Source organism: Rhinoderma darwinii, chromosome 1, assembly GCF_050947455.1.
Source record: "Rhinoderma darwinii isolate aRhiDar2 chromosome 1, aRhiDar2.hap1, whole genome shotgun sequence".
NCBI lineage: Eukaryota > Metazoa > Chordata > Amphibia > Anura > Rhinodermatidae > Rhinoderma > Rhinoderma darwinii.
This window is the reverse complement of record NC_134687.1, coordinates 590,946,634-591,017,214: the sequence shown is the minus strand read 5'-3', so window position 1 is coordinate 591,017,214 and position 70,581 is coordinate 590,946,634. Positions and strand designations below refer to the sequence as shown.

Genomic DNA, 70,581 nt, shown 5'->3' with positions numbered 1-70,581 from the left:
ACAGTCTACGCTACAGTCTACAGTCTACGCTGGATTTGCTACGCCTCACCTGACGTCTTCCCTCCACCTGGTCCAGGACGTGCCTGCCTCGCTACGGTCTACGTTGTATCCTCGCTGAACTATTGAACTCTGTAATTACCTGTTTGGCCAGCTGCCATCCCGCTACGCGGTACGGCCCAGTGGGTCCACACCCCGCTTCGCGACAGGCACAACAACTACAGGGGCTCATTTTGACACAGAAGTAAGGTACTGTTGCATTACTGCAGATCCCGATTTTGTGATGTCACTGTGTGCATTATTCCTTTGATGTGACATCACTGTTTGCATTATGCATGTGCAATGACCTTAGTTAGGGGCAGACAGACCTTCGGTACAACCTGTGCAGTTGCACAGGGCCCAGTAGGTAGGGGGTCCCACTGCCACCTTAAAAACACCTCTTTACTGTCTATTGGATTGCATGTATGGACTGAGCTATTTACAACGCCTCAGAATTATTGATGAATTGTTATAGAGAAAACGACAGCGGGGTGTTCTTCGATTAGCTAATGGAGAGTGAGATATTTAATTTTAAAGTTATCATCTTCATTATCGGCTACCGCCGGTGTTTAAACGCACGTACGCGCACGATTCAGCGGGACAGTCCCGGATTCCGGGCGGTCTCCCGCTGTCCTCAGGACACGTATACAGTTGAATCCAATGCTGAAGCAGGAAACCATCAGTTCCCAGCTTCAGCATTCACTGTTTGAAGTGGCCGCGAGCGGCTTGGCACAGACGAACGCGATGTAGTAACGTCATCGCGCCTGTCTGCGCCAAGCCACTCATAGCACTGAGCGGAGGTGCAGAGGGATTTCCTTCACTCGTCATGGGAATAGGGCTAGGTAAGTTTTTTTTTATTTTTTTAAAAGCAGTAAATATGATGTTTGACAAAGACCCTGTGAGGTTTGAAACGTTGCAGGTGATGTTTTAGTGAATAAAAGATAACTTTTCTATTGGAGTGCTGCGGTTTCCTCTTATTTTTTTTTAGGCGCTATACTGTATGGTGGCACCTGCTATGGGGGCATTAAACTTTATGGGACATATAAGGGGACATTATACTGTGTGGGGGCAGCTATGGGGTTTTTATAATGTGTGTGGGGTTCTATGGGGGCAGTATACTGTGGGGAGGCACTATGGGAGCATGATACTGTGTGGGCTGAACTGGGTGTGTATTTGTGGGGATTGGGCAGGGTTAGAGGCGTGTCTGAACAGGGAAATAATTGCCGAGTGCCGCATTTGTAGTCCCTCTTGGCAATACTTGAAAGTTGGGAGGTATGATATTACTTTTGTGATGCACAGAAATAATGCACAAAGACCTAGATCATCAAGCTTACTATGGGGCCCACTGGCTACTTATTACGCCGCTGTGCTTATCGTATGCGTGCCGTGAAAATATGGACATACCGCTTGTTTATATAGTGCACAAAATATAAACTCTACACACAATACATACAATATATGGCACTCACATACATGCACTGATAATAATGGTCAGACTCAGCATTTGTTGTAATAGAACAGTCGGACTGATTGTAATTTCTTCTATTGGCCACTAGAGGACAATGTGGTACCACACAGGCGCATTGCTCTTTACATCTGAGCCTTTGGCTGTCCAAACACGACCTATATTATAGCTTAGATAATATAGGTCAGAATTTTTGGAAGTGTCGGCGGTTTTTAAATAATGCTACTCAAAATTAAATATTGATTTGCAATTCCAAGAACACAAAGTGTCCATTCAGAAAGCTCACGAGGCAAAACATTACAACGGTGGGGCCTGCCGTCTAAGGTTTATGTGTTTGTTGCTTCGTGATCAAGTTAATACATCAGACCAATGCAAAGGTCTTGTCGTGTGACCTATACGGTCTACTCACACCCTGCTGACTACCCTGAAATAAGGATCCAATCCCATCAGCTGCCGTCTACGCTCACCTCTACAAGTAGGGCGGCTGCGCTTGGGGTCACAAGATGCTCACCTTTCCGTCGGCTGAGGTCGCTGACCTTTATTTATTTGAAGGGAATTCCATTTTACAAAACAAACTTCTGCAACTTTCTAATAGGCTTTACTTTTAATTCCTCTCCACCATCTTTAAGATCTCTGCTTGCGGTCACTGAATGGCAGAGGCTGAAAATGCATCCCGATCTCTATGTTTAGTATAGGCTTGCCTAGACTGGATACAATTGTAACAAACCCTTTAGCTGTGAGAAGTACTAAAATGTTCCCATTCACTAACAGCAAGTGGATAACTTGGAAAAAGGTGATGAATTGAAACGCAAAGAACGTTAAGAAGTTAGACCTTTTTCAAAATTATTCAATGATGAAAGGGTATTTTCTTTTGCAATCAATTATATAATGCATCCCAAATAAAAAATAACCCACCTTAGCTTTACTTATAAATATCTAACATGTGTATAGATACAGTTCCATGGTTACAGACTACAAACAAACCCTGTTTGCAGTCAGATCCTGCAGTCATGTATTACACTATTTCATCTGGTTCCTCTTATTAACCTAGGGACTGTAAAGAGGAAGCAGATGGAATGACTGCTTGACCAGACTACACACAGGATTTTTGTAGTCTGTAACCATGGAAATGTTCTGAAAGATTGAAATGTAAAAACACGAATCTGTCCATTGTACTGTGTTTACAGTAGACTCTAGCTATAACCAGGGGAATATAGTCACTGCATGATCCTATTTAACAGTAAATAAAGTCTGTTCTTATCTCGCCAAAACGCTAGCTTTGAACGAAGCACGCAGTACTACTCCTGACCACTATCGTGGTATTATACATTGTAAGATTATTCATACATACTATACTCTGGGCAGGAGCAGTATAGATACTACCTCATTGTTGGTTTAATTTCATATCCACATAGATATTTACCATGGTCTAATCCACAGTTATATTTGTCCATAATGAATTAAGAAAACAATAACTCTGGATCCTTTATTAAAACTTTATAAATAAGTTAGAATTAAAATAATTTTCCTTGTGTGCCAGACTACGCCAGCGACCACAATCTCACAATGACATATAAATGCACAAAACATACAGACAAGGAGACATGACATCCGGGTGGGAGGGCAGATAACAGCAGACATGGCCCCACATAGGGAGCACCCAAAAATATACATGGACTTGAATGCAAAAAAATGTAGACGACAAAAGTTCTGCTAGTGGGACTTGACCCTGGCCTAATGGGACCCATATAAAATGATATCAGTTGATCGGTTCTGACAAACGTTGAGTTTCAAACTTGAGTTTTGAATAGATCTCAAAGAGCAAAACATTAATCTTCACGAAGGCGAACCTTCACCTTTGAGCACCATTTTACATATAGAATTTATCTACATAAAACGTTGAGTTGCTTTGGAAAAGAAAACGTACAACCTGTATTATATTCTATTCACAATTCTGTAGACTTCAGAGCTGAAAACTCCCAGCATTCCCTACTTGTCCAGTGTCTGCATAGAGCTAGCTTTGGTATTTGCATAGTGGGAAGTGTCATCTTTACACCAGTTACTTTACGATAATCTAATGTAGAATTATAGGCGTTTAGCTCTGCTTCTCAGCTTGCTGACGGTTTCCAAAAACATTAAATATTATTTCACTATGTTTGAAATATTTAACGACTTTAACTAATATGAGACTATAGGAGGTGATGACCGGCCTGCACCGTCCCGTCGCCCTTGTGGTCTATGGTAGTACAAGATTATCAGCCACTGACGTCTCCTGTAATGAGGTTTACATGTAAAAGTGATGGATTACACAACACAAACAATTATAATATACAAACAGAGACCAAGGGCAGTGATGCCCGGCTAGTCCACTATTGGCGCCACTTTGTATGGAGCTTTAATATATCCCATTATTATTTTTGTCATGATTTAAGCTCCAAAGCATCGCTGGCAATGTTCAAGGGGTTAACCCCTTCATGGGAAGGTTACCATTGCTCATCTCCGTGCTACAAATAAGAAAAGCTGCCTTTCCTAAAAAATCTGATCGCAAAACAAGTATTTTTGCTAAATGAGTACTAAAATCTATATTTAAAATGTCTGAAGACACGAGACCTAGAGAATTACTCTGCAGATTGGGGATGGGACGGACAACAGTGACAGTGATAGGAAGCTGTAGGGTAAATCGGTGCAGGAAGGGTTAACACTACACATTTACAAAAAGGGCCCCTTTATATTGCGTTATCTGAAAGGGGTGCTGTGCACTGGGGAAGTAGGTGAAGATTTATATATTTGTGGGATGAAGGGCTAAGGATGGGATGTTGAAAAATCAAGGTGCAAGCATGATAAAGTATTGGGGTGCAGGCTCGCACTGACCATACATAAAGGGACTATAGACTAAACATAGAATACTGGGGTGCAGGTAACTTCTGTGTATAGGCAGTTTAAGGAGGGGGTGCTGGAAAAATATTGGAGTGCTGGCTAATCTATTCATATATAACAAAGGTGGTGAGGGCTAGTGAGTAAAAAGGGGGTACAGTCAGTGTTCCCTATAAATAATGGTAGTGCTGAGTGATGGGAGAATATTGTGATACAAGTCAGTGTTAACTAAACATATATAACAAACAGTGTGAGCCCCAGTAAATATGGGGGTGCAGATCAGTATTAAGTGGACATAGAGGCAAATAACATAAGAGATGGGAGTGCTGGTGGGGGAGTTTGTGTAAATATAGGGGTGGGAAGTTCAGTTCTAGCAAGTGAGGGCAAATTTTTAGGGTGCAAGTCAGTATTCTATGTACTTGTACATGGGGAGGTTTGATACGTACAGTAGGAATTTGGTGTAAGGCATTGGTGACTCTTTGGTGAGATGGGGGGGGGTTAATGTGTGGGGACAGTTAAGGAAAAGATCAAGGTTACGAAGTTGGGGTGTAGGGGGATCTGTAAAATCTGTGTAGAGTATATTTTGGAGGGCCGGTAAAGGGTACAGGTCTGCGCGGTCTTCAGGTTGGGGTACAGTCACTTATACCCAGTATTGCTTGCTGCAGATGACTGGGAGTTGGTGGCTCTGCCTGTTCTCCCTGCGGAGCCGGTTCTTCCTCATATAACAGGGGTCATAGTAATCCCATTCCATTCCAGAGGCCCAGGACTGGGAGCAGGAGTCACTATCTGAGGATAAGATGTGCAGAGAGATACCTGCAGGAGAGACATGAGGAAAACATGAGGACTGAGGCCAAACAGCTCCGAGCAGTGAAATGCACCACCATCTGCTCCGGGAGTCATTTTCCAATCTGAAGAGAGAATTAGGTGTAGCAGGATCCACCGTGTTACCATGTGTCTATGCCCTCAGGGACCATCTCCCCAGGTAAAAGATGAGTGGGTAGATAGAGGGGCACAATAAATGGGGCCTACTCCACAATCATATGAGATTGGACTACCTCCCCTACAATAACTTTATACTGTCCTAATAGGGTTTCCTGTTATCTCTGGTTGGGTACTGGGTCCAAGTACAGATTTCACACTGACCTGCACTGACCCCAAAGTCACTGTCCAGGCCTGGCCCCGGGAAGCTGCCGTTTCCTGAATATTGAGTTTGCATGTCATCCGGGGGGATGCTGCTGGCATGGTCAAAGAGTATAGACCCCAAAGGAGTGAAGGGTGCACCAAGAGTTTTCCTCTGTGTACTGGTCTTATGGCAACACTTTACCTTCGGAGTCATCATCTGAAGTGGAGAGAAGGTAACATGCATAAAAGATGAAACGACAATACTTAATAGAATACCCTAATATGCCCATAAAACAGTTCTATTGTGCTCTATACATAGATCACTACACCTCCCAACATGACCATAATACAATTCTATTATACTGTATACATGAGCTGACCATAATACAATTCTATTATACAATATACATAGAAACCTACATCAACCAACATGACCCGACCACTGGACATGACATAATACAATTCTATTATACTCTATACCTAGAACACTACAGCCTCCAACATGACCCGACCACTGTACAGGACTATAAGGGTATGTGCACACGAGAACTGTCTTTTACGTCTGAAAAGACAGATTGACTGTTTTCAGGAGAAAACAGCTGCATTGTTTCAGACGTAAAAGCTCCTCCTCGCAGTTTGCGAGGCGTCTTTGACGCCCGTAATCTTGAGCTGTTCTTCATTGACTTCAATGAAGAACGGCTCAAATTACGTTTCAAAGAAGTGTCCTGTACTTCTTTGCCGAGGCAGTCAATTGATGCGTCGTCGTTTGACTGCTGTCAAACGACGACGCGTAAATGACAGGTCGTCGGCACAGTACCAATTCAGATGTTTGCCGACGTATTTTCAGACGTAAAACGAGACATAATACGCCTCGTTTACGTCTGAAAATAGGTCGTGTGAACCCAGCCTTAGGCTGGGTTCACACGACCTATTTTCAGGCGTAATGGAGGCGTATTACGCCTCAAAATTACGCCTGAAAACACGGCTCCAATACGTCGGCAAACATCTGGCCATTACTTTCAATGCGTTTGCCGACGTACTGTGCCGACGACCTGTCATTTTACGCGTCGCTGTCAAAAGACGGCGCGTAAAATAACAGCTTCGTCAAAGAGGTGTAGGACACTTCTTGGGACGTAGTTGGAGACGTTTTTCATTGAATCCAATGAGGAACAGCTCCAAATTACGTCCGTAATGGACGCCCCGCAAAACGCGAGTACGAGCAATTACGTCTGAAATTCAGGAGCGGCTTTCTCCTGAAAACAGCTCCGTAATTTCAGACGTAAATGCAGTTATCGTGTGCACATACCCTAATACAAATCTATTATTATGCTCTTTATATAGATCACTACAGCCCCCAACATGACCCGACCACTGGACAGGACCATAATACAATTCTATTATACTCTATACATAGAACACTACAGCCCCCAACATGACCCGACCACTGGACATGACATAATACAATTCTATTATACTCTATACATAGAAACCTACATCAACCAACATGACCCGACCACTGGACATGACCATAATACAATTCTATTATAATCAATACGTAGAACACTACAACTCCCAACCATAATACAATTGCATTTTATGCTCTTTATATAGAGCACTACTGCCCCCTACATGTCCCAAACAATAGGCCATTCAGCGTTACATTACTACCCATAGAAATTTACAGTTGTAAAATTAACATTACCGCTCATTGCTTACATCACAGATAACCCCACAAACGAAAGCCACTACTGCGTTTGGCTCCCAGGAACCCAATTAACAGCTAATTTTGCCAGGGGAAGCCTTGTCTGGCCTGCTGCAGGGGAAATTACAGAGATATTACATGGTGGCCATTCAGCTGTAATAGGTCAATGGCTCATATAGGGCGGCTTGATAGGGACACGCAGTCCGACAACCCCATATTAAACACTGATTGTTAAGCAGTGTATGCCTAGTACATAGTCTGTCACTGATGAATCATGTCTTCAGCTCAAAGCTCTATTAACCCTTTTAGTTCAATCAGCAATTCATGGCAGCCTGCAGGGTAAAGCATGGTGAATTTGATTTCCCAGCAGATGACTAATCAAACACTCCTGGAGCTAAAGGGGGTGATGTCAGTTTATAAGGCGATTGCTATTCATTCAATTTCTCATTAACTACTCAAATGTAGCTCCAAAAAGATGGAGTTTTGCTTTAAAACTTTGCGATCATTAGTATCAAAAGAAACCTCTCACTCACCCCATGGACAATTTGTGGAGCCGCTGGTGTGTTTGGTGGAGCCGCATTCTGCTCAGTCTCTTGCTCGCTGTATGATATTATGCCACCTCCACCGTCTTCCACTTCGTTCCAGGTGATCCCTCTATCCTGAAACATAGCGGGAGATCTAGAGGGGCAACAGGGCATAGACGTGGCACGAGGTGGGCACGGACAGTAGGGTCTCACTGGGGTCTCATTCTGTTTTTGACACCATTCCCTGGTGGTCTGCAGTCTATCTCGAGATGCATGGGCACTTTCACCAAGGGCCAACGTGGCCTCCAAACCCTGACTGATGGCTCCACAGTAGCTGTCATACATGGACTTATCCAGACAGCAGGGCTCTGGTCTATTATTATGTCCTGCATGGTTGTTCCTATAGGGGGGGTTGTTGACCCTTGATACTTCCCCTCTCCTCTTACCCCTTTTCTTCAAGTACAGCACAGGAAGGCGGTGGAAAAGCAAAAAGCAATTGAGGAGGAAGAGCAAAACCACACATGGGAGAAGGATAAAAACCAGGAGCGTAAGCGATGGCTGTAAAACCAACTTGTCCTCTACAGATGGAGCAGCATGGGCTGGAGTGTTCCCCCCAACTAAGGGGGGAAGAGAGGGGGTCACAGACACCATGGCATTAACAGATTCTAGAGTATTTGGAATAGGATAAAGGGGGAGGGGAGAATGGAGGGAGAGAGTCAGGCTCAATAGCAGGAGTAAGGAGTAGGGAACGGGTTTGGTTACTTTAAGGGTGCAGTCACACACGGCAGATTTTGTTGCAGAATTTTCTGCGACTAAAAATCAGTTCCATTTATCTGAATGGGGATGTTTCTGCAGCAGGTGTATGGATTTCTGCAAGTTTCATTCAGATAAATGGAACTGATTTTCAGTCGCAGAAAATTTCTGCAACAAAATCTGCCGCATGTGACTGCACCCTAGTAAGCTGTGTCTTCCCGGCTGTGGTGGAACTACAACATCCAGCATACCGTGACTGCCTACAACATGCTGGGAGTCACAGCTTGCAGACCATTCATCTAGTCTACCACTAAAATCCACTTTTTAACCATCCTCACATAACACCCCCAAACTGACCAAAGCACAAAGTTCATATACAAATATAGGAATTCTATATAATGACATCAGGAAAGTCCTGGCTTGTAGCTAAGGGGTTAATGAGACACGTCACTCAGGGGTAATTGCGCTCATGTCCGGCCCACGGGTAACACCTGGACAGCATGGAGCGGAGAGGAGGAGGGGTCACAAGGCAAACCCAGGGTTTAATGGAGAGCTAGGCTGGGTTCCCACAGTGCAGATTTGGCCTGCATTTTGTAAGCCAAAACCAGATATGGATTCAGGAGAGGAAACCTATTAGGCCTCTCTTTATATATATTTTTTCTGTTTAGGTTCCATTCCTCGTTTTGGCTTAAAATATACATGCAAAATCTGCAACAAATCTGCACTGTGGGAACCCAACGTTCGTGCTTGTCCACACGTAGTGGAATTGCTGCGTATTTCCGCCCGGAATTGCAGACGGCAAATACGCAGCAGAATACCGTAGCAGCAAAGTGGATGAGATTTAACAAATCTCATTCACACACTGTGTTCAAATTCTATCCCGAAATTTACCTGCGGTGCGTATTTTTCGTACCACAGCATGTCAATTCCTGCTGGGGAAAGTGGACTGAATTGCACCATCTCCCAGCATTGAGAAAAACGCAGCAAAATATACACCATTTTCTGCAGTAAATAACGCAGCAAATGGTGCATTGGTGCATTTTTTTCCGCAGCAGAAATTTCAACGGAATAGCTGCAGAAATGTTCCCACACACAGTATACGCTGCAGATTTTCTGCAGCAGAATCTCTAGAAAAACGCTGGTAAATGAGTCACAGACATTTTTCCTCCTCATATTGCTGCGGACACGCTGTGTTTTTTCCAGAGCGGTTTTACCGGCGGATTTAGTGTTAAACATTGGTTATAGCAAAGTATATGTGCACCTATGGACTTCGAGCGGTTTTTACTACATCTCCGCTGCGTCTCTGCTGTAAAAACCGCAACTACATAAACACGTAGCATCTCCGCACAGAACACGCAGTATTTGACATGCTGCGGAATTTGAAAACGCACCGCAAAACACTTTCCACATGAGATTTGTGAGTTTTTTCCCCGCAACGTGGGCATGAGTTTTTCTGAATCTCATTCATTTTGCTGCTACTTTAAACGCTGCGTAATTTCCACACAGAACAACATTGCGGAAATTCCACAGAGTTTACGCAACGTGGGAACCCAGCCTTAGGCCCCATGCACACGGCTGTGCCCATAATCACGGCCCGCGGGCACGGCCGTGCATTTTCGGGCCGTTCTCCCATACAAAGTATGTGAGCACGGCCTGTAAAAAGCAAAAGATACGACATGCCCTATCTTTTGCGGTACACTTCTACGGCCCGGACACCTATGCGCAGCAATACGGAAAGTGTCCATAGCCAATAGAAGCGAATGGGTCAGAGAATTTTTATGGTCGTGTGCATGGGGCCTTACAGATAGATGCAAATTTCGATGATGATATTGGCGACAAGACAATGCAAAGGGTTGTTCGCTGGATGCAGAAGAAAAGTGACCCTAAACAGGGTGGAGCTAATTGGTCTTAATTTAAAAAATAAATAAATAAATATATATATATATATATAATAGTAAAAATCCTCCTATCTGGTTTCCAATAGCCGAGTCTCCAATAATCCTCCAATGGGCAGATCCAGTGATTGAAAGCAGCGTGAAGGCGGCAGATTATACCTGCATTTTATTTCCGGTTGTCTCTGTGGAGCTTCTCTACCCTTTCACGTGAGATTCGTTTTTCTATGACCGTCCTATAATCCATAGTGTCTGATAATTTGGAAACTATTTGGCTAGTTTTGTTAATTTTTGCACCATCATATCTGCAGTCCTATGTAATGCTACAGAAAACCCACAGTGATAGCTCTGAGCATTGTGTTACCTGTAGTCCCATGTATTGCCACAAGTTTTGCCAAATTACAAATTGAACGCTGCTATATCTGTGTAGTTGACTAGTTAAAATTTCATGGGAGCACATCACACCACGAGGTCAAATGGCATATTTTTACCACAACGAGTGAACTCAGCTCTAGGGCCTGTTGGCAAGGAGCGGTTTATTGCAGCGTTTACCGCATAATCGCAGCTAAATTCCAGTTTTCTACACACTTTTTTCATCACATACAAAAGTGTCAGAAAAATTGGTTGAAGCTTCAGAATTGCGCTTAGAAAAGTGGCGGAAAACAATAACAGGTCTGACCTGGGGTTGTTTTGAGCCTACACCAGATTCATCAATTGATGAATCTGGTGCACACCTTACGGGGGAGAAATACTGGGCACCACTTGGACGAAGCACCAGTATTCATAATTCTCCCCTAATGTCTATTAGACAGTTGCCGAATATATTTTATTACAGTTTCAGTGAAATAAAACCAGAAAACCCCTTTAAGAGACTTCCCAGTTAGCGGGCGGGGGCATTTTTAAGAGCTTTATTACGGGAGGTTCAGGATATTGGGTGACAATGTCTTCATATACCTGGAGTTTGTAAGATAGATCGGAGTTAGGGTATGTTCACACGGCAGCGTCCGTAACGGCCAAAATTACGGGGCTGTTTCCAGGAGAAAACAGCCCCGTCATTTCAGCCGTAACGGCATGTGCAGGCGCTTGAACGCCGCGTCCATTACGGACGTAACTGGAGCTGGTTTTCCATGGAGTCCATGTAAAACGGCTCCATTTACGTCTGAAGAAGTGACATGACACTTCTTTGGCGCGGGCGTCTATTTACGCGCCGTCTTTTGACAGCGACGCGTAAATATACGCCTCGTGTGAACAGACAAATGTCAGCCCATTGCTTTCAATGGGCAGATGTTTGTCAACGCTTTCAAACAGTAATTTCGGACGTAATTCGGGGGTTAAAACGTCCGAATTACGTCCGTAAATAGGCCCTGTGAACATACCCTTACATTGTGTGACGTTTGTGTTGCTCATTTGGTTCTTTCCTGGAAATTGCTCCTGAAATAGCAGAGTTAAATGTGTGCAGGGAACTGTATCCCAATTATAACTGGCGTCCTTGACACCTCAGCAGATGATTTACAGAAGTCAGCAGGTGTGTTTAACCCTCTCTTGGCCTCATACAGATGAGCTGTGGATTATTGTACGATTTGTGCCACCATGACAATAAATGTCTAAGGATGGGGTTACAAGGCTCACGCTTGTAACCCATTTGGGGGTCATTGGTGAATAGATTTGTACTCATTGGAGGACATATATCAAAATTGGTGCATAGGGAAAGTGGAGTAGTGCTCATGGCAACCAATCAGATTTCATTTTTAGAGGGCTTTTTGAAAAATGAAAGCAACAACCTGATTGGTTGCTATGGTCAACTACTCCACTTTTCCTTTGCACCAGTTTTGATATATCGCCTTTATAAGGTCTTATTTATCAAACGAACACTGGCCTTTTTGCCAATAGCAACCAGAGTTCAGCTTTCATTTCTTAAACTGCTCTGGAAATGTGAAAGCTGCACTGTGATTGGTTGCTGTGGGTAACCAGGTCAGTGTTAGGCTGGGTTCACACGACCATGTTACGTCCGTAAAGTACGGAACGTATTTCGGCCGGAAGACCCGGACCGAACACAGTGCAGAGAGCCGGGCTCCTAGCATCATAGTGATGTACCATGCTAGGAGTCCCTGCCTCGCTGCAGGACAAGTGTCCCGTACTGTAATCATGATTACAGTACGGGACAGTAGTTCCACGCAGAGGCAGGGACTCCTAGCGTCGTACATCACTATGATGCTAGGAGCCCGGCCCCCTGCAGTGTGTTCGGTCCGGGTCTTCCGGCCGAAATACGTTCCGTACATTACGGACGTAACATGGTCGTGTAAACCCAGCCTTACACAATTTTGATAAGGCCTCTTGTGTCATTGTGATCTCATGATTGTAAAACCCCTCGATAATCCACAAATTCCTAGTGAAGAGGTCCTTAAATTATCATCCTCTTCAAACAAATTCATAAAAAATAGTTTTAGCTGTTTTATTATCTATTTCTGTGAAGGCTTGGTGACCAGCAATATGGCTGCCCAAAGGGTATATTCACACGCAGCAGATTTGTTGCAGACATTTCTGTGACTGAAAATCAATGGTGTTGTTTATGAAACAGTCACAGAAATGTCTTCAACAAAACTGCTGCATGTGAACGTGGGGTTGTAACTCGGCTTTCTCATTATGTACATGCCCAACATTCAGCAGTGTAGCCTATGCATTTGTTACAGAAGAAATGCCTCATTGAGGCATAAAGTGCAAGGTGCCTCATAGATATTAGTAAGGTCAGAGGTGTACCTACTGTACCATAGACTGAGCAGCCGCTATGGTGCCTGTGGTGAACGGATTCTCCGGCTTTCCAACACTGAGGCCCCATGGACGCGAACGTAGAATTCATCCGTAATTACGGACCCATTCACTTTTTTTTCCTGCGACACCTTCCCGTATATTTACGGGAAGGTGTCTGTGCCGTAGAAAGGCTGCGCAAAAGATAGGACATGTCCTATTTTTTGCTTTTTACAGACCGTGTTCCCATATTTTACATGGGAGCGGCCCGCAAATGCAGGCGGCTGTCAGCAGCTGTCCGTGCCCGTAATCACGGACTGTGATTACAGGTATGGTTGTGTGCATGGGGCCTTTGTCAGTGGGGGAGATTTATTATGACTGTGCCAGTCTTAATAAAAAAAACAAGCACTGTCTGAACGGCCCCATTGACTAACATCTGAACATGACTGAAAGTCACGCGCGTTGCACGGACGTATTATACGTTCGTCTGAATAAGCCCTTAGTTTGCACAGCCAGATATTACATATAAGTCTACATAGGCCCCATGCACACGACCATGCTTTTGCGGCCGCAATTCCCCCGAAAATCCACAGGAGAATTGCGGCGCCATTCATTTCTATGAGCCCATGCACACGACCGTAGTTCACACGGTCCGTGCATGGCACAGGAGCCTGGACCACAGAAAGAACGGACATGTCTTATTACGGCCGTGTTCTGCGGTCCAGGCTCATAGAAAATAATGGACGCGGCAGGGCTTAATAGAAGCCTGTCAAAAAGACGATATACTGCAATACATTAGTATTGCAGTATATTGTGCAAGCGATCTAACGATCGCTGGTTGAAGTCCCCTTGGGGGACTAATATAAAAAAAAAAGTTACAATTAGTAAAATAAAGTTGTTTTTTTTTATGTAAAAAAAATTTTAAAAAATAAAAAAGTTCAAAAAAACTCCTTTACCCATTTCCCCACTAGAGCACAGTAAAATAAATAAATAAACATAATTGGTATCGCCACATCCGTAAAAGTCTGAACTATTATAATATATCATTATTTAACCCGCACGGTGTACCCAGTGGGGAAAAAAAAATAAAAACATTGTAAACGCTAGATTCTCTATTTTTTGGTCACCACATCTCCCACAAATAATGTAATAAAAAAAGTGATTAAAATGTTGTATGTACCCCGAAATAGGATCATTAAAAACTACAGCTTATCCCGCAAATAATAAGCCCTCATACCACTTAATCGACAGAAAAATGTAAAAGTTATGGCTCTCAGAATTTGGCGACACAAAATAAATGACATTTTTTACACTTTAAAATATAGAAAAAACAATATATATTTGGTATCGCCGTAATCGTATTGACCCACAGAATAAAGTTAACATGTTGTTTTCATTTCAGTGAATTCCATAAAAATGAAGCGCAAAAAACAATGGAGGAATCGCTGTTTTTTTCATTTTCTACCCCACAAATAATTTTTTACCGTTTCCTAGTACATTATATGGCACAATAAATAGCGCTACGAAAAACTACAACTCGTCCCGCAAAAATCAAGCCCTCATAGGACTAGATAGACGGAAAAATTTAAAAAAAGTTATGGCTTTTGGAAAGTGGGGAGGAGAAAATTAAAATTAAAATCTGAAAAGTTGTTTACGACGGGAAGGGGTTAAGGTGCCAGAAAGTACCTGCGTGTGAAGGCCTTATTCACACAAGCATATTTTTCACGTGTGCTTTCTGTTTTAACAACATGAAGCACACTGACCCATACAAGTCAATGGGGCTTTTCCCACATCCAGTGTGTCCATTGCGAAAAAAAAATCACAGAATGCCCTATTCTGGTCCGTTTTAGCAAACCACATTCAATATTATTTCGAAACTTTATTTGACATGCCTAATCCAGACCATGGCTACTACATTCCTGGCCAAAAGCTTTGAGACGGACACAAATTTTAGTTTTCACAAAGTTTGCTGCTTCAGTGTATTTAGATCTTTTTGTCAGATGTTTCTACGGTTACTGAAGTACAATTATAGTCATTTTATACGTTTTTCAACTTTTGACAAATACATCAAGTTTATGCAAAGACTCAATATTTACAGTGTTGACACTTCTTTTTCAATTCGCCCTGGCATGCTGGATATCAGCTCCTGGGCCAAATCCTGACTCATGGCAACCCCTTAGGCTGTGTTCACACAGAGTTTTTTTGCAGGAGGAAAATTCCTCCTGCAAAAACTGCTCCAGTAGGTTTTTGCGCAGTGGTTTGACAAAAACTTGTCAAAACACTCGTCTAGGTTTTTTTTTCCCTCTTTCTGACTGATTGAAATGGGGTTTTGGAGGCGGAAACAGCCTCAAGATGGGTCATGATGCTTCTTTTTACCGCGACGCGGTTTTTTTACTCACTGTAAAAAAACTCGTCCAACTCCCATTGAAATCAATGGGAGGCATTTTCGGGCGGTTTTTGGCGCGGTTTCCGCGTCGAAAAACTCGTCAAAAAACTCTGTGTGAACAGGGCCTAATTGCCTAATCAGTGCTTAGAGTTTATCACAATTTCTGTATTTTTGTTTGTCCTCCTGCTTTTTGAGTATTGACCACAGGTTCTCAATTGGATTGAGATCTGGGGAGTTTCCAGGCCATGGACCCATAACTTCAATGTTTTGCTCACCAAGTTATTTCATTATCACTTTTGCCTTGTGACATGGTGCTCCATTATTCTAGAGAAAACAGTGTTCATCACCAAATTGCTCCTGGATGGTTGGGAGAAGTTGCTCTTGGAGGATATTTAGATTCCATTCTTTATTCGTGGAAGTGTTCTTAGTGAGCCCACTCCCCTGGATGAAAAGCAACCCCACACATGGATGGTCTCAGGATGCTTTACTGTTGGCATGATACAGGACTCATGGTAGCGCTCTTTTCATCTCCAGACAATCATTCTTACAGATGTCCCAAACAGTCTGAAGGGGGCATCATCAGAGAAAATACTTTACCCCAGTCCTCTGCAGTCTAATCCCTGTACTTCCTGCAGAACATCAGTCTTTCCTTGATGTATCAAAGCCAGCCTCCAAAAACCTACTTCTCACTGTGCGTACAGTTGCACCGACATCTGCCTACTGCCATTCCTAAGCAGGCTCTGCACTGGTGTTGAACTGATCCCGTAGCGGAATCCTCTTTAGGAGACGGTCCTGGCACTTGTTGGACTTTCTTGGGCGCCCTGAAACCTTCACAGATATTGAACCTCTCTCCTTGAAGTTCTTGATGATCAGATATATGGTTGATTTAGGGACAATCTTACAAGCAGCAACGTCCTTGCCTGTAAAGCCCTTTCGATGCAAATCAATGACAGAACGTTTCCTTGGCGGTAACCCTGGTTAACAGAAGAAGACAATGATTTCAAGCACCATCCCCTTTTAAAGCATCCAGTCTTCTCTTATAATTCAATCAGCATGTCAGTGATATCAGATGCCTTGTCCTCGTTCACACTTTCTCACTTTACATGCCGAGTTGGTTTCATTACAGGGATAGAATGATTCTCAACGTCATGCAGGTGAACCTCCAGTGTGGAAAAAAAATAAAATAAATCAGCAGGTGACTGCTGCACATACAGATGGGAGGAGCTTAAATAAGGGGAGGAGCATGGATGAGACCCCTTAAATGGAACCGGTCACCAGCATTTCACCTATTAAACCAGTAATACCTGGTGGTAGTGGGTGAAAAATAATTTCTATATAACCTATAATTGTCTTCTTAGTCAGCACTGTAGCTTTAGTATTCAGTTTTTTAGTGTTCCTGCGCTGCATGCGAATGAGCATAAAAGAGTCATATCTTCATTCCTCAAGTCTTTCCGAGTTTGCCCCACCTCCTTACTTTTGATTGACAGCTCCTCGCCTTCCCCCAGCACACTAAATCCTGCGCTTGTGCATTGATGTCCTCTTCTGGTGCGCGCGCCCTAAGGGACACCGGATTATTACGATAAAAAGTGCGAAATGTTTGCAGACCGTTATTTACAGTCGGGGGAGGAGTTTAGGAGAGGGGATAACGGCAATGAAATTTTGATAGCAGCAGCCAGTGAGGGATAAGTAAAGTTCAATAGGTGAAATGCTGGTGACAGGTTCCCTTTAAACTCCTAATTCTTTTTGGCTGATTAGCACACAGAGGAATCATGTGACTTGCTTCATGGCATTTCTAGGATGGGGACTGTTTAGCACTAGCTTGATAACTGGTGAGAGTACTCTTTCATATAAAACTCTTTCAGAATATATGTATTGTTAAATACTTTTGTGTCAAAAAAGACAAAAGTATAATAGGTATGATACCTTTATTGGCTAACCATAAAAGTTCTATATGCAAGCTTTCAGAGCACAGAGGCCCCTGAAGAAGGGGCCTCTGTGCTCTGAAAGCTTGCATATAGAACTTTTATGGTTAGCCAATAAAGGTATCATACCTATTATACTTTTGTCTTTTTTGACACAAAAGTATTTAACATTTCATATTGTCTCTGGCTAACACGGTACTACACAATTTTTTACTGTACTTAGAATATATGTATTAGTGACATCGAGTGGCTGCTCCCATAATAAAAGGTCTGGAGCAGTTATGTGTTCGGGGGATAATATCCACTTCAGAGGTCCCTGTACGATACAGCACTGTTCCTTTTGATGTGCTATTCTGTCCTAGCTGCAGGATGGACTCTCCTTTGCTGGAGGAGAGTGGGCTGTTGCCTCGCACTGAGGGTGTTGATGGGGTGTGTTGGCAGAGGCCTCCCTGCTTTTAATTATATTAACCCGTTAGTGACCGGCCCATCGTGTTTCTACGTCGGTCACTAACGGGCCTTATTCCGATGCCATAGACTTTTTATGTCGCGGCATCGGAATAAGTAAACAGAGCAGGGAGCTGTCAAATCTCCCTGCTCTCAGCTGCCAGAGGCAGCTGAGGGCTGGGAGCGTCCCTGCTCTGCCGTGTGAGATCGATATTAGTATCGATCTCACCCGTTTAACCCCCTCAGATGCGGTGCACAATAGCGAGCACCGCATCTGAGTGGTTTTGGAGAGAGGGAGCTCCCTCTCTCTCCCACCGACACCCGGCGATACGATCGCCGAGTGTCTGTGTCTCTAATGGCAGCCGGGGGTCTAATAAAGGCCCCCAGGTCTGCCTGGAGTGAATGCCTGCTAGATCATGCCGCAGGCATGACCTAGCAGATGCCTGTCCGTGTTAAACGGACAGGCAGTAATACACTGCAATACAAAAGTATTGCAGTGTATTATAATAGTGATCGCAGAATCGCATATTATAGTCCCCTAATGGGACTAGAAAAAAAGTGAAAAAAAAAAGTTTAATAAAAAAAAAAAAAGTGAAAAAATGAAAAACCCAGCTTTTCCCCTTACAAACTGCTTTACTATTAAAAAAACAAAATAAAGTTAAAAAGTTACACATATTTGGTATCGCCGCGTCCGTAACGACCCCGACTATAAATCTATTACATTATTTAACCCGCACGGTGAACGCCGTAAAAAAAAATAAAAAACTATGGAAAAATTGCTGTTTTCTGTGAATCCTGACTTTAAAAAAATGTGATAAAAAGTGATCAAAAAGTCGCATCTACTCCAAAATGGTACCAATAAAAACTACAAGTCGTCCCGCAAAAAAAAAGCCCTCATACAACCACATCGGCGAAAAAATAAAAACGTTACGGCTCTTCAAATATGGAGACACAAAAACAAATAATTTAGAAAAAAAAGCGTTTACTGTGTAAGAGTAGTAAAACATACAAAAACTATACAAATTTGGTATCGTTGCAATCGTAAAAACCCGCTGAATAAAGTTAGTGTTATTTATACCACACGGTAAACGGCGTAGATTTAGGATGCAAAAAAGAGTGGCGAAATTTCAGATTTTTTTCTATTCCCCCCCCAAAAAAAGTTAATCAATAAATAATATGTACCTAAAAATGGTGCTATTAAAAAATACAACTTGTCCCGCAAAAAACAAGACCTTATACAGCTATGTCGACGCAAAAATAAAAAGGTTATAGCTCTTGGAATGCGACGATTGAAAAACGTAAAAATTAGCTTGGTCATTAAGGTCCAAAATAGGCTGGTCATTAAGGTCCAAAATAGGCTGGTCATTAGGGGGTTAAACGGGGACCTGTCACTTTCAAGTGTAAAACGGAAAAAGTCAGCAGACATAGTTTGTGCTATTCACTGCATGTGACTCATACCTCACTATCTATGGAGCAGCCAAAGTGTCAGCAGCGATAAAGAAACAGTCCCTGCTGCAGGATTCTAACAGAACCATAATAGGCGACTTAGGCTGGGTTCACACGAGCACATTAACGTCCGTAATGGACGGACGTATTTCGGCCGGAAGTCCCGGACCGAAGTCAGTGCAGGGAGCCGGGCTCCTGGCATCATAGTTATGTACGATGCTAGGAGTCCCTGCCTCTCTGCAGGACAACTGTACCGTACTGTAAGCATATTTTCAGTACGGGACAGTAGTTCCACTGAGTTCGGTCCGGGACTTCCGCCCGAAATACGTCTGTCCATTACGGACGTTAATGTGCTCGTGTGAACCCAGCCTTAGGGGGGATTCACACGAACGTGTATTGGGTCCGTGCGGGCCGCGTGGTTTTCACGCGCCACGCACAGCGCAATACAAGTCTATGGGGCAGTACAGACAGTCCGTGCTTTTTGCGCAGCGTTTGTCAGCTGCGCAAAAAGCGCGACATGCTCAATATCTCCGCGTATTTCGCGCATCACGCACCCATTGAAGTCAAACGCAGGTCGCACGGAAGCACTTCCGTGCGAACCGACTGAAACAGCGCACCAGCTGTCAAAAGGATGAATGTAAACAGAAAAGCACCACGTGCTTTTCTGTTTCCAAACGGAGTGTCTTTGAGATGAGCGAACCCGGACAACCGAACCGAACTTCACCAGGTTCGGCCGAACTCGGCAAAAAAATTTCCGGTACGCGACGTCAGGAGAAAGTCACTGTCCAGGGTGCTGAAAGAGTTAAACTGTTTCAGCACCATGGATAGTGACTTCCGATCCCAATATACATGAACCTGTAAAAAAAAACAAAAAAAAACGAAGTTCTGACTTACCGATAACTCCCGGCTTCTTCCTCCAGTCTGACCTCCCGGGATGACAATTCAGTCCAAGTGACAGCTCCAGCCAATCACAGGCCAAGCACAGGCTGCAGCGGTCACATGGACTGCCGCGTCATCCAGGGAGATGGGGCCCGATGTCGAGAGGCGCGTCACCAAGGCAACGGCCAGGAGGGAAGTTCTCGGTAAGTACGAACTTTTTATTTCTTTTTTTAACAGGTTTCTTGATATTGTGTTCGCCATTCACTGTCGAGGGTGCTGAGAGTTACTGCCAATCAGTTAGCTCTTTCAGCACCTTGGACAGTGACGGGCGTCAACTAGCCTCATCTCTATGATGGCGGCTGCGCGAAAATCACGCAGCCGCGCATCATACACGGATGACACACACAGCTGTCAAGTGGTTTTTGCGCGCGCAAAACGGCGCGTTGTTTGCGCGCGCAAAAACGCAACGTTCGTCTGAATCTGCCCTTATACTCAGGACTCCTGCTGCCTAAATGGCAATACCAGTCACATAACAATTCTCCTACTTGTTCAGGTTCATATTCTTATTTATAGGGGGCAGTATTATAGTAGTTATATTCTTGTACATAGGGGGCAATATTAGAGTAGCTAGTTAGGTCCAGAATTTGAACAATGACAAGCTTTGGCATTTTAGTTGTTTAACAAAACATATTGAATATACAGTTATATGATCAATATGGGCTTAAAGTGCAGAAGGTATTCACACCCTAATTTGAGGAAAGGTTTAGGAATTACAGCTCTTTAATATGTAGCTGCCTCTTTTTCAAGGGACCAAAAAGGTAATTGGACATTTACCCCAAAAGCTATTTAATGGGCTATGCACTCATTAATCCATCATCAATTAAGCAGGTAAAAGGTCTGGAGTTGATTCCAGGTGTGGCATTTGCATTTGGAAGCTGTTGCTGTGAACCCACAACATGAGGTGAAAGGAGCTCTCAATGCAAGTGAAACAGACGATCATTATGGTGAAAAAAAATGGAGAAATCCATCAGAGAGTTAGCACAAATGTTAGAATTGGCCAAATCAACAGTTTGGTACTCTTGGGAGGAAAAAAAAAACAAAATAAAAAAAAAGCGCACTGGTGATCTCGTGAACTCCAAAAGGCCTGGACGTCCACGGAAGACAACAGTGGTGAACACAGAATCCTTTCCAGGGTGAAAAACCCCTTCACAACATTTACGCAAGTGAAGAACACTTTCCTGGAAGTAGGTGTATCAGTATCTAAGTCTACCGTAAAGAGAAGACTTCATGAGAGCAAATACAGGGGGTTCACCACAAGGTGCAAACCATTAATCAGCCTCAAAAATAGAAAGGCCAGATTAGACTTTGCCAAACAACATGTAAAGAAGCCGCCCAGTTCTGGAATAGCATGAAACTAAGATCAACCTGTACCAGAATGATGGAAGGAAGAAAGAATGGAGAAGGCTTGGAACGGCTCATGATCTAAAGCACACCACATCCTCTGTAAAACATGGTGGAGGCAGTGTGATGGCATGGGCATGCATGGCTGCCAAAGGAAGTGGGTCACTAGTGTTTATTGATGATGTGACTGAAGACAGAAGCAGCCGGATGAATTCTGAAGTGTTCAGGGATTTACTTTCTGCTCAGATTCAACCAAATGCAGCAAGGTAGATTGGATGTCGCTTCACAGTACAGATGTACAATGACCCAAAACATACTGCGAAAGCAACCCAGGCGTTTGTTTTTTTAAGGCAAAGAAGTGGAATATTTTGTAGTGGCCAAGTCAATCACCAGATCTCAACAAGAATCGAGCATTTCACTTGCTTAAGACAAAACTGAAGGCAGAAAGACCCACAAACTGAAGACGACTGCAGTAAAGGCCGGGAAAAGAATCACAAAGGAGGAAACCCAACGTTTGGGGATGTCTATGGGTTCCAGACTTCAGGCAGTCATTGCCTGCAAAGGATTCTCTACAAAGTATTGAAACATTTTTTTTATTTATGGTAATGTTAATTTGTCCAATTACTGTCGAGCCCCTGAATAATTCTGGACCCAACTGTATATTCTTGTACATAGGGGGCAGTATTATAGTAGTTATATTCTTGTATATAGGAGGCAGTATTATAGTGGTTATATTCTTGTATATAGGGGCAGTATTATAGTAGTTATATGCTTGTATATAGGAGGCAGTATTATAGTGGTTATATTCTTGTATATAGGGGCAGTATTATAGTAGTTATATGCTTGTAAATATGTGGCAATATTATAGTAGTTATATTCTTGTACATAGGGAGCAGTATTATAGTAGTTATATTCTTGTATATAGGGGCAGTATTATAGTAGTTATATTCTGGTATATAGGAGCAGTATTATAGTAGTTATATTCTTGTACATGGGGCGCAGTATTATAGTAGTTATATTCTTGTATATAGGGGGCAGTATTATAGTAGTTATATTCTTGTACATAGGAGCAGTATTATAGTAGTTATATTCTTGTACATAGGAGCAGTATTATAGTAGTTATATTCTTGTACATAGGGGGCAGTATTATAGTAGTTATATTCTTGTACATAGGGGGCAGTATTATAGTAGTTATATTCTTGTACATAGGGAGCAGTATTATAGTAGTTATATTCTTGTACATAGGAGCAGTATTATAGTAGTTATATTCTTGTACATAGGGGGCAGTATTATAGTAGTTATATTACTTTACATAGGGGGCAATATTATAGCAGTTATAGTCCTATCCATAGGGAGCAGTATTATAGTCCTATTCTTATCCATATGAGGCAGTATGATACTAGTTACATTCTTGTACAACGTTTTCACCAGAAAAACAAAAAACACACCATGCAAAGAATGGGGACAATTTAGTTTCTATGGGGAATAGCCTGACAAATTGTACAGGTTGAATATTTACCTGTCCATTTGCCCACCCAGAGATTTTATTAAGTCCTTATTTACACGAACGTGTGCGTTTTGCGCACGTAAAAAAAAATGCAGGCTTTTGCGCGCGTTGCAGTTCCGTGTGTCATCAGTGTTTGGTGCGTGTCTGCGTTATTTTCGTGCGTATGCTATCCTTATGTAACGCGGTTTTGACGTTTACTAAATTAAATGAACCAGGTGGTTTTCTTTTTACCATCATTTCTTGAGCAACTGTTGCGCAAATCACGCACAGCACACGGATGTGCGTCCGTGTGCTGTCCGTGATTTTCACGCACCCATCGACTTTAACGGGTGCGTGATGTACAAAAAACTCAAGTATAGGACATGGTGAGTTTCACGTAGCGGACACACGCTGCGTGAAAAACACGGAATGTCTGAATGGCCCCATTGACTTGCATAGGTCCATGCGACATGCGTGATTTTCATGCGCGTATCACGGACGTGAAATACGCTCGTGTAAATAAGGCCTCACTGTTAAACATGTTCTTGAAGTGTTCATGAGATGCATATAACTCATAAACCGGTTATTTTATATTTAGAAGGTCTAATAAATGAAAAGGAAGGTAACAAGTAATCACAGGCCACCCACAACTGTGGCAACAAATAGGTCGTCTAACGACTCATTTAGATGGACCCTGTAAAGTGACAAAGACTGCTGCATAAGGTTCCCTGTTAGGGTATGTGCACACACACTAATTACGTCCGTAATTGACGGACGTATTTCGGCCGCAAGTACCGGACCGAACACAGTGCAGGGAGCCGGGCTCCTAGCATCATACTTATGTACGATGCTAGGAGTCCCTGCCTCTCCGTGGAACTACTGTCCCATACTGAAAACATGATTACAGTACGGGTCAGTTGTCCTGCAGCGAGGCAGGGACTCCTAGCATCGTACATACCTAACTATGATGCTAGGAGCCCGGCTCCCTGCACTGAGTTCGGTCCGGGACTTCCGGCCGAAATACGTCCGTCCATTACGGACGTTAATGTGCTCGTGTGAACCCAGCCTTACTTTGTGTGCTGCCGCTTGCGGTCTCGATTTTATTTATTTTTTTTAATTAATATTACACCTGGCATGAAGGGGTATAATTTAGGGGCCCGAGGAGATCAGCGTCTGTGTGTTCGCTCATGCCACATCCATTTTGGCTTCAACACAGATCCTCTCTTTAAAACTGCATCCTGGACAACATAGAGGTTTCTCTGAACATGAGCCAGGGAGTGACATTACTATCCAGCTCCTGGCACTGAGCCGCTACAATTGTAAGGTGCTTTGATGAAAGAGGTAGTCACAGCCACACCCCTTTGTGGGTGTGTGTAGAATTATCTTGAACCGAGCCAACGATCAGATTCCCTGTCCATAAGACACAGAGCAGTCCTTATAAAATTCACAATCTTATACTTTTATTTCTGCCCAGTGCGTAGAAAGGTCAAAACCACCGGTCACTTTAAATTATATTTACAATTTTTTTTTTTTTATAAACTTTTAAATAAAATTTACTCTAAAATTCCCGCAGTTCAGTGTCTGGAGCAGAGGCTAAAAATACTGATAAAACAGATTGTAAAGGGAATCAAGTTATAGCTGGAAGTCCATTATTCCTACTTTTTAAAATACAAAGAACTACTGTAGCGTCACCTTTAACTGTACACACGGTTGCCAGGGCCTGCCCGCTGCGCCCTCCCTCATCGTCCATAGTCACACGGAGATGGCAGGCATTACAAAATTGTAACATTAAAAAGTTTATTGTTTTTACTTTGAGCTCTAGAAAGTAGTCTGCTGCATAGAACGTGGGTTATCCCAAAATTCAGACATAGCTGGTCTCCATTGCAAAACTCTTGGCACGTTTCTGATGTATTGCATGGGGCCCCAGGCCCCTGTAGTACTAGGAACATGGCAGGTGCTGTTTGAGGAGTTCCCGGGTTGGTTGTGGTATTCGGTCTGGAAATCGTACTTGAAACTCTACTATTAAGTCACCACGCTGTGTGGGGACTTTGGGATAAGGCAATCCTTCACCTCGTAGCCGTTTAACCGTTCCTGGCTTGATGACATCGCTGCAGGGTAGCGGGATAACCCGTCCATCGATGGTGGGAATGTTGACGGTGCAGCCACACAGAGCCTGTTAAAGAAATACAACACCGGGTATGAGTAGATCGCCAGGGAGAAAACTAATCATAACCTAAAACACTGTATGCCAGCAGCACAGAGTATTTTAAAAGTGGAGAGTCATGATGTGAGGATGAGCTATGAGTCACTCAATTTCAATGGTAAACTGACTCTTTACCACGAGGATGACTAGTCAACCATTCCTTATGTCTTGCATGTGTTAAAGTATTTATATAGAGCGGAATCATAATTTAAATTAATCATTGCATGTAATTATTTCCAATTACAATACAGTTACATATGATCTCAACTGCAAATCCTTGAAGTGACCCTCCCCTCCCCCTATTAACATTGCCCATGTGGCCAGTAAATGTACAATTCAGCATTTTAGTCTTCATTACCTTTTATGAGGTCTTTAATTTTGCAGTTTCTGATTTTGAATCTATAGATACTACCTGGAACCTGTCAACAAGTTGGAGAGCTAATTAGTGCCCTATCTCCTACATAATGTGATAGGCGCTGTAATGTAGATTACAGCAGTGTTTTTTTTATTTAGAAAAACTATTTTCACCAAGTTATGACGGATTTTAGCTTTATGCTAATGAGTTTCTTAATTCCCATCTGACCAATCAGCGTCATACACTTCTCCCCATTCATTTATTCTGCACATAATGATCCGGCATTGTTCACTATGTGCAGTCACATACTCAGACATTAACGTTACTGAAGAGTTGACAGTAAATAGACATCGCGTCCAACCAGGATGCGATGTCTATTCACAATCCCGACACTTCGGTAACGTTTGTGTGGGACTTACAGCACATAGAGATCACGTTGTGCTGTCATTTACAGCGTGATCTCGTGAGATTACGCTTCCTGTGCTGTAAGTCACACAAACGTTACCGAAGTCTCGGGATTGTGAATAGACATCACGTCCCGGCTGGAGGTGATGTCTATTTACTGTCAAGACGCTACAGTAACGTTAATGTGTGTGTATGTGACTGCACATAGTGATCTAGCTAGATCACTATGTGCTGAATAAATGAATGGATCGAAGTGTATGACGCTGATTGGTCAGCGTCATACACTCCTCTGTACAATGCCCACTTGGTCAAAAGTAAAAACACGCCCAGTTGGGCATTAAGAAAGTAATTAGCATAAAGCTAAAATCGCTCATAACTTGGTGAAAATAGATAGTTTTTCTAAATAAAAAAACACTGCTGTTACCTACATTACAGCGCCGATCACATTATTACACCCTGTGCACTTAAAGACCTAATTGGTAGATATAAGATCTGTCAACAGCACTGTGTTTTCTGTTTCTAGGTAGCAACAAAGGTTGTGACCATAGTGTATGGATTTTAGGTGGAGCTTCACTTTGCCACAATGTATAAAAGTGTAGATGAAATGTATCATCCAGCCTCCTATTACAAACAGGACAGAGATTTCTGCTGCGGATGTGTTTAGATCACAAAGGATTGTCTAGACAGGATACAATTTGTAGCAAATCTTTATTTGTGAGAAGTACTACTGTAAAGGGCCTTTTACACCGGCCGACAAAAGGCCGATGCAGCGAGCGCCGATCAACGAGACATTGCTCGTCCCCATACATCATCATGTCGGCCGCGCGTCCCTCTGTTTACACAGGGAGATGTGCTGCAGACAACGATAATCTATTAGTTTTTTAAAACGATACGACCAGCAAATGATTGAGCGTTTTCTCGTTCATCTGCCGATCGCTCCCGTTTACACAGGGCAATTATCAGCAACGAGCGTTATATGAACTCTCGTCTGCACGATAATCGCCCAGTGTAAAAGGGCCTTAAGTCTGTACGGTTTTCCATTAACTACAATTACAGTGTAGAAAGCTGAACGACAAACACTAAACCTGATTGCTGTTCTGCCTGTGAAAGGGTCAGTATTCACTGTAAGGCTGAGTTCACACAACCATGTTCCGTCCGTCATGGACGGAACGTATTTCGGCTGCAAGTCCCGGACCGAACACACTGCGGGGAGCCGGGCTCCTAGCATCATAGTTATGTACGACGCTAGGAGTCCCTGCCGGACAACTGTCCCGTACTGTAATCATGTTTTCAGTACGGGACAGTAGTTCCACGGAGAGGCAGGGACTCCTAGCGTCGTACATAACTATGATGCCAGGAGCCCGGCTCCCTGCAGTGTGTTCGGTCGGGACTTGCGCCCGAAATACATTCCGTCCATGACGGACGTAATGTGCTCGTGTGAATCCAGCCTTAGGGTATGTTCACACGTAGAGTCAAAAACGCCTCAAAATACGGAGCTGTTTTCAAGGGAAAACAGCCCCTGATTTTCAGACGTTTTTTGAGTAACTCGCGTTTTTCGCTGCGTTTTCGGAGCTGTTTTCATTGGAGTCTATGAGAAAACGGCTCCAAAAAACGTCCCAAGAAGTGTCCTGCACTTCTTTTGACGAGTCTGTAATTTTACGAGCAGTCTTTTGACAGCGACGCGTAAAATGACAGGTCATCTGCACAGAACATTGTAAAGCCCATTGAAAGTAATGGGCAGATGTTTGCCGACGTATTGGAGCCGTTTCTTCAGACGTAATTCGAGGCGTAAAACGCCTCCATTACGTCTGAAAATAGGTCGTGTGAACCCAGCCTAATGCTGGCATTCTATTCATGGACAAGGACGTTTAGGAGGAAGACAGATGTTGACCTTTACTAAACAGGGGAGTGCTGCAGTGTATGGAATTGTAAGATTTTAATAAATTCCATAAGATATGACCAGCTGATACAAATCTGAACTAGGAGGCCTCGTAGATTGTAACGCTATTGCCTCCAGTTCTAAAGTTTTCCTCCCATTTGAAAGCTTCATAGCAGTGACCTCTTTACTGTGAGATATGGAGTATCCCCTCTACAGAGGACATTAGGTATAATTGCACGCGTGGGAGACTGCGCCTATCACAGGCCAGGAGAGGAAGCTCTGCCCTTGTTAGTGATTCACATGCCTGGAGCCTGACCCAGACTATTCTTGGAAGTTGAGAGGTGCTAAATATGGAAGAAGCAGCGACAATGTCCACATCACAATCCCGTGGGAGCGCAGTGAGCGATGCTGTGAGATTCACACCTTTAATGGAGCACAGCTTTTCACCTTGGCACGCTTACAAGACATGGCTCACTACAGCTACACGCAGACCCTCCAGCACATGGTAAAGAGCAAGACAAATCAATCATTATACAATTTTGTAAAAGCATACTAGACAGATATATTGAATATGTAACAAAAAGAGAAACTGAAATCGGTGTTGGGCAACATTATCTACCCTGTCTATATATATATTTCACATCTATAAAAATCAGACAAAGGCACTACTATAACACTGCCCCCTATGTGCAAGAATATAACTACTATAACACTGCCCCCTATGTGCAAGAATATAACTACTATAATACTGTCCATATGTACAAGACTATAACTACTATAATACTGCCCCTATGTACAAGAATATAACTACTATAATACTGCCCCCTATGTACAAGAATATAACTACTATAATACTACCCCTATATACAAGAATATAACTACTATAATACTGCCCTATATACAAGAATATAACTACTATAATACTGCCCCCTATATACAAGAATATAACTACTATAATACTGCCCCTATGTACAAGAATATAACTACTATAATACTGTCCATATGTACAAGAATATAACTACTATAACACTGTCCATATGTACAAGAATATAACTACTATAACACTGTCCATATGTACAAGAACATAACTACTATAACACTGCCCCCTATGTGCAAGAATATAACTACTATAATACTGCTCCTATGTACCAGAATATAACTACTATAATACTGTCCATAGGTACAAGAATATAACTACTATAATACTGCCCTCTATGTACAAGAATATAACTACTATAATACTGCTGTCTATGTACAAGAATATAACTACTATAATACTGCCCTCTATGTACAAGAATAGAACTACTATAATACTGCCTCCTATATACAAGAATATAACTACTATAATACTGCTCCCTATGTACAAGAATATAACTACTATAATACCGCCCCCTATATACAATATAACTACTATAATACCGCCCCCTATATACAATATAACTACTATAATACCGCCCCCTATGTGCAAGAATAGAACTATAATACTGCCCCCTATGTACAAGAATATAACTACTGTAATAGTGCCTCCTATATACAAGAATATAACTACTGTAATACTGCTCCTATGTACAAGAATATAACTACTATAATACTGCCCCTATATACAAGAATATAACTACTATAATACTGCCTCCCATGTACAAGAATATAACTACTAGAATAGTGCCCCCTATGTACAAGAATATTACTACTATAATACTGCTCCTATATACAAGAATATAACTGCTAGAATACTGCCCCTATATACAAGAATATAACTACTATAATACTACCCCTATATACAAGAATATAACTACTATAATACTGCCTCCTATGTACAAGAATATAACTACTATAATACTGCTCCTATGTACAAGAATATAACTACTATAATACTGCTCCTATATACAAGAATATAACTACTATAATACTACCCCTATGTGCAAGAATATAACTACTATAATACCTCCCCCTATATACAAGAATATAACTACTATAATATTGCTACTATGTACAAGAATATAACTACTATAATACTGCCTCTATGTACAAGAATATAACTACTATAATACTGCCTCCTATGTACAAGAATATAACTACTATAATACTGCCCCCTATGTACAAGAATATAACTACTATAATACTGCCCCTATGTACAAGAATTTGACTACTATAATACTGCTCCTATGTACAGGAATATAACTACTAGAATACTGCCCCCTATATACAAGAATATAACTACTATAATACCGCCCCTATGTACAAGAATATAACTACTATAATACTGCCCCTATGTACAAGAATATAACTACTATAATACTGCTCCTATGTACAAGAATATAACTACTAGAATACTGCCCCCTATATACAAGAACATAACTACTACTGTCCCATTTGGGCAAAAACAAGGAAAATTAGTCTAAAATTACCCATGAAATGTATTACTGACTGAACTCAAGAAGATAGACACTGGACATTATGATCACCACTACCCTATTAGTTGTTGTATGGGGTCTGGCTGCCTTCACATCTGCAATGTTCCAGGCATTCAAGTCAAGGGGGTGAAAGTCTAAAAGGTCAAAGATCAACTGTCCGGTTTCACTGCCAATCCTGGGCCCTCCGATATTTTTATATGTTCCTACTTTCTCACTTCGGATCCTTTACTTCCCCAAACACCACAAGGACAGATTTATAACTAGAAAATCTCCCGGCATCGGACAGCCTCGCTGCACATACACACGATTCCCTGGCAACACTGGGTATTAATACACATGTGGCTATAAATAGCTCAATTGGAAACTCTGCAGCGACCAGGTGGAAGCAAAAACAGTCAGCAAGGAGAGCAGGAGGGGCAGCGGCACACAGATCACCAGCTGAGTGGCACAGAGTGGGCAGGGAGTTGGCTACGAAGCCCAAACTGAATATAAAATAGAAACTATTACAACCCCTGCTGACAGGACTGCCGTAGCTCTCTGTTCACTTCAGGTTATATAAAAATATAAACTGCAATAAATATAGTCACCTCTACATTCTTTGTATGTATTCCATCAATGCAGACGACACTATTTAGTATAATAAATTAAAGTATCCCGGCATAAACCTGCTAGACATATGCCCCAAAGAAACCGATGGGAACTCTACCGTATATAGTGCAGCCCATCACATAGAGATACCTACAAATGGGACCAGCAGAATCAGTACTGGGGGAAAAAAAAAAATTATCAGTGTAAGGGAAAAGTGGAGCAACCATATTGCTTCTTACATTTTCTAAAGGGCTTCTAGAATCTGGTTGATATGGGTAACGGCTCAACTTTTTGATAAATCTCCCCCGACAGAGTCTGAGACACTTAGACCAATCCAAACACCAAATTTGGAACGTTTTTTGTGGCCCCTGGCAATAGGAACTTCGATAGATAGATCGATAAACAGAATAGGCGCATTGGCTCCTAGGATACAAAGAGTATCGAGATTTGACAAAAATTGCTATTATTGTCTGGGAGGCGGATTGTCCATGTGAAGAGCTGTCATTAGCATTGATCAAATTACCAAAACAGGAAGACCCCAATGTCTCAGCATGTCTTCCCAGTCTGAACATTTCCCTACCTAGAGGATGGATGAAATGACCTGTCAATTAGGTCCATGAATTTGGACCCCTGCCAGTTCCCTAATATTAGAGACTGGGGTGGTCTATACCCTCTTGGGTTACGGTTCAGACCCTTCCGCTGATATTACTTGGACATATCAGAACGTGTCTGTTGATTTCCCCTTTAAGAGCCCATTTTTAGGGCTGAAAAAATTTATTCCACCTCCAGCTGTGGTTATTCAGTAGATCATTAAATAATGACATCACCCATAATATTTCATGATGACTCTTGAATTGTTTACGCCCAGTGCACACCTGATGACAGCGCTGCTGAGCTCATAGCATCTCCAAATATATCTGTAACAAGCAGGTTCAGGTCCTGAGCCATCACATTCACAGATTTCTCTGCCCTACTTAAACTAGGTGTGGGTAACCTCTTAGGCCTCATGCACACGACCGTAAAAACTCCCGTTATTACGGGTCGTAATTACGACACGTAATAACGGGCTTATAGACTTCTATTGGCCACGGGTACCTTCCCGTTTTCTTACGGGAAGGTGCCCGTGCCGTTGAAAAAGATAGAACATGTCCTATTTCAGGCCGTAATAACGGCACGGACAGTCCATAGAAGTCTATGGAACTCCTGTAATGACGGGTGGCTACATGTGTGCACCCGTCATTACGGCAGTGTTGCTAGGCGACGTCAGTAAATAGTCACTGTCCAGGGTGCTGAAAGAGTTAACTGATAGGCAGTAACTCTTTCAGCACCCTGGACAGTGAATTCCGATTAGAATATAGATCAACCTGTTAAAAAAAAAAAAAAAAAAAAAAAAAAAAGAAGACGTTCATACTTACCAAGAACTTCCTGCTTCCTCCTGTCCGGTCTCCCGGCTGTTGCCTTGGTGACGCGTCCCTCTCGACATCCGGCCCGACATCCCTGGATGAGGTTTCAGCCCATGTGACCGCTGCAGCCAATCACAGGCTGCAGCGGTCAGATGGGCTGCTGCGTCATCCAGGGAGGTCGGGCTGGATGTGAAGAGAGGGACGCGTCACCAAGACAACGGCCGGGTAAGTATGAATTTCTTTAACTTTTATTACAAAAAGGGCTGTCCCTTCTCTCTATCCTGCACTGATAGAGAGAAGGGCTGCCGATTAGTGCAGTGCTATTTTGCAGCCAAAAACGTGCCCGTAAATACGGGTGGAATACGGGTGACACCGGACCCATATTTACAGGCACGGGTCCGTAAATACTGGTGCAAAACGGGTGGAATACGTGTGACACCGGACCCGTATTTACGCCAGTATTTACGGGTGGGAAAAAATACGGTCGTTTGCATGGGGCCTTACCGCTTGCCCTTGAAGTCTTTAGGATGTGTTAATTCAAGTTGTGTAGCAATTTCTTGACTTCCTATCTGGGTGATAAGTCCTATCTATAAACTTAGATGTGATCGATAACAGGAGGCTCCTGCGTGTCAGACACACAGGACCGGCTGTCACCGAAGCATTCAGTCCCGCTGACCTGATGGAATCAGCTTTCAGCGCAAGATGTAGCTTTTATGCATCCCGGATACATAGAAGCGGTGTATAAAAAAAGAAAAAAAGAAAAAGGTTTAAATAAAACAAAAATACAAAGTTGCAAGAAAAAAAAATAAAATAATAAAAAAAAAAAAAGTCCTCAAAAAGGTTTACATAGGTATCAACAACAGATATTGATCGCATTTTTTTATCGGATCTGCCATTAAATGTCTGACCATGAGGACCCCAACCCATGGCCAGAAATAAAGAAATGCCGAAAGGGGCCCCAATCTCTTTATTCCATACCATCAACTTCTGGTGAATCAGGATCCGGACGCTGGGACTCCCACTAATCAGACATTGATGGCGTATCGATTTGTATGCGGTAGGAAAACCCTCTAAGTACAGAGGACTCGTTCAGAAAGCGTACCCACCTCTTTCAGTGTGATCTTGGCAGTATAGACTATGTTGGACCCATCCCTCTTGAAATGTGCATGAGGTTTGTCTTTCAGTAGGAATACAATGTCTGCGGGGATGTTTTCTGATGTGGCATCCCCCTCTTTGGGGAAGGTGATCTTGGTCCCCTCTTTCCAACCCTTCTTGATCACCACGTTTAGTATCTTGTCCTCAGTTCTCACTGTCCGGCCATCTGGGTTCAACCTTCGTCGTGTGATCTTCATACGCTTGGTGCATCCGTGATAGATTTCTTCTAATGACACTCTGAGCTCATGAATGACAGGGGGGTCCTGTACTTTCCGTCTGTTGTGCAACTGATCTGGGTGGCGCCGGTGGAATCCGTTCACACCGTTCAACCCAAAACGTCCAAAGCTACTAAAAGGATCGTCGTTGTCATCTTCGATGTCCATGTCTTCATGGTCAAAGCCATTGGCCATACGGGTGCGGCCTGAGCCAAAGAAGATGTCAAAGGGGTTTGAGCCTCCAAAGAAAGAAGCAAAGGTAGCATGGGGGTCCCCATGGAAAGTGTAGTGGAAGGAGTTTCCAGTGTTCCCAGACGATCCCCCTCCTGTTTTGAGACCTGTATCAGAAAGAAAGAATATTGCTTAGAAATTGTAAACTCTAGATATGAATAGAGAAGAAGATAAAATGTAACTCAAGATCAGGACAAGTAGATAATTGCTCCTATTTTGCATTAAAACGTGAGTGCGTTCTACTTTTTCCTTTTGCTTCTCGTCTTCAGATAAGGATTGAAGGAAGCTGTGGAGAAGAGGTTTTTCAGAAGCCACACAGTAAATTTGGATAGCTCGCACAGTAACATGGGTATATTAGAGAATTGCTACTTTACTTTTCTAAAAGAAGAACTTGGATTCCTATCTGGGATGTTGATTTTTAAATGAAGTTTAAAGTAACACGTAGCTTCATACTGAATAATCCAGAGTTGTGCATCTCCTTGTAGGGTTACACTAGTTGTCTCAGCCCTCGACATCTCGTCTTGTTTGTAACACCCAGGCTTGGTGATGTCTCCAGGCATTGAGATTGCTAAATGCTCCAAGTCCCAAACTCCAAGAACCATGAAAACCTCCTCATATGAATAGGACACGTGAACAGGAGGAAACCTGGCTCGGAATATTTCCCACTATAAACACTGTGGCCGTTCCTCACAAATAAGTCCTGGCAGGTCCAGGTTATTAATAAATAAAGATGAGCAAATCCCCACACCCACCTCGCACTGGAGACATCTAGATAATTACTGAACTATTGGGCAGACGGGTAGCGCTACCTCTCATTGTTCAGTACATCAGACTGCCAACCAGATCGAGGCAGACCACCTTTCTGAACGTGGGGTGGATATGGAGGAGGATTAGGCGTGGGGGCTACAATGCTAAGACTAAAAAAAAAAAAAAACAACAGAGAGCTGAAAATATATAAGGTGTTTTGCCTGTTAGGACCTTTATGGCATATTGACTGGTTGGTGAATGGGAGTCCAATAGCAGGGTTCCCCACCAATCCTAAAAGAGGTGCCCAGTCCGCAATGTGAGCCCGCTTACTCATCTACTGCGAAAGGAGAACCGGAGACTCCCATTTTCTGAAATCGGTGGCTCCCAAAAATCAGACATCTACAACAACCCTCTGCCAAGGAACGGTTTACCAGTACAGAAGATTAAGGCTGGATTTACACCAAGACTGGATCCAAGAAGAAGAGCTTTCAATTTCCTAGCTTTAGGATTCCCTTCTGCCTTTGTAGTTATACAAATATAGGAGAACTACTTTAAATTAAAGGGGTTGTTAAACTAGGACAAGACCCAAAACTTTTTGCACGGTGGCCATTAAAGCATTTAAAATTTGATAATAAGTGGACGTAATGGAGATTACGGAAGACAAATAGTATTTATAGTACTGAATGGCACGTGATCTGCACTTTTAATTACCATTGTAGATATAATATATGATAGATATGCTTGAATACATGACATGTAGGGTGTGCAATAGCTGTGTCCCACAGGAGTGCATTGCACCCCACAATGTGCGAGACTGACAAATTTGAAAATATACTCCAGAGAAATAAAAAAATCAAGTTACTGATCATCCTTTACTTGATACCATACCATTGACCCACCCATTGAGTTTCAGGTGCCTTACCTTCCTCACCATACTGGTCATACACGACTCTCTTTTTGGGGTCACTAAGAACATCATAGGCTTCTGCAATTTCCTTGAACTTGTCCTCTGCGTTGGAATCCTTGTTCTTGTCTGGGTGGTATTTAAGGGCCATTTTGCGATAGGCTTTCTTGATCTCATCCTCGTTGGCTCCTGAAGGGATGCCCAAGATCTTGTAGTAATCCTTCCCCATGTCAACCGTTTGAGGCTTCTGGTCAAGAATCCTTGCCCCTAGAAAGAGCACAAAAATGTTATAGGTGTGAGTGCATCAATAGTCATGCACAGACAATAGTATACCTGAGGAATTTTCGTAGAGCACATTTGAGTTCTAATTTTATAGACGGAGATGAGAAGATCAGAGTTTTACAGGATCGGGATTAATGGAGTCCTCAAGCTACTTTAGTATTTACAGAATACTTGATTGAAATTGGCACGTGACCTGGCACTATATGCTCCCAGGTAAACATAATCCACAAGGATTACTAGTGTTCTTTTAGATATGGAAAGTATGTTAGTTTTTGGAAGTGTTGGCATATGGGGTGTATGTGTTGGTCCACATATAAAGAGGAGACTGTTTATGGGCAAAGTGCTGCATTTTGAGTTTGATTTGTCCAAACATGGCCTTACAGAGTCCGATTTTTCAGTCTGGCCAGAACAAGACTTGTGCCAAGAATGCTTCAATCAATCCTATGAATATTGTAAAGAGATTTTCTATATTGGTGCCTCTTTTTCCAAAGAGGTCATCCTTCCTTTTTCATAGAACAGGGAATGCGTAGACCCAATATATGCCAGCTGAGAACAGCTGGATGTCTCAATCAACTTCTTTAATTACTAAATAAGACGAAGTTCAAAGTCGTATCATGCCAATGTGAACAAGCTTGCAAGAAACTGCCAAAACGATTAAGATAATCAACTAGTAAGATACTCAGTGCTCGAAAGGCACGTTAGATCATATAAGAAAGACCCCATTGAGTCGGGCTGAAACATTGCATATGGGTGAATAAAGATCCCTACTTTCTTCATTACATCTTTGGAGTGCTGCCTCATATTTGGATTTTTATTGCATAAAAGAGTCCCAGGGAGGATTTTCACAATTTTCTGTTTAGCAGTACGGTTTTCTCAGCCAATATGCTCTAGCAAAGGCGTAAGGATGTCAGAGGTGGGAGGTCCCCTTTATGAGCCAGAGCAAAAAACACGCCAACGTACAGCGTCCCTGTTCTGTTGGATTCGAGCTAATAATTTGAATGGCCGCCATGTAATAATACTTCATACTGCACATGTGGCAGGAAAACTTCCGGTTCCAAAAATCAGCTATTTGCCGGAGTTGGGAGAAGTCGGATGATCTAAAAAAGTTTTCTATATTAAACAACCCCTTGACAATTTTTTTTTTTCACTCCACCAGTCGTTGAAATATACATTAAATTTCTGCAAACACTAGAAGTCACAGAACCTTAAAGAAATACCTACCACCGAAATGAGCAGATAGAATTCCCAAGGTAATCCCCACTCTAAAAAACTTTGTTTTGCGCTTTTCTTGAGCACCGTCGCCAATAGACTTGATAAAAAAATCGTTTCTGGCTTTTTGCCTGGGTTCGCACTTAAACATGATTTGTGGCCTGCAGACTTGCAGTGATGTGGGCTAGGCGATCCCACAGGTGCGGCAGAAGAGCAGGCTTTTTCTAGGTGTTTAGGCAGACATCTAGTAGAAGGAAAAAAAGAGTTTTGGAGGTAGGAAAGACCCAAAGGATGAATGTATTAAGAAGAAAAAAAAAAAAATATTGAAAAGGATGGACCTTCAGATGATCACCAAAAAAAAATAAAAAAAATGAATGGGGAAAGAAAGGAAGACGTGGTGAATGAAGATGAAGGTCGTCTTATGTCTAGGCTTTCCTGGGGTTGAGATGGGGTTAACATGGAATACAACAAGACCTTATAATGGTTCCGACCTTGAGCTTTCCAAGACATATATTGTACTAAACCCCGATCTTTCATCCTTGAGTGAATGTCAACCTGAGCTCCAGTTTCATTTTTCTAGAGATCAACTCATCTCAAAGATCATAATCATCTAAATAATGTGCAGCCTTATATAAAAGTTTATAAGGAACCTCAAGCCCAGACACGAAAATGACAAGTGGGAAAAAGACCTGGTGAGGTGATCATTTGATAAGACACGTGATGACCCCCATCCTAACCAATACAAATGATGGTGAAAGGTTTTAATCTTTGAGTCCCGGAGTGCCATGAAGAACAAGAAGAATGGCTAATCAAACAAATAGCAAGACAACATTTACACCGAAGACAAACTGCAAACAAGCAAGAAATAATAGTTCCAGCATAAAAATATCAGGGGTCCTTGAGAATACATTAGGACATAAATCATTGTTCAATAAACATCAATGACAATTCAGAATGTCTTAAAGTGGGTTTACACAGGTAGATATCGGCCCATATCGAGCACCGATGGAAGACAAGTCGATCAGCGCTCATGAGCAGGCTCTTACATGGGCTGATGATCTACTGAATGGGGATGAACAATTGTTCGGTCTCCATCATTGTCGGCAGCACATCCCATTTACAGAGGGAGATGTGCTGCCGACAACGCAGATTTTATAGCCTGAATAAACAATGTGCTTGTTTGTCGGCTGGTCGTTGCCCTGTTTATACCGGCCAATAATCAGCCGGCCAGCACTCTTAAGGTAAGGCCACATGGCGGCATAGTGTTCGGCGCTGCCGTAAAATAGTCGGTCAATGACTGCATTGTTGCAGGTAAAACGGGCCTTTACCTGCAAAATCGTGTGGCTATAAAGGGTGTATTAAGGGCCACACAATTTTGCAGGTAAAAGCCCGTTTTACCGGCAACAATGCGCAGCCATTAACAGTCATGGCAAACGTGCTGCTGGTGCGGTTGTTTGCCGCATCGCGACCAGTGCAGTGCCGCTCCATGTGGCCTTACACTTAGGAATGCTTTTTCCAGATTATTGACCCATGTAAATGGGCCTTTGTTTAGTCTATTCCCTTATTGCAAATCAAGGCAACATGCACACGACCGTGAAAAAACTAATTGCGGACGACAATACGGTCCGGATCTGTTGGCCGCGGACACCTTTCCATAGCGCTACGGAAAGGTGTCCGTGCCATAGAACCGTGCCGGGAAATATGGAGCATGTCCTACTTTCCGGATTTTACGGGGCGTGCTCCCATACTTCCTAAGGGAGGACGGCACGAAAAAGCGGCGTCCCACCGTGCCCGCAACTGCGGCCTGTGATTATGGGCACGGCCGTGTGCATGAGGCCTAACTCTTTGAAAACAAACTGTTATATACAAGGGAGCCACAGACCGAGCAGGGAGGAATGTTCTTTATGCTGAGGTAGTAACGACCCCCTTGCTCTCGTCAATGGAAATCACTGGCTCAGCAGGGACAGGACTTTGTGTTGAGGAAAAGCAAACGTGTGGTATTGCGCTCCGCAAAACACAACATTATCTACGCACAGCTGTATTACAGGGATGACCGACTCCACCTCAGAAAACACCTCAGTCTTGTAAGAAAGATGGATGTGCTAGGATATGCCTGGCCAGACTGTACAACTTTGTTTTTCCTCCCATTGAGAGCAGAGGAAACCTCGCATGACCGTTGCTGTTGTGCATGATTTCCAGTATTAGCAAATGAATGTTATTCCTCGTTTAAATAAAAGTAAGGAAATTCCCGATATACTTTCAATGTTCCTTGCGATTTAAGATCTCGGCTTGCTGTCACTCAGTAGGAACATTTATGGTTTACTTCCAGTGGATAAAATATGTCCTGGTCCTGTGATGGGCACCTTACACAGCTCTGATACACATACTTTAACCAATGGTGCACCTGTGTGTCCATCGAGCGACCATGGACAGAATTTTATCCACTGGAAGTAAACAATGAATGTTCCTACTAAACAACAAGCAGAGATCTTTAAAAGGAATACGGAAAGTATACTGGAAAATGTTATAACTCTTAACTATACAAAAAAAAAAACAAAACTTTTTGCTCAAATTGTGACTTTTCCATTCTTTACGCCACTTTTCAAAAAAGGGTGGAGGTGTAGCGGAAGTGGGTGTGGCCTTCCTCGTACCAACAAATTTACTCCAGAATCTGGCCAACAAAGTAGAACAGCTAGATTATCAAAATTAACCCCTTCAATGCTGCTCAGAAAGTTCAGTCACTCGAACTACGGCGCCAATAAAAATCAATGGAGCTTCAAGGGCAGACTGCAAGTGATGGAAATGTCCGAGCCACCCCAGGTCGTTTGGACACTTTGTAAAATGGTCATATCCCCCTTCATATTAGGAATCTGTTGGTGGTTTTCAAACATATGTCAAAAGTCAAACAAAGATGGCCATCCTCTTTTTGCAGATTTCTCGCTAGAGAATGTTCCGCTCATAATAATCAATTATCTGAGGACAGATCACTCGGGGCACGTCCATGCTCCGTTAGCTTCAATTATCCGGATAGAACGCAGAGTTTAGAAGCCGCCACATCCGTTATAAGGATTTAATGTACCTTCTCAATTGTGTCAATTTGTTCTCTCAGCGTCGCTTCTGCGTTAGAGAGTTTATGGGCATTTATTCCGCATGGACCGTAAACGAAAAAAACAAAGCCACTGAGGCTTATAGTTGTAAAGAAGGCTGAGAAATAAAGTGGACTCCGGCCAATTAAAAGGGGAGAGGTCGAGACTGCAGGACTTGGGCGTCCCATCACGGTGGCGATAGATGGGGATGGCAATTGTAACCGACCGTGCTTTGGGAAGGACATTAAATGGTTAAGTCCCCATTATAGTTCACGTCTATGTGCTGGAAACAACGTGTGCGCACAAGTGTGTGGGTGGCCGTACTGTATTGTGGAAATGCTCTTGGAGGAATGTGGCCTGATCTACTGGATGTTTTGCGCAGAGCCCACCTGCTCCGTGACACTTATGATATCTATAGATCCAAAGGAACGTCGGGTGCCCTCGCTTACTTCTGAGAACGCCACACAGTACATCTGTCGCCCACACGCAGCAGAGGCGTTACATTGGAAGGCACAGACTGTGTAACTCTATGCAACATTTAGGCTACATGCACACATTGCGGAGACCGCAGATAAACACAGGTAATTTCGCAGATAAATCCAACACTTAAATATTTTGTATTTAGGAACAGATTTAAAATTTTGACGCGGTGGCAAGGTTCGGATTTGCCGTAGAAAAATGCACGCGCCAAATCGGCAAGTAATACTCAAATGTATGTGGCCTAAAAGGGGCTGTTCAGGTTTACAACAGGGTTAAAAAAAATAGCGCCACACCAGTCAATTGGTTGTGTCTGGTATTGCAGCTCAGCTCCATTGAAGTGAATGAGGAGAAGTTGCAATACCTGACACAACCCACGGACAAGCGTGGAGCTGTTTTTGGAACAAAGCAGTCATGTTTTTCGAATCCTGGACTTCCCCTTTACCACAACTGTTGAGCAACCATAGGAATGCACTTTTACATGTCACTTAATGCATCGGCTTCGCAGTGACGAGAGGACGGGGACAAAGGCAGTCGTGTAATTGTTGCACCATTTGAGTTTGAATTGAGCAAGAAAAATTTGCCTCCAGTTGCCCAACCATGCGATTCCAGTTATGTGCCCCTCGTCTAGCCCTGGCCTGCCGAGGGGCAATCCGCTGAATGAGAATCACGGTGGTAACACAACTGTTCCATTAATTTTTTCGCAGACTTCTATTTATGGAGAAAAGTTGCATCACACGGCCCGCTTGTCCTGGAGATTACTCCGCTATAACATTATCTAGTACTAAGAACTATAGGACGGCACCCCAGTGAACGAGCCCTGAGTAAATGAAGACGGCCGATGTATAAGCACTGGCACAAGGCCATGGTTTTTAGGCCTTAGATTCCCTTACAATTAAGAAACCGACGACACATCTCCAGCTCTATAAACCATTAGCAGCCGGAACCTCTAGGCAATAACCTCAGTCTCACCCAAATCCATTCATTCTGAGGCTCGGTGCCCGCCTCCGTTCAGTGTCTACAGTTATAGTTGGCAAGAAAGTCTCTGAAATGAAACATCCACCTCCTCCCAGCAGCCGACAAACCCAGCTCAACTTCTTGGGCAATTCCAGGAATTTCTCTGCCATGTGTCATCCAGCTGGAAGAAATGACTTCAGTGCTGTGCGGTCCGTCTGACGCTCCTGTTCAGGGGCTATTAATAACATTCCAGGGAGGAGGCCTCTTGGTTGGCATCATCGGGGCTCAGAGCGGCTCCCCTGTGCTTCCAGCAGTGTAATACCCCTGAATGCCAGCGAATCAGCACTTTTCTCTGCAAGAACTGATATCATTAGTGCCAGGAATCACCTGTGCAGTTGGAAGCATGACTGGCAATCGGGGGTGGAGGACAAAGACCCTCACCGCAGACTTGCCATCTCCTGGTTCACCTCCGTATTCAGCGGTTTGAATGGTTAAAGGCACTCTCTCCGCTTTCTTGGCTGTTTGATGTATGGGTTTCAGCATTGTCTGATAGGGTCGTCCACTCTTCTGTGTAAAATGAAAGTTTCTGATATACTTTGTGTTTAGATTCCACTCCATTATCAAAAACTATGCTTGCAGTCAGTGAATGTATACTGAATGTAGAGACCGAGGTCTTCTTATAGCAGAGGGTTTGCTACAATTGTATCTAGTCTGTGCAATTCTCTGAAGTCTAAACAGTCAGACCACGTATAGGGATACATTTTACCTGCCCTGATACATTGTAGCAAACTCTCAGCTGGGTGAGCAGGACTAGGTCAGGAGGATTTTTTTTTTTAGCCTATAGATGCAAACAACGAGCAATGAATTAAAGGTATATTACAGGGGTCAGCAACCTTCGGCATTGCAGCTGTTGCCAAACTACACTGACAGCCAAAGCCTTTAGGGCGGGTTCACACATGGCGGAATTGCACTTAAATTCCGCTGCGGACACTCCGCAGCGTTAATCCGCAGCGGAGCCGTTTCTACATTGACTTTCACTTTAATTTAGCAGTGTTCGTTTACACGATGCGTACAATTCCGCTGCGGAGCATAGGCTGCGGAGCGGAATTTGGTGTCCGCAGCATGCTCTGTCTGTTGCGGAGCAGTGGCGGACTCATGGCGGAATTTCTCCATTGACTTCAATGGAGATTCAAAGTTCCGCAATGAAGTCCGCAGCTGTCATGCACATGTCATGTGTGCTGCGGATGCGTCTTGCTTTTTTTACTTGACATTTCTTCATTCTGGCTGGACCTATGTATTTCTAGGTCTACAGCCAGACTGAGGAAGTCAATGGGGCTCCCGTAATGACGGGAGCGTTGCTAGGAGACGTCAGTAAATAGTCACTGTCCAGGGTGCTGAAAGAGTTAAGCGATCGGCAGTAACTGTTTCTGCACCCGGGACAGTGACTACCGATCTCAATATACATGTATCTGTAAAAAAACATATAAGTTCATACTTACCGAGAACTCCGTTTCTGTCTCCAGTCCGGCCTCCCAGGATGACGTTTCAGTGTAAGTGACGGCTGCAGCCAATCACAGGCCAAGCACAGGCTGCAGCGGTCACATGGACTGGCGCGTCATCCAGGGAGGTCGGGCTGGATGCCGAAGGAGGGACGCGTCATAAAGACAACGGGCGGTAAGTATGAATTTCTTTTACTTTCACTAGGGAAAGTGCTGTCCCTTCTCTCTATCCTGCACTGATAGGGAGAAGGGAAGCACTTTTCCTGCAGTCCGCAGCGGCCAGTCCGCATCAATTTTCTGCACATTTTGTGCAGATCCGCTGCAGAATCTGCAACGCAGATTCTGTGCGGCATTGATGCGGACAGTTGCGGAGGAATTCCGCCATGTGTGGTCATGCCCTTATTATTCCAGCCAGAGGCGGTCAGGGCATGCTGGGAATTGTAGTTTCACAATAGCTGAAGTTCTGAATGTTGCTGACCATCCAAATCAATGAGATATAAGATGCTGTATGCATCTAGTCCGTAGAGCAGCTTCTATAGATGAAGCCAAGCATGCACCCAGCGTGCCCCTCATCAGGATGGCAGAGCAGTCCGTGTTCTCTGGGGATCCCCTTTAACCTCTACCAATCTGGAGGTTACACAAATCCTCAGATTTCCTCATCGCAGAGAGGTTCAGGCTGTTCCTAGTCCGAGAATTCTGAATTTCCAGCAATTTGAAAACTATTAGCATTTCCCGTTCCGCCCGGTGATCAGCGAGACAAGTGCGGCAGCCGACTGCCAGCTGAGAACCTAAAGAGGAGAAGCCGGAAGAACGAGATTCCTGCTATTTACAGCAAACGATGTCATTTTCCCTGTGAGTCACAGTGACAAGCGCCAGTCTACCAGTGCGTGCGGAATACGAACGCAACAAGCCGATTCCTGGAAATTCAGGCAATTTTTTCAACTGATGTGCAGATGAAAGATACAGCACGGCCATTAGAGCGAGCTAATGTCATGTATCAGAATGGTTTCGTATAACCACAGGCATCAACAGTCAATCACCCAGCTTTCCTAGAACCCTGAAAGGCAAATCTGCACCTCTGTCTTGTATCACCTGGCAGATTGGCTGTTTTAAAAAAAAACAAAAAAAAAAACGCATGCGGGACAAGAATTGGCAGCCATATTGATCACTCAGCTTTCCCAATGAGGCCAACAATCGTGCTTCGACAAAGGGTTGTCACCGAGCTTTCCTGAAGTCCAGAATAGCGAGCTCGTCTAGATATGCATTTATATACAATCCCCCATATCACCGCGCTACAAGGCAGATTCCATTTACCATTCAGGATGCTGATAACGCTTAGCGACCACTATTATGGGAGATGTAATAGCAGCCATATTAGTAGTCACCCAGCTTTCCCAAAAACGGATACAAAAAAAATAAAAAAATGTACACATTCATGCTGGGGTAGTGTCACTCAGCTTTCTGAGTCTTCATAGGCAAATATGTCCGGTTAAGACACCCACATTGCACCCTCGCGAGGGTGGGTGGGTGGGTGGGGGGTCCTTTTGGGAGCTGTAATGGTGGTCACATTGAGCTACAATGATAAAAAGCTACTAAATGTCCCCAGTTGTTTGTGCGCCATTTTTTGCCGTATGCAGTATTCCATAAGTTTGCTTATTAAGAGCATGGATGTTTTGGCCGCCGTTTTCTGGAAAGTGTCACCGTGTCGGAAATCTTCATCGTGTTATTGGACCACTCAACTTTGCTCTAAATCAGCAGTGAGACTACAACTCTCAGCAGATTTCAGCTTCTCACCTCATACAGTGGAACGAATCAAGTAATTAGGACATCACATGCAAATGAGGATCAATTAGTGTGAATATTGTGCAAAGAAAACATCCGGATTTGATTCCAGAGCTGGGATTTCTGGGAATTATTGGGGGAAGGGATCACATTCCAGTGCTAGATATAGAACGGAGCAGTGTACAGGGAGGGCGAGCCCGCAGAACTGCTCTGCAATTTACAGACTGACACAAAGCTCTGCAGATCCGCGTTCAGCGGGATTCAGCGAGCCCAACGTTTTGTGCCAGACTAAATTGGATCCTTGCTTGTCCCACATGGCACCGACAATCTGGATGGCACCGACAGTGACGATAAGGAGGAACCTTAACTACAATGTTACCAGAAGGAGAACAGAAGAAGCCTTGTCAGATAGCAAGAGCGCCGCCAAAAGCAACAGAGACCCCACAAGAGTGACAGATGTAGCAGAGCTCAATTTCACAATAATTTGTGCATCTTGGGGAAACAATAATGCAAAAGGTTGACAAGCAGTCCTATGTAAAGTCACAGATTGTACTACCGGAATATAGCACCATCTGATAAACTTGGCTCTGGCATATATGTAGCAAGACCAAGCAAGTCTAGAGCTGTGCACCTATAGGGTTAATCCCCCCCCCCCTCAGACAATAAAACATGACATCATTGCTCACCACCCATCTTTGTCTCCCACCCGCCATTTCCTGTATCTGGAATGAAAGGGTTAAGATTTCCCTGCTCTCTCGGAGAATCCTGTGTACGAGATGTGAATGGACTCCGAGCACCATGACAGCGCTACCCGCCGCCCTCTATCTATGAAGCCTCTCAAGCGTGGTAAATCCCAGTCACGTAACTCCTTGGCGAGGACATGGCAGAAATAGATAGCGGAGCCACCATTGTGCCAGGCACCGCTGAAAACACCTTTTCTACCCAGAGAATGAAGGGGGGAGGGGATGACTTATACAACAAACTATAAGAACGAGACGGAGCACTGCAAATATCTACACGCTGATGCGTGCTCCACGTTCCGTCCCTCAGACGCGTGGATCCACGTTCCGTCCCTCTCCTGGGATCCACGTTCCGTCCCTCTCCTGGGATCCACGTTCCGTCCCTCTCCTGGGATCCACGTTCCGTCCCTCTCCTGGGATCCACGTTCCTTCCCTCTCCTGGGATCCAATCTTAAAACAGGGCTGCGAAAATCAGCCTTACACTCATACAGAGACTCGCCACGTTCTTCGAGATACTACAAATACTAGCGGGCAGCAGGTTATATTGCTACCCATAGAAGGCGCCAAAAAAACGCTTGTCCTAGAAGGGTCATGGGATGGATCTCAACAGAACTCGTAGCTGTAGGATATACTGCAATCCTATAGGAGACCGATAGTAACTTCACTACTGTACGAGAACAGGCTATGGATTAGATCTGTATTAGTGCAGGAAAATGAAGGACAATCCACAATATAGATCGCCCCGATCTATAGATAAAAGGGTGTGGAGTGTACAAGATGTGCAACACATAGGTCACAAGATAGGACTCGCAGACAATTCCAGGGGTTTAGAGGTGTGTGTGTATATATATATATATATACACACACACACACACACACACACACACACATACATACACACTGACCTGGTAACACAATAAATAGACAGTACAGAACTGGTAAAACATCAATGATGGGTGAAGGTTATGGAGGGGACAGTGTGTGAGGACGAGAATCAGAGCTGCTCTCACAATTATAGTGACAGAAGAGGGACTCTAACTAGAGGAAGGTTTTACCTGCCCTTTGTGACTTGTAAGAGTAATATTTAAGGCGGGGGTCGGGGGGGAAATCTATCCTGTAGAATAACCCCTGAATGGGGAGGGGGGCTCTCTCGAGTGGCATGTTTCAAATCTTACAGCATATGGTGCCCTACACAGGTAGTAATGTCCTGTCCAAGTTTTTAAAAGCGGCATCCCCCCTCCCCCAGGTGACCTGACACACCGCAGGGAACCGTGGTCGGTAACATGCAGGGACAAATGGTAAATCAGAGTATAACATACAGTCATGCGCAGAGCAGTGCTCTCTTACCCGTCCGCCACCCGTCTGCTTCCTCAGCGCCCAACTGAATCCCAGAGCAGAGCGACAGCCGGCAACTACAGCCACCTTGACGTCACGGGAATCCCGCCCCCGCACCCTGGAACACGTCGCTTCCCATTGGCCGCAGGCTCAGACATAACGCCAATCACCGTTTGGCCAGCTCGTAGCCCCACCCCCGTGTCGCTTAGACTAGTAGGCGGGGCCACGTCAGTTTTTATTCAGAAACAGCTACGCTTGCCCGGCTTAGGCGCTGCTGATTGGCTACACGAATCTGAGCCGTGATTCGTCGGCGCTCAGCCGGCGGCTCGTTGTCTGATTGGCTGACAGGTTTGTGACGTCACTTGTAAATTTGTTCACATACAGCGGAAGCTTCTGTCTGTTGCCCACACGTCATGACGTCATCAGGATATCTGATGTCACATAGAGTACACATGTGGAGACGCTTAGACAAGTGTTGCGGAAGTACAGCTCCCAGTCATGTATATGTCGGTCCTGGTGCAATAGGCAAGCAAATACTGTACTGGCGCTAGATTTATAGAAATTTTATGGAACTACAACTTCAGTTTATCTAGCAAGTGGTGCCTGTTGTGGAACTAATAGTCCCAGAATGTCCAAGTAAGTAATCCTACATCCCAACATTTTGGATGGTCAAAGTGGGATATCTTATCACAGACAATCCCTTTAATATGGGAGCCTCCTGAGACCCCTAGTTCTTGCTAAGGGTAGATCCTAACAGGACATATGGACAATATAGACGGGGTCCCCCGCTTGGGACCACTTCTATGAGTCCGAGCAGAGACCTAGCGATATGCCATCACTTTATAAGGTGTGAATACGTTCCCACAATGGACATTTATCACCTATCCACAGAATAGATGATAAATATCTGATTGCTGGGACCCCCACTGATCATTAGAATGGGGATCCTGAGCCCTCTGTTCCTTTTTCAGTGAGGAGGAGCTTGAAAACTTGAGCATGTGACCTGTCGCTCCATTTAATGTTTAGGGCTTGTTCACACACAATGGAATTGCTACAGAAAATTTCTACAGCAATTCTGTTAAAAGTATCAAGACTTTCCGCTGCGGCAAAAACGTACTATTTCCTGCGGTTTTTATGGCAGAAAATGGTGCGTATTTTGCTGCGTTTTTCTCGATGTTGGGGGACGGTGAGATTTCTCAAAAACGCAGCAGTTCAGTCCACTTTCCGCAGCAGGAATTGACATGCTACAGTACGAAAAATACGCACCGCAGGCTAATTTCTGCACAGAAATTTTACGCAGCGTGTGGATGGAATTTGTTAAACCCCATCCCCTATGCTGCTACTGTATTCTGCTGCATTTTTTCTGTCCCGAAGTTCGGGCAGAAAAAAATGCAGCAATTCCGCAGCGTGTGAACGAGCCCTAATACGGCTGTTGGAAATTTACAGAGAATTTACGGACGATTGATGACCCCCTGGAAGGGTGCAGGGGTTAGGCCTCACGCACACAACTGTATTTTTGCGGATAAATTCAGGACCCTTTGTTTTCTATGGCCCCACGTACACAACTGTGATTTGCACGGATCTGTGCAGGGGCCGCAAATCCTGACCGCAAAAACTCAGTACAAGTCATTAAACAGTCCGGATTTGCAGATTTACCAATACTGGTGAATTGAAGTGGACTCCGGATGACACACAGATGCACAAGGTTTTTTTTTGCGGTCCGACGGACAGCAAAACCAATATGGTCGTGTGCATGAGGCCTTAGTGGAGTTAGTTTCAGGCAGGTAAATGTAAATATAATTTAATTATTTTTTTTAGGTCAAAAACTCATATATGGTCATAGATCCGCTTCCCTTCACACTGTCAGTTACATAATAAAATTATGTTTGCCTGCTGCTACCACTAGGGGGTGCTCACTGCATAAGAATTTATGCAGATCTCATTGAACTCTGGGGTATCCCATCCAGAAGCATTTATCACCTAGCCAGTGAATAGGCGATAAATGTTATATCAGTGGGGGTCTGACCGCTGGGACCCGCGCTAAGCCACATAACCACAGCTAGGAGGAGTGGCGAGCATTCACACAGTCCATGCCAATGACGGAAAACAGCACAGCGCCGTTCTCTTCTGTTTCCGTCAGTTCCATAGACTGCAGTGGCAGGGCGCACTCAAACTCCCCTAGTTTTGGTCATAGGGCTAGGGGGGGAACTAGGATCCCCCGTTCTAGCGATCAGTGGGGGTCCCATCGGTCATACCTCCAGCAATCTATATCTATTCAATGGAGAAGTGATTAACGCTTATGGCTGGAATACTCACTTAATAAATGCATGTGCATTGAGCTCCCCCTAGTGGCAGCAGAAAGAATTTTATCATTCAAAGAGACTGTCACCACATTATAAGTGCCCTATCTCCTACATAAGGAGATGGGTGCTAGAATGTAGGTGACAGTAGTGGTTTTTATTTAGAAAAATTATCTATATTTACCACGTTAGGAGCGATTTTAGCTTTATGCTAATTAGTTTCTTAATGCCCAAGTGGGCGTGTTTTTACTTTAGACCAAGTGTGCGTTGTACAGAGGAGTGTATGACGCTGACCAATCAGTGACCAATCAGCGTCATGTACTACTGTCCATTCATTTAGTCAGCGCATAGCGACACTGCATTATTCACTATGTGCAGTCTTATACTGACATAGTAACGTTACTGCTACTACTGTACCTAAATGGAGGACACCAAACAGTTCCCTAGAAAGTTCATGGTTGGTGGCCCATCACAATGATGTGCGGGCACTATCGGGAACCGAGCCTCAGGCCCAAAATAAGCATGGCGGTAACGGTGGACCCGCTAAATATACAACAAAGCCTATAACTAGGAGTCTGACACACGAAAAATGGGTTAAAAAATATGAAAGTTTATTGAATCAATTAAAATAAACACATATATAAAATTAGTAGAGATGCAAACCACAAGAAAAAATGGACAACCAGAACACATCTCACACAGAACAGCACTGTGCGACCAGGCTGAGCACACCTGTGTTAAGTAACAGTCATAATGGTGTTCAAACAGCCAGCCATGGGTCACTAAGAGGTACTGGGAGACAAATGCATCAAAAGTATATACACATTGGTAATTAGTCTACACAGTATGTCTAGGGCAGTAGTACATCACAATTCCAGAGAGAACAAGTACATCGAGTAACGGGAAATAGAGATATATCCTAATGAACTGTGCATGATGTGCACATGTCTCTTACCCATGACAGAGTGCAAGTGACTGGCGTCCACCCCGACGCGCGTTTCGGCCCGGAAGCCTTCGTCTGGGGGTCTGGCTGTTTGAACACCATTATGACTGTTACTTAACACAGGTGTGCTCAGCCTGGTCGCACAGTGCTGTTCTGTGTGACATGTGTTCTGTGTGACATGTGTTCTGTGTGACATGTGTTCTGGTTGTCCATTTTTTCTTGTGGTTTGCATCTCTACTAATTTTATATATGTGTTTATTTTAATTGATTCAATAAACTTTCATATTTTTTAACCCATTTTTCGTGTGTCAGACTCCTAGTTATAGGCTTTGTTGACATAGTAACGTTACTGAAGTGTTTAGACAGTGAATAGACATTCCTTCCAGCCAGGACGGGATGCCTATTCACAATCCCGGCACTTCGTTAACGTTTGTTTGGTACTTACAGCAGAGCAAGCGTAATCTTGCGAGATCTCGCTGTAAATGACAGGTTACAGCGAGATTACGCTTGCTCTGCTGTAAGTACCACAGAAATGTTAACGAAGTGCCGGGATTGTAAATAGACATCCCGTCCCGTCTGGAGGTGATGTCTATTCACTGTCTAGACACTTCCGTAAGGTAAATGTGTTAGTATAAGAAAGCACATAGCGAACAACGCAATGTCACTATGCGCTGACTAAATGAATGGAGAGGAGTGCATGACGCTGATTGGTCAGTGTCATACACTCCTCTGTACAACGCCCACTTGGTCTAAAGTAAAAACACGCCCAGTTGGGCATTAAGAAACTAATTAGCATAAAGCTAAAATCGCTAATAACGTGGTAAAAACAGATAGTTTTTCAAAATAAAAACCACTACTTTCACCTACATTCTAGCGCCCATCTCCTTATGTAGGATATAGGGTACTTATAATGTGGTGACAGAGTCTCTTTAACTCTGCTTTTCATGAATGGCTCAGAGGGGGGTTTTCAGTTACTAGGAAACCACCAAAAGCGCGCCTCTGCATGCCATGTGAAAGCGCTACTGTCTGCCAATGGTGGCAGCGCCAATCTTGAGGTTCAAAATAATCACCAAGTAATCTAAGATAAATAAAGTTGCAGGTGAAATTTCCGGGAAAAATTAGACCTTACTGATCACACAGATAAAATATTAGCCGCTGCCTAAGGTTTTTAGTGTCTAGTGGGACAGGCTATGCCAAGGTTAATTTTCAAATATCATAGTACCCCATAATACTGCCAGCCACAATCAGACAAACTGTCAACATACAGTGCCACCCAAAGGATTTCTGTGCCATCAAGATATTCCTATGGTCTGGAGGTCAGGATTCAATTCTGAATATTCTCAGTGGTCTTGTGTTGGTTAGTGCTTAAGACATATACATACTTTCTATCCATCCCGGATTTAGCGGGACAGTCCCGTATTCCAGGCGGTGTCCCGGGTGGCCGGTGGTATGTACCAGTATCAACTGTAGCTACGTTCTGGAGGAGCCCCTGACGTCACTATCCATATATGAACAGTGAGGTCAGGGGCTCCATCCAAGAGCTTAATCCCCGGCCGAGCATTGCCGATGCTCTGGCCGGGGATTCCACTCCTAGATAGGGTCCCTGACGTCATCAGGGGCTCCTCCTGGAGCGGAATACCCGCCCGCAGCGAGGCAGATGCTATGGCTGGGGATTCTGCTCCTAGAGGGAGCCCCAATGGCGCTACCTATAGGGGGCGTGGTGCTATCTTCAAGGTGGGTGTGGCACTATCTACATAACTCTGTGCCACTATATGGGCACTATCTACAGGGGACACTGTGATGCTATCTACATGGGCACTGTGTGGGGCACTATCTACATGGGCACTGTGGCACTATGTGGGCACAAGCAATTTATATGTGGGCACTGGCACTTTATATATGAGCACTGTGGCACTATGGGCACTGGTGGTATGTGGGCACTGGCATCATCTATGTAGGCACTATTTACAGTCGGCACTGTGGAACTATCTACAGGGGCATTGCGGCACTATGGTGCATTGTACTGTATGGGGCTTCTAAGGGGTCATTATATTGTATGGGGGCATCTATGGGGGCATTATACTGTATGGAGCAGATATGGAGGCATACTGTGTGGGGGAATTTGTGTGGGCATTATACTGTATGGGAGCATCTGTGTGGGCATTATACTATATGGGGGCATCTGTGTTGGCTTTATACTGTATTGGGGCATCTGTGTTGGCTTTATACTGTATAGGGGTAGCTATGGAGGTATTATACTGTTTGGTGGTTGTATGGGGGTATTATACTGTGGGGAGCCACTATGGGAGCATTATACTGCAAGCTGAACCGGGTGTGCATGGACAGGGATTGGGCGGAGTTAGAGGTGTGGCATAACAGGAGAAAAATTGCTGCACCGCATCACTTGTCCCTCTTTGCGATAGTTGGGAGATCTGCATATAGGTCGCTTGTGACCTACAGTGATTTGGCTGTGAATTGTATTTATATTACCAGGGTGGCAAATGGGTTAATGGTAATATTCCTGAGTAGTGAAGAGGTTAATGATTTATACCTGGTGTCCTGTGGGTACTCACCTTGAAACACATCTAAAAAAAGGTGCTGATGAGCGACATTTAGTGGGTTGCTAGTAGTACATTACCTGTTTTTTAACAGGCAGTCAGTGGTTCATTCACTGTTTGGTACCAGGTGGTCAGTGGCACAATAAGGCACCCAGCACACATAGTGGATTTGTTGAAGATTTTCCATCCAGATTTGCAGGCAGAGACTCATTTGCGGAAGACTGTGGCAGGCAAGTGGATGAGATTTTAAAAAATATCTCCTCTACATGCTGCTGAACATTTTCCATGCGGAAATCAGATCATTCTGCGGATTTTCAAATCCTCGGCATGTTTATTCTGTTCTGAATGATCACATAAATTTTTAGCCTTTACAATGTATGAGGGGTGAAATCTGTAGCTAAATCCAATTCTGCAGAAAATCAGCAACAAATTTGTGATGTGTGCAGTTTTCTGGTGGTCAGCGGTACATTCGCTGCTTGGTGTCTGGTGGTCAGTGGTAGATTCAGTGTACGGTGTCTGGTGGTCAGTGGTAGATTCGGTGTACGGTGTCTGGTGGTCAGTGGTAGATTCAGTGTTTGTTGTCTAGTGGTCAGAGGTAGATTCAGTGTTCGTTGTCTAGTGGTCAGAGGTTAATTCAGTGTTCGTTGTTTTGTGGTCAGTGGTAGATTCAGGTTCATTGCCTAGTGGTATGTCGTAGATACAGTGTACGGTGTCTAGTGGTCAGTAGATTCAGTGTACGGTGTCTTGTGGTCAGTGGTTGATTCAGTGTACGGTGTCTGGTAGTCAGTGGTAGATTCAGTGCTCGGTGTCTGGGGGTCAGTGGTAGATTCAGTGTTCGGTGTCTGGCGGTCAGTAGTAGATTCAGTGTTCGTTGTCAGAGGTAGATTCAGTGTTCAGTGTCTGGTGGTCAGTGGTAGATTAAGTGTTCATTGTCTAGTGGTCAGAGGTTGATTCAGTGTTCATTGTCTAGTGGTATGTGGTAGATTCAGTTTACGGTGTCTAGCGGTCAGTGGTAGATTCAGTGTACGGTGTCTTGTGGTCAGTGGTAGATCCAGTGTTCATTGTCTAGTGGTAAGTGGTAGATTCAGTGTACGGTGTCTGGTGATCAGTGGTTGATTCAGTGTACGGTGTCTGGTGGTCAGTGGTAGATTCAGTGTACGGTGTCTGGTAGTCAGTGGTAGATTCAGTGCTCGGTGTCTAGTGGTCAGTGGTAGATTCAGTGCTCGGTGTCTGGTGGTCAGTAGTAGATTCAATGCTTGGTGTCTGGTGGTCAGTGGTAGATTCAGTGTACGGTCTGGTAGTCAATGGTAGATTCAGTTCTCGGTGTCTGGTGGTCAGTGGTAGATTTAATGCTTGGAGTCTGGTGGTCAGTGGTAGATTCAGTGCTCGGTGTCTGGTGGTCAGTAGTAGATTCAATGCTCGGTGTCTGGTGGTCAGTAGTAGATTCAATGCTTGGTGTCTGGTGGTCAGTGGTAGATTCAGTGTACGGTCTGGTAGTCAATGGTAGATTCAGTTCTCGGTGTCTGGTGGTCAGTGGTAGATTCAATGCTTGGAGTCTGGTGGTCAGTGGTAGATTCAGTGTTCGGTGTCTGGCGGTCAGTAGTAGATTCAGTGTTCGTTGTCAGAGGTAGATTCAGTGTCAGGGGGTCAGTGGTAGATTCAGTGTTTGTTGTCTATTGGTCAGAGGTAGATTCAGTGTTCGTTGTCTAGTGGTCAGAGGTTAATTCAGTGTTCGTTGTCTTTGTGGACAGTGGTAGATTCAGTGTTCATTGTCTAGTGGTGTGTGTTAGATTCAGTGTACGATGTCTAGTGGTCAGTGGTAGATTCAGTGTATGATGTCTAGTGGTCAGTGGTAGATTCAGTGTACGGTGTCTTGGGGTCAGTGGTAGATTCAGTGTTCATTGTCTAGTGGTCAGTGGTAGATTCAGTGTACGGTGTCTTGGGGTCAGTGGTAGATTCAGTGTTCATTGTCTAGTGGTAAGTGGTAGATTCAGTGTTCGTTGTCTAGTGGTCAGAGGTTAATTCAGTGTTCGTTGTCTTTGTGGACAGTGGTAGATTCAGTGTTCATTGTCTAGTGGTAGATTCAGTGTACGGTGTCTAGTGGTCAGTAGTAGATTCAGTGTACGGTGTCTTGTGGTCAGTGATAGATTCAGTGTTCGTTATCTATTGGTCAGAGGTTAATTCAGTGTTCGTTGTCTTTGTGGACAGTGGTAGATTCAGTGTTCATTGTCTAGTGGTAGATTCAGTGTACGGTGTCTAGTGGTCAGTAGTAGATTCAGTGTACGGTGTCTTGTGGTCAGTGGTAGATTCAGTGTTCATTGTCTAGTGGTAGATTCATTGTACGGTGTCTAGTGGTCAGTAGTAGATTCAGTGTACGGTGTCTTGTGGTCAGTGGTAGATTCAGTGTTCATTGTCTAGTGGTACGTGGTAGATTCAGTGTTCGGTGTCTGATGGTCAGTTGTAGATTCAGTGTTCGGTGTCTGATGATCAGGGATACATTGAAGCATATCTGTTATTTTTTTATATTTGTATTGTAGTGATGCTGTGCATGTCATTTCCTGGCTCTAGAGGGGATAATGAGGGTGTGCTTGTAAATGTATCCACTGGAAAAAGTAGAGAAATCGTTTACATAAGAAAATTATGTCATTTGCTGATGTCAGGCTTGATGAAGTTTCCCCCACAACAGTGGGATGTCACACGTGGGCTAAACGAAGCTTGTTAACTAGTTCTACATGATCTCATTAAATGACAGTAAGTGTGGAATGCCGGATAAAGATGAACTCCACCCCGGAGAATAGGATACAGTGTATGGGGAAGTCATTATAATAATCACCATGGTAACTATGGATCCGTGACTTCCCGTCTACTCACTAATCAATGTGTAATAACTGATTGAAAAGGAAATGACAAGGTTTTTGCAAGATCAGCATATGTTTCATTCACACGAACGTGTCAGTTTCACCCGCGTAAAAAACGCAGTGTCTTTCTTGCATTGAAGTTCCGTGTGACATCTGTGTACGGTGCGTGTCTGCATTTTTTACGCGTGTATGTCATCCGTATGTCACGCGTTTTTTACGTCAGCAAAATAAACTGAAGGAGGTGTTTTTCTTTTTCTCATCATTTCTTTAGCAACTGTTGCGTGAATCACGCACAGCACACGTATGACGTCTGTTTGTTGTCCGTGATTTTCACGCACTGATTGACTTCAATGGGTGCGTGATGCACAAAAAAACGCACAAGTATAGGACATGCAGTGAGTTTCATGCAGCGGACACACGCTGCGTGAAAAACACTGAATGGCTCCATTGAATTGCATAGGTCCGTGTGACGTCCGTTGTTTTAACGCGCACGTGAAATACGCTCGTGTGAATAAGGCCTTAGGGTCAGCGTTATCGGGGAGGGGGGGGGGGGTTTGATGATATATATTGGTTATGTGGAGCTATACTAGTTATGTGTGAAGTTATGTGGAGGTATACTGGTTATATGGTGACGTGAGTTTATATGGAGGTATACTGGTTATGTATGAGGTTGTATGGAGGTATACTGGTTATATGGTGACGTATGAGGTTATATGGAGGTATACTGGTTACATGGTGATGTGTGAGGTTATATAAAGGTATACTGGTTATATGGTGACATGTGAGTTTATATGGAGGTATACTGGTTATGTATGAGGTTGTATGGAGGTATACTGGTTATATGGTGACGTATGAGGTTATATGGAGGTATACTGGTTACATGGTGATGTGTGAGGTTATATAAAGGTATACTGGTTATAAGGTGATGTGTGAGTTTATATGGAGGTATACTGGTCATATGGTGACATGTGAGTTTATATGGAGGTATACTGGTTATGTATGAGGTTGTATGGAGGTATACTGGTTACATGGTGACGTGTGAGGTTATATGGAGGTATACTGGTTACATGGTGGTGTGTGAGGTTATATAAAGGTATACTGGTTACATGGTGGTGTGTGAGGTTATATAAAGGTATACTGGTTATATGGAGGTATACTGGTTATATGGTGATGTGTGAGGTTATATGGAGGTACACTGGTTATATAGAAGTATACTGGTTACATGGCTCAAAATATATTAGACTGAAATTTGTAATGGGTATGTCAACAGATACCCTCCCAGGGAATTTATCCAGATCCTAATCATAAGTTATATCAATATATATAGGAGAGAGTAAACACACAGATATTGCTTGTATGCTCAAAATACTCCTCTGAGGTTTATTGCCAAAATCAACTACAATAATATCATTCAAAAGGGGTGTAGGCTTGAGGTTAATCAATCAGAGGCAATGTGACAATAACTCTGATTCAGCCAATAGCATGCAATAAGAATATTTCATATTGAGCCAATCACATACATAAGATAAATTTAAAATGTAAAACTATAATTTTTCATTAGATACTTATGTCAGGCTTCAGCTGGTCTATTTGGCCTCTAAATAGAATACAATAGTCTGTTCTTCTAAAATGGGGGAAGTGTGGAGACGTTTTGAAACTTTTATTCACATATGTATGTGAATAATGAAATTGAAATAAATTAATCGGGAATGTGATAACTTCATGCCTGGGCATGCATACTTCTAACAGCTCATATTTTTCAAGTTAAGGCCCCATTCACACGAGCCTGAATCACCTCCATGTGCTGTGCGTTGAAACAATGGGGCCATTCACACGAGAGTCCGCTGCGTGAAACTCACTGCATGTCCTATATTGGTGCGTTATCACGCACCTACGCGCCCATTGAAGTCAATGGGTGCGTGAAAACCTGCACATGCGTGTGCGGTGCGTGATTTGCCCATCAATTCAGTTGAAAATAATAATTTAAAAAAAGATGTGATTTGCGAGTGCGTGAATAACGCATGCCTCTCGCAAAGCACACTGATGCATAACGCAACACACACGGACCCGATTCATGCGCATTTTTCATGCGCGTGAATCGGACACGCTCATGTGAATGAGGCCTTAGAGATATTTCTGAAATAGAAGGGGGGAGAAGATCATTGCAGGTGGAATAAAATCTGGCATCCTGCTTCATAATTCACAATGTAATTTAATACAGAGAATATAATCAAATTGACCATCCAGCACAATGGTGATGTCTCAGGTTCTATGAAGTTATACTGGTTATATGGAGGTATACTGGTTGTATGGTGATGTGTGAGGTTATATGGAGATATACTGGTTATATGGTGATCTGTGTGGTTACATGGTGATATGGTGAGGTTATATTAAGGTATACTGGTTATATGGTGATGTGTGAGGTTATATGGAGGTATACTGGTTATATGGAGGTATACTGGTTATATGGTGATGTGTGGGGTTATATGGAGGTATACTGGTTATATGGAGGTATACTGGTTATATGGAGGTATACTGGTTATGTGGTAATGTGAGTTTATATGGAGGTACACTGGTTATATGGTGATGTGTGAGGTTATATGGAGGTATACTGGTTATATGGAGGTATACTGGTTACATGGAGGTACACTGGTTATATGGTGATGTGTGAGGTTATATGGAGGTATACTGGTTATATGGAGGTATACTGGTTATATGGAGGTATACTGGTCATATGGTGATGTGTGAGGTTATATGGAGGTATACTGGTTATATGGAGGTATACTGGTTATATGGTGATGTGTGGGGTTATATGGAGGTATACTGGTTATATGGAGGTATACTGGTTATATGGAGGTATACTGGTTATGTGGTAATGTGAGTTTATATGGAGGTACACTGGTTATTTGGTGATGTGTCCGGTTATATAGAGGTATACTGGTTATATAGAGGTATACTGGTTATATAGAGGTATACTGGTTATATGGTGATATGTGAGGTAATATGGAGATATATATATATTTTGTTTCTTTGGATTGTAAAGAACGGGCCTATATACACCGCTGTGTTAATGTGTGGGTGGATTTAATAAGCTTCATGTCCTCATTTCAACCTGCCTAATTTGTCTCCGTGTCCTCATTTTCCTCCAAACCTCTGTCTGATGCTATTTCCTCAGATCTGAACAGACATCTCGTTCTTATTGTCAGAAAGCAGCTCAGGTAACAATGCTCCCCTGAGGAGACCGCTGGATATATGTGACCCCTGGAGGTTTTATACAGGGATCAAGAACCATCAAGTGCCTTAAAACCGCATGATCTGCTTAAGACTATGAGACTCTACGAATAACTACACATTTTGCATTGATATTAAAATACTATTATATACCGAGATGAACGGTGCTAAAAAGACACTCTCTCCTGGCAGAAGTGATCCATTGCAGATGTCTCCCAAGTGGAGATCCTCCGACCTCTGGCACAGGAAAAGAAAGCTACATGTGATTGGATTCCCATATATAACGAAAAGGAGAGGACCATAGCGGGGGGGGGGGGGGGGGGGAGTAAAAATTGTTTTTGCGGCTGGCAATGGGGCATGTAGCTTACAGTAGGGGTGCATCCAGTCTGGCAACCAGGTAGTTGTGACTGAGACTACAGAAGCATTTTGGAAAAACTAGGGGGGCATTTTGGCTGTTAGTGGACAGAAATGGGGGGAATTATGGCTGACATGGGGTTGAGAGGCACTGTTGCTGGCATTGTAATACTTATCCCCCAACATGGTTCAAGCAAAAAAGTTTCAAACCTCTCCAAAGAGAGTGGAAGATAGAAAGAAGTGAAATGGCATGGGTAGCAAATTCTAAAGCAGTACACTTTCTCCTAGGCTTAGGCTGTGTTCGGTTTTTGATTGTTCTGCTCCGTCATAGGATCTGTCGCATTCAGGCTTTTTTTTGGACCGGAGCCCTACAACGCAAATGTGAACAGAGCCTATGCCATAAAGCTTTCCGTACCAGGCTACCACTTCAGTGTCACTTCATTTTTATATCCACAGGATAGGTCGCCAGAATATGATTGGTGGGGGTCCGACACCCGGACCCCGCACTGATCAGCTGTTCCGGCTGCTTCCGGGGGCCAGAAGCTATGCAGAGTCCGGTGCTGGAAGCAGAAGGCTCTGACCACTGTATAGCGGCCGTTCTGGGTTACTGCATCTCTTCTTCTGTTCAAGTGAATAGGAGCAGAGCTGCAGTACTGCAGCATGACTGCCATACAGTGGTTGGAACCTTCTGCTTCCGGCACTGACCCCTGCACAGCTGATCAGTGCGGTGTCCAGCTGCTGGACCCCCACAACTCACAAACTGATGACCTATCCTGTGGATAGGTCATTGTTATAAAAATTAGTTGCCTTCAATGTTGCCTTCAATTTTCAATAGTAATTAGTTACAGATGCCCTCTATTGTGCCAGCCACAGATGCACCAAGAAGTACCCTATATTAACCCCTTAACGACCAGGCCTATTTTGGCCTTAATGACCAAGCATTCTTTTTTTATTTTTCTCATCTCCACATTCCAAGAGTTATAACTCTTTTATTTTTCCGTCAACATAGGAGTATGAGGGCTTGTTTTTTGCGGGACGAGTTGTGTTTTTCAATTTTTTGGTGCATATATTATATTGATTAACTTTTATTAACTTTTTTAGGGGAAGGCAATTGAAGAAACCCCACTATTCCTGCATTGTTTTTTGCTTTTTAAATTTACGCCATTCAATATGCGGCATAAATACCATGTTACCTTTATTCTTAGGGTCGGTACGATTACGACGATAACACATATGTTTAGGTTTTTTATGTTTTACTACGTTTGCACAATAAAAAACCTTTTAAACAAAAATAATACATTTTGACATAACCGCATTCCAAGAGCCATAACTGTATTATTTTTCCGTTAATATCGCCATATGAAGGCTTGTTTTTTGCGGGGCAAGGTGTAGTTTTCATCGTTAATATTTTGGGGTGCATGGGACTTATTGATTAATTTTTATTATATTTTTTTGGTGGGGGAATGAAGAAAAAAAGCGTTTTTTAGCGGGGTTTTTTGTACGGCGTTCAGTGTACCATTGAATTAATGTGTTAACGTTATTCTTTGTGTTGTTACGATCGCAGCGATACCATATATGTGTAATTTTCATGTTTGTTTTTACACTTTTTTTTTAAATAAAACCACTTTTTATGGAAAAAAATGGTTTTATTTTATTTTTACTGTTCACGTTTTTTTTTATATTTTCAAAAACTTTATTTGACTGTTTTTAATTATTTATTTAAGTCCCACTGGTGGACATCACCATGCGATCTTCTGATCGCAGATATAATGCTTTGGTATACTTAGCACACCAAAGCATTATTGCCTCCGGCACGGCATAATAGGCATACAGCCAGGGCAGGCCTGGGGGTCTTTGTTAGACACCCGGCTGCCATGGCAACCCGTTGGCGGCCTGAGATCGCATTTGCGGGCCGCCAATGGGTGACAGAGGGAGCTCCCTCCCTCTGTCGATAGATATAAATGCCGCGGTCGTTATTGACTGCACTATGTACAAGAATATAACTACTATAATACTGCCCCCTATGTGCAAGAATATAACTACTATAATACTGCCCCCTATGTGCAAGAATATAACTACTATAATACTGCCTCTATGTGCAAGAATATAACTACTATAATACTGCCCCCTATGTACAAGAATATAACTACTATAATACTGCCCCATATGTACAAGAATATAACTACTATAATACTGCTCCTATGTACAAGAATATAACTACTATAATACTGCCCCTATGTACAAGAATATAACTACTATAATACTGCCCCCTATGTACAAGAATATAACTACTATAATGCTGCATCCTGTATACAAGAATATAACTACTATAATACTGCCCCCTATGTACAAGAATATAACTACTATAATACAGCTCCCTATGTACAAGAATATAACTACTATAATACTGCCCCTATGTACAAGAATATAACTACTATAATACTGCCCCATATGTACAAGAATATAACTACTATAATACTGCTCCTATGTACAAGAATATAACTACTATAATACTGCCCCCTATGTACAAGAATATAACTACTATAATACTGCCTCCTATGTACAAGAATATAACTACTATAATACTGCCCTCTATGTGCAACAATATAACTACTATAATACTGCCCCCTATGTACAAGAATATAACTACTATAATGCTGCATCCTGTATACAAGAATATAACTACTATAATACTGCCCCCTATGTACAAGAATATAACTACTATAATACAGCTCCCTATGTACAAGAATATAACTACTATAATACTGCCCCTATGTACAAGAATATAACTACTATAATACTGCCCCATATGTACAAGAATATAACTACTATAATACTGCTCCTATGTACAAGAATATAACTATAATACTGCCCCCTATGTACAAGAATATAACTACTATAATACTGCCTCCTATGTACAAGAATATAACTACTATAATACTGCTCCTATGTACAAGAATATAACTACTATAATACTGCCCCCTATGTACAAGAATATAACTACTATAATAATGCCCCCCCCTATGTACAAGAATATAACTACTAGAATACTGCCCCCTATGTACAAGAATATAACTACTATAATACTGCCCCTATGTACAAGAATATAACTACTATAATATTGCCCCCTATGTACAAGAATATAACTACTATAATGATCTTTTTATTTAAAAACTTGCAACAAAATATTACAATATATTTACAATGCACTCATAACAGATATACAATAAACTTGTCTCTTAATAACATCACAAATATTAAACAATGCATGATATATTAATATTCCTCCAGTATAAATTCAAATTATTTTTCGTGTCTTTCCTATACACAGTCTTAAGACTTTCCAAGATATTATGCCTGACCGTATTACAGGAGAGTTCTTCTTTATTGATGACCAGGCTGCATCGCGCACACCACAGATGATACAGGATCACCACATTTATGACATATAATGAACTTCTATCATATACACTAAGTTCGGGCTGAAAGTCTCCATACAGCAGCTGAGAGTATGGCTGTCCCACTAGATGTGGTAACTGCAGGGACAGGGACACAGCTTCCCATAATTGTATCCTGAAAGGACACTCTAACAGTAGATGTTCCATGGTATCTGGGGACACTCTTCTCTAGGACAAAATCTGTCCAAAACTTACCTACACTTAAGGTTGGCTCTAACATACATTTTACCATGGAATCCCAACCATGCCACGTCCCTCATGTGCGGAGGAACTCTAGGGTCATCCAGAATTTTTGCAGCCTGCCGTATATCAAGGCTCGGGGCTTCCCTCAATTGTATATGGACAGTGAACTGACATCTAAGGAGCTTCTTGTACAAATCCTTCCTATGGAGTAACTTGACATTATCATACAAGATCTTCCATTTAATGATCTTCCTAATTACATTGACTCCATACCAAGACACGTTATTCTTAATGCGCCCTGAGATCCTCTTTATGGGGTCACCTATTGACCACACAGACACAAACTGCTGGATCTGACTCTTAACCTGTTAGTGACCGGCCCATCGTGTTTCTACGTCGCTCACTAACGGGCCTTATTCCGATGCCATAGACTTTTTACGTTGCGGCATCGGAATAAGTAAACAGAGCAGGGAGCTGTCAAATCTCCCTGCTCTCAGCTGCCAGAGGCAGCTGAGGGCTGGGTGCGTCCCTGCTCTGCCGGGTGAGATCGATATTAGTATCGATCTCACCCGTTTAACCCCTCAGATGCGGTGCTCAATAGCGAGCACTGCATCTGAGTGGTTTTGGAGAGAGGGAGGGAGCTCCCTCTCATCCCACCGACACCCGGCGATACGATCGCTGAGTGTCTGTGTCTCCAATGGCAGCCGGGGGCCTAATAAAGGCCCCCAGGTCTGCCAGTAATGAATGCCTGCTAGATCATGCCGGAGGCATGACCTAGCAGATGCCTGTAAAGGATCTGCCAGGCACAGCTTCGGGGTTAACTCCCAGAACTAATCAGTCAGCACCTGAGAATACATCCCTGAGACTGACTCCTGCTTCCACCATTCAGGCTGGCAGGCTTAGGAGTGGGAGAACCTATCGTAACCTGGCCAGACTCAGCTAGCTCCCGCCCTCGGTCTATTTAAGCCTGCACTTGCTGTTCCTCGGTGCTTGTGATTCTTTCCTTGTGGTTTCCTGGCCCAGCTACAGCTCCTGCTATTTTTGATCCTGCTCCATACAGACCCTGGCTTACCGACTACTCTTCTGCTTTTCGTTTTGTACCTCGCACACCTGGCTTGACTCGGCTCGTTCACCACTCTGGTTGCTCACGGTGTTGCCGTGGGCAACGGCCCCTTTTTCTTGCTTGTGTTCCTTTGTATGTTTGTCGTGCACTTACTGAGCGCAGGGACCGCCGCCCAGTTGTACCCCGTCGCCTAGGGCGGGTCGTTGCAAGTAGGCAGGGACAGAGTGGCGGGTACATTAGGGCTCACTTGTCCGTCTCCCTACCCCCTGCCATTACATAATCACAAGCCCCTACCTAGTCTACCCCTGGTCCCTGACACCACTATGGATCCCCGTGAGACCCTGGCTCAGCAAATGCAGGGTCTCTCCCTACAGGTCCAGGCCCTGGCTCAGAGGGTCAACCAGCCTGATGCTACCCTGGTAGTTCCCCTCACCGCACCTCTTGAACCCCACCTCAAGTTGCCCGACCGGTTCTCAGGGGACCGGAGGGCTTTTCTCTCCTTTCGGGAGAGTTGTAGGCTTTACTTTCGTTTAAAGCCTCATTCCTCAGGTTCTGAGAGCCAGCGGGTGGGTATAATTATGTCCCGGCTCCAGGAAGGGCCCCAAGAGTGGGCCTTCTCCTTGGCTCCTGACGCCCCTGAACTTTCCTCCGTTGATTGTTTCTTTTCTGCTCTCGGACTTACTTATGACGAGACTGACAGGACTGCCTTTGCCGAGAGTCAGCTGGTGACCTTACGTCAGGGTAAGAGACCTGTTGAGGAGTATTGCTCTGACTTTCGGAAGTGGTGCGTAGCTTCTCGGTGGAATGACCCTGCCTTAAGGTGCCAGTTTAGGTTGGGTCTGTCGAATACCCTGAAAGACCTGCTAGTTAGCTATCCCTCTTCTGACTCCCTAGACCAGGTTATGGCTTTAGCGGTACGACTTGACCGACGTCTCAGGGAACGACAACGTGAACGTTTATGTGTTTTCTCCTCCGACTCCCCCATGATGCCTCCCGAAGCTCCGTTGCTTCGTTCCTCCCCGAAAGATTCAGAGATACCTATGCAACTCGGGGCCTCCGTGTCCCCCCAACAACGTAGAGAATTTCGCAGGAAGAATGGTCTCTGCTTCTACTGTGGGGACGACAAGCATCAAGTGAACAACTGTCCTAAGCGTAAGATTGCAGCCAGAGAACTTCCGCGTCTAAGTGATCATCGGGGAGGTCACTTGGGCGCACAGGTATTTCCCGTAAATATGAAACGTACTAAGATCTTGCTTCCCTTTCAGGTCTCTTTTGGTGGTAGGTCTGCTACCGGCAGTGCCTTCGTGGATTCAGGGTCCTCTACTAATATCATGTCTATGGAATTTGCTATGTCCCTTGCTATGCCTCTGATTGATTTGCCTAAACCTGTCCCGGTAGTGGGTATCGACTCCACTCCTCTTGCTAATGGTTATTTTACACAGCATACCCCTGTTTTTGAACTCCTTGTTGGCTCCATGCATTTGGAGCAATGCTCTGTACTGTTGATGCAGGGATTATCGTACGATTTGGTTCTAGGTCTTCCCTGGTTGCAGTTGCATAATCCCACGTTTGACTGGAATACTGGGGATCTTACCAAATGGGGTAATGAATGTTGTACGTCATGTTTTTCTGTTAATTCTATTTCTCCCCCTAAGGAGGCGAATACGCTACCCGAGTTTGTTCAGGACTTCGCTGATGTTTTCTCTAGGGAGGCCTCCGGAGTGTTACCTCCTCATAGAGAATACGATTGCGCTATCGAATTGGTACCAGGAGCTAAGCTTCCTAAGGGTAGGATATTTAATCTTTCTTGTCCCGAACGTGAAGCTATGAGAGTGTATATCCAGGAATCCCTGGCCAAGGGTTACATTCGTCCCTCTTCTTCTCCGGTAGGTGCTGGCTTCTTCTTCGTGGGGAAGAAGGATGGTGGTCTTAGGCATGTGAATCTATGGAATAGCCTACCGCAGGAGCTGGTCACAGCAGGGACAGTAGATGGCTTTAAAAAAGGGTTAGATAATTTCCTAGAACAAAAAAATATTAGCTCCTATGTGTAGAAATTTTTCCTTCCCTTTTCCCTTCCCTTGGTTGAACTTGATGGACATGTGTCTTTTTTCAGCCGTACTAACTATGTAACTATGTAATTGACTACCGTAGCCTGAATAAGGTCACGGTAAGGAACCAGTATCCCCTTCCTTTGATTCCTGATCTCTTTAATCAGGTTCAGGGGGCCCAATGGTTTTCTAAATTAAATTGGATCTACGGGGGGCGTATAACCTTATTCGCATCAAAGAGGGTGATGAGTGGAAGACTGCGTTTAACACGCCCGAAGGCCATTTCGAATACCTCGTCATGCCCTTTGGGCTGTGTAATGCCCCTGCGGTCTTCCAGAATTTCATAAATGAGATTTTGAGAAATTACCTGGGGGTTTTTCTGGTAGTGTACCTTGATGACATACTGGTGTTTTCCAAGGACTGGTCCTCCCACATTGAGCATGTCAGGAAGGTGCTCCAGGTCCTTCGGGAAAACAAACTGTTTGCCAAAACCGAAAAATGTGTGTTTGGGGTACAGGAGATTCCATTTTTGGGTCAAATCCTCACTCCTCATGAATTCCGCATGGACCCCGCCAAGGTTCAGGCTGTGGCGGAATGGGTCCAACCTGCCTCCCTGAAGGCGTTACAGTGTTTTTTGGGGTTCGCTAATTATTACAGGAGATTTATTGCTAACTTCTCGGTCATCGCTAAGCCCCTTACGGACCTCACTCGCAAAGGTGCTGATCTCCTCCACTGGCCTCCTGAGGCTGTCCAGGCTTTTGAGGTCCTTAAGAAGTACTTTGTCTCGGCCCCGGTGCTGGTTCAGCCCAACCAAATGGAGCCATTTATCGTGGAAGTTGACGCATCTGAGGTGGGAGTGGGGGCTGTCTTGTCCCAGGGTACCAGGTCCCTCACCCATCTCCGCCCTTGTGCCTACTTCTCCAGGAAGTTTTCGCCAACTGAAAGTAACTATGATATTGGCAACCGCGAACTCTTAGCCATTAAATGGGCATTTGAAGAGTGGCGCCACTTCCTGGAGGGGGCTAGGCACCAGGTAACGGTCCTTACCGACCACAAGAATCTGGTTTTCCTAGAATCTGCCCGGAGGCAAAACCCGAGACAAGCTCGATGGGCGTTATTTTTTACCAGATTAAATTTTTTGGTTACCTATAGGGCTGGGTCTAAAAATATTAAGGCTGATGCACGCGTAGCTTCATGGCCAGCCCTCCTTCAGAGGAAGATCCTGCTTGTATTTTGCCTCCAGGTATAATCATTTCCTCGATCGATTCTGATTTAGTCTCTGATATTGCTGCTGATCAAGGTGCATCTCCCGGGAACCTTCCTGAGAACAAGCTGTTTGTTCCCCTGCAATTCCGGCTAAGGGTACTTAGTGCGGAGTCATGATTTTCCCTATCTGGCCATCCAGGCATCCTGGGTACCAAACACCTCATTGCCAGAAATTATTGGTGGCCTGGGTTGCCTAAAGACGTTAAGGCCTACGTCGCCGCTTGTGAGGTTTGTGCTAGGTCCAAGACTCCCAGGTCCCGACCAGCGGGCTTACTGCGTTCGTTGCCCATTCCCCAGAGACCTTGGACACATATCTCCATGGATTTTATCACCGATTTGCCTCCATCCCAAGGCAAGTCGGTGGTGTGGGTGGTGGTGGACCGCTTCAGTAAGATGTGCCACTTTGTGCCCCTCAAGAAACTACCCAACGCCAAAACGTTGGCTACCTTGTTTGTCAAACACATCCTGCGTCTCCATGGGGTCCCTGTCAATATTGTTTCGAACAGAGGGGTACAATTTGTTTCATTGTTTTGGAGAGCCTTCTGTATGAAGTTGGGTATTGATCTGTCCTTCTCCTCTGCCTTCCATCCTGAAACCAATGGCCAAACGGAGAGGACTAATCAATCTCTAGAACAATACTTAAGGTGTTTTGTCTCTGACTGTCAATTTGATTGGGTCTCTTTCATTCCCCTCGCCGAATTTTCCCTTAATAACCGGGTCAGTAACTCGTCAGGGGTCTCTCCTTTTTTTTGTAATTTTGGGTTTAATCCACGGTTCTCCTCCGTTTCACCTGGTAGTTCCAACAATCCCGAGGTAGAGGTCGTTCATCGGGAACTGTGCACAGTCTGGGCCCAGGTTCAGAAAAACCTAGAGGCGTCCCAGAGCGTACAAAAAACTCAGGCAGATAGAAAACGTTCTGCTAACCCCCTGTTTATGGTCGGGGATCTGGTGTGGTTGTCGTCTAGGAACTTGCGTCTCAAGGTTCCGTCCAAGAAGTTTGCTCCCCGGTTTATTGGGCCGTATAAGGTCATTGAGGTCCTCAATCCTGTCTCCTTCCGGCTGGAGTTACCCCCGTCTTTTCGGATACACGACGTGTTTCATGCCTCCTTCCTCAAACGCTGCTCCCCGTCCTTGGCTCCCTCGAGGAGACCTCCTGTTCCCATCCTCACCCCTGAGGGGGTGGAATTCGAGGTGGCCAGGATTGTGGACAGCAAGATGGTCCAAGGCTCCCTCCAGTACCTGGTCCATTGGAGAGGATACGGGCCCGAGGAGAGGACTTGGGTACCCGCCCGGGATGTTCACGCTGGGGTATTGGTCAGGAGGTTCCACCTGCGTTTCCCCAGTAAGCCAGGTCCACTTAGAAAGGGTCCGGTGGCCCCTCATAAAAGGGGGGGTACTGTAAAGGATCTGCCAGGCACAGCTTCGGGGTTAACTCCCAGAACTAATCAGTCAGCACCTGAGAATACATCCCTGAGACTGACTCCTGCTTCCACCATTCAGGCTGGCAGGCTTAGGAGTGGGAGAACCTATCGTAACCTGGCCAGACTCAGCTAGCTCCCGCCCTCGGTCTATTTAAGCCTGCACTTCCTGTCCCTCGGTGCTTGTGATTCTTTCCTTGTGGTTTCCTGGCCCAGCTACAGCTCCTGCTATTTTTGATCCTGCTCCATACAGACCCTGGCTTACCGACTACTCTTCTGCTTTTCGTTTTGTACCTCGCACACTCCTGGCTTGACTCGGCTCGTTCACCACTCTGGTTGCTCACGGTGTTGCCGTGGGCAACGGCCCCTTTTTCTTGCTTGTGTTCCTTTGTATGTTTGTCGTGCACTTACTGAGCGCAGGGACCGCCGCCCAGTTGTACCCCGTCGCCTAGGGCGGGTCGTTGCAAGTAGGCAGGGACAGAGTGGCGGGTAGATTAGGGCTCACTTGTCCGTCTCCCTACCCCCTGCCATTACAATGCCTGTCCGTTTTAAATGGACAGGCATAATACACTGCAATACAAAAGTATTTCAGTGTATTATAATAGCGATCAGAGGATCGCATAGTGAAGTCCCCTAGTGGGACTTGTAAAAAAATAAAATAAAAAGTTTAATAAAGTTAATAAAAAAAAATTGGGGAAAAAAAAATGAAAAACCCACTTTTTCCCCTTACAAACTGCTTTACTATTAAAAAACCAAAATACAGTTAAAAAGTTACACATATTTGGTATCGCTGCGTCCGTAACGACCCCGAATATAAATCTATTACATTATTTAACCCGCACGGTGAACGTCGTAGAAATTAAATAAAAAACTATGGAAAAATTGCTGTTTTCTGTGAATACTGACTTTAAAAAAATTTGATTAAAAAGTGATCAAAAAGTCACATCTACTCCAAAATGGTACCAATAAATATTACAAGTCTTCCCGCAAAAAAAAAGCCCTCATACAACTGCATCGGCGAAAAAATAAAAACGTCACAGCTCTTCAAATATGGAGACACGAAAACAAATAATTTTGAAAAAAAAGCGTTTTTACTGTGTAAAAGTAGTAAAACATACAAAAACTATACAAATTTGGTATCGTTGCAATCGTAACAACCCGCTGAATAAACTTATTGTGTTATTTATACTACACAGTAAACGGCGTAGATTTAGGACGCAAAAAAAAGTGGTGACATTTCTGATTTTTTTTCTATCCCCCCACAAAAAAAGTTAATAAAAGTTAATCAATAAATAATATGTCCCCCAAAATGGTGCTATTAAAAAATACAACTTGTCCCGCAAAAAACAAGACCTTATACAGCTATGTCGACGCAAAAATAAAAATGTTATAGCTCTTGGAATTCGACGATTGAAAAACATAAAAAAATAGCTTTGTCATTAAGGTCTAAAATAGGCTGGTCACTAAGGGGTTAAGCAAACAGCCCCATGGCTTGACCTCAGCATTCTTACAAAATAAAAAATTCTTCATCAGAAACATCAGACTCAGGCCTCATGCACACGACCGTAAAAACTCCCGTTATTACGGGTCGTAATTACGACCCGTAATAACGGGCTCATAGACTTCTATTGGCGACGGGTGCCTTCCCGTTTTCTCACGGGAAGGTGCCCGTGCCGTTGAAAAAGATAGAACATGTCCTATTTCAGGCCGTAATAACGGCACGGACAGTCCATAGAAGTCTATGGAGCTCTCGTAATGACGGGTGGCTACATGTGTGCACCCGTCATTACGGCAGCGTTGCTAAGCGACGACAGTAAATAGTCACTGTCCAGGGAGCTGAAAGAGTTAACTGATCGGCAGTAACTCTTTCAGCACCCTGGACAGTGACTACCGATCAGTATAAACCTGTAAAAAATAAAAATAAAAGATGTTCATACTTACCGACAACTTCCTGCTTC

At 43.7% G+C, this 70,581-nt stretch overlaps 2 protein-coding genes across 5 annotated transcripts; both read right to left on the bottom strand.

Moving 5' to 3' along the window:
• Positions 1-4,980: 4,980 nt before the first annotated feature.
• Positions 4,981-8,389, bottom strand: LOC142746747 (protein huluwa-like). The gene is made up of 3 exons (XM_075854937.1): positions 7,733-8,389; positions 5,519-5,714; positions 4,981-5,188 (listed from the first exon to the last, which is right to left on the bottom strand). The coding sequence occupies exons 1-3, from the start codon at positions 8,372-8,374 to the stop codon at positions 5,016-5,018; spliced, it is 1,011 nt and encodes a 336-aa protein (XP_075711052.1). The 5' UTR covers positions 8,375-8,389; the 3' UTR covers positions 4,981-5,015.
• Positions 8,390-24,512: 16,123 nt separating this feature from the next.
• On the bottom strand, positions 24,513-47,146 carry DNAJB5 (DnaJ heat shock protein family (Hsp40) member B5). Of its 4 annotated transcripts, XM_075854933.1 has the most exons (5): positions 46,956-47,146; positions 37,080-37,311; positions 35,595-35,843; positions 33,431-34,032; positions 24,513-25,250 (listed from the first exon to the last, which is right to left on the bottom strand). In XM_075854933.1, exons 2-5 carry the CDS (start codon positions 37,216-37,218, stop codon positions 25,017-25,019), a joined length of 1,224 nt encoding a protein of 407 aa, XP_075711048.1. In that variant the 5' UTR covers positions 37,219-37,311; positions 46,956-47,146; the 3' UTR covers positions 24,513-25,016. The 4 variants fall into 4 exon arrangements, with proteins under 4 accessions (XP_075711048.1, XP_075711050.1, XP_075711049.1 ...); XM_075854935.1 differs by lacking the exon at positions 37,080-37,311 and having other exon boundaries at positions 46,928-47,146; XM_075854934.1 differs by lacking the exon at positions 37,080-37,311.
• Between the last annotated feature and the right edge of the window lie 23,435 nt (positions 47,147-70,581).

What these genes read in the sequence shown, in the direction of transcription:
- LOC142746747 (XM_075854937.1), bottom strand. Translation starts at nt 8,374, where the DNA reads ATGGTGTCTGTGACCCCCTCTCTTCCCCCCTTAGTTGGGGGGAACACT. An exon ending in CTCCACAAATTGTCCATGGG is followed by an intron (nt 5,715 to 7,732) that starts GTGAGTGAGAGG and finishes TCTCCACTTCAG; the next exon opens with ATGATGACTCCGAAGGTAAA. An exon ending in TGACTTTGGGGTCAGTGCAG is followed by an intron (nt 5,189 to 5,518) that starts GTCAGTGTGAAA and finishes TCTCTCCTGCAG; the next exon opens with GTATCTCTCTGCACATCTTA.
- DNAJB5 (XM_075854933.1), bottom strand. Translation starts at nt 37,218, where the DNA reads ATGTTTAAGTGCGAACCCAGGCAAAAAGCCAGAAACGATTTTTTTATC. An exon ending in TCTATCTGCTCATTTCGGTG is followed by an intron (nt 35,844 to 37,079) that starts GTAGGTATTTCT and finishes TGCTCTTTCTAG; the next exon opens with GGGCAAGGATTCTTGACCAG. An exon ending in CCAAGATCACACTGAAAGAG is followed by an intron (nt 25,251 to 33,430) that starts GTGGGTACGCTT and finishes TTTCTTTAACAG; the next exon opens with GCTCTGTGTGGCTGCACCGT.